The following is a 72089-nucleotide window of genomic DNA, read 5'->3' on the forward strand; positions in this document are numbered from 1 at the left end:
GGCTTGAACAACTCTTGGGTCAAAGAAGAAACCAGATGAGAAATTAGAAAATATCCCAAGACCAGCGTAAACAGAAACTCAATATACCAAAACTTATGGGACACAGCACAAATCGTACTAGGGAAATTTGCAGTGATAAATGCTTACATTACAAAAGAAGAAAGATTTCAAGTAAACAACCTAATCTTACACTTCAAGAAACTAGAAAAATGTACTAAACTCAAAGTTAGTAAAAGGAAGGAAATAATAAAGACTAGAGCAGAAATAAATGAAACAGAATAGGAAAACAACAGAAAATAGAACAGCGAAACTAAGAACTGGTTGTATGAAAACATAAAATCTACAAATGCTTAACTATACTAAAGAAAGAAATAAGAGAAGATTCAAAAATAAAATCAGAAATTAAAGAGGCATTATAACCAATGCCAAGAAAATAAAAATTCTCATAAAGATAATTATGAACAATTATATACAAATTGGACAACATAGAAGAAATGGATCAATTCCTAGAAACTTACAAGGTACCAAGACTAAATCAAGAAAAAATAGAACACCTGAACAGACCAATAACAAATAGGGAGACTTAATCTGTAATTAAAATTTCCCAACAGGGGCGCCTGTGTGGCACAGTCAGTTCAGCATCCGATTTCTGTTCAGGTCATTATCTCATGGTTCCTGAGTTTGGGCCCCACATTGGACTGTGCTGACAGCTCTGAGCCTGGAGCCTGCTTCGAATTCTGTGCCTCCCTCTCTCTGCTCCTCCCCCACTCATGCTTGCTCCCTTGCTCTCTCTCTCAAAAATAAATTTAAGGGGCGCCTGGGTGGCGCAGTCGGTTAAGCGTCCGACTTCAGCCAGGTCACGATCTCGCGGTCCGTGAGTTCGAGCCCCGCGTCAGGCTCTGGGCTGATGGCTCGGAGCCTGGAGCCTGTTTCCGATTCTGTGTCTCCCTCTCTCTCTGCCCCTCCCCCGTTCATGCTCTGTCTCTCTCTGTCCCAAAAATAAATAAAAAAATGTTGAAAAAAAAAATTAAAAAAAAAAAAATAAATTAAAAAAAAAATTAATTAATTAAAAATAAATGAAACTTCCCAACAAAAAAGGCCCAGGACCAGATGGTTTCAACAAACATTCAAAGAATTAATATCAACTCTTCTTGAGCCCTTCTAAAAACCAATATATGATGGAACACCTCTGAAATCATTTTGTGAGGCCAGCATTACCTAGGTGCCAAGATGTTTGATACCAGACAAAGACACTATAAGAAACCTTACATTTGATGAATGTGGATGCAAAAATTCCCAACCAAATATTAGCAAAACAACTTCAACAGTACATTGAAAGAATCATACACCATGATCAAATTGGATTTATCCCCAATGCAAGGGCAGTTTAAAATACATCAATGAATCCATGTGACATACCCTATTAACAGAAGGAAGGATAAAAATCACATGACCATCTCAATAGATGCAGTAAAAGACCTTCAGGTAACATTATTATATCTATTTTTATAAATAAGGAAACATAGATAATTAAAATTCACTTCTTTTTTAGTACATACCCCTGGTAGATGTTAGAGCTAAGATTCAATATCAGGCAATTCTGACTCTTGCACATACAACTTCTCTTCCTACCAAATGAGATAAAAGTTTTCTAAAAAGTCATGTGGCTAGATACAGAATACTGAGAATTATCAACGATTAAGAAATGACCATGTCTGAGACTTTGTGCAATTCTTCTTCCTATGAAGAAGTATTCCAATGAGGGGATAATTTATCTCTGAAAAAGCCTGTCTCCCTCCCTCCTTCTCTCTCTCCCTCTCGCTATCACTCTCTTTTTCCCCAAAAGGCAAAACATGCAAATACTGATAAATATGTCCTCACTTCCTGTTGTAAACTACTTCTACAGCTGAGCATAAAGTGAAAGTGATCACACTTGAGCATTACAGGTGACAGCACTAAGCCTCAGGACTACCATGATGGTCAATGCCTCATGGACCATACAAGGCTGAGGTTTCATTGTGAGCTTTGAGGAACGGGAAGACAGATATCTGATTCATCACATGTCTACTCATTAACGACAGGAGATTAATGACTTCTACTTTTTAAATTTTTTTAAATTAACGTTTTTTATTTATTTTTGAGAGAGACAGAGTGTGAGCGGGGAAAGGGCAGAGAGAGAGATACAGAATCTGAAGCAGGCTCCAGGCTCTGAGCTGACAGCACAGAGCCCAACATGGGGCTCGAACTCACGAACCATGAGATCATAACCTGAGCCGAAGTCAATGCTTAACCAACTGAGCCACCCAGGTACCCCTTTTTAAAAACTTTTTTTTTTAATTAATTTTTTTTTTTTGTTTATTTTTGAGAGAGACAGAGACAGAATGTGAGCAGGGGAAGGGTAGAGAGAGGGGGAATAATGACTTCTACTTTTCCTAATGCCATTGTATTTAGAAATTAATAGACCATCCACTTAAAAAATTAGTTTTTTTATACATCTTGAATGTCTCCTATGTCTTAGGCTTACTGCACGTGTATTCTAGAGATACAATTTGGGCCTAGTGAATATAGATATTTTGTTCATGGATGGGCAAATGTCCCCAAATTCTCTACGAGATAAATTTTCGTGAACATTTTTTTAATTGGGAGAAATCAAACTTTTTCACTGGAAGTGATGATGTGGAAAGAGTGACAGCTGGTGACCACTTTGCCATTCCATTTGAGAGCCTGACTAGAGAGGGAGGCCAAACCGTGGAAAGTGTGCCCAAAAGATAGGTTTTGACGAGTTCAATTCTTTAAACAAATTTTTTAGCAGCATGAATTTCGGTTTTCTGTTACTTTTAACTAGAACAATATTGAGCCATATAATTGCTTTTTCATATTGTATTTATGAAAATCAAGGCCCAAAGATGCTGAGGAATATTTTACTTCACACAGCAACTATCTTTCTTAGAAACTGAGTCACCATTGGGAGTGAAATCACACTGATTTTTAACTCATCTTCTTCCTGTTAATACTTGTCTGTCATTTTTTGGATTATGTAAATGATCTTTTGAGAGCTTTAAATGAGAGAGAATAGAATTTATTCTTCTTTCCCAAACTGGGGTAATGTCCATTAAAAGCAAAACAAACAAAAATACAAAAACAAAAAACCAAAAACAAAACAAAAACAAAAACTCTACCATTTTCTTTAACTATTCCTTCCTTCTATCTGACACTCATTCAAATGAAAAAAAGAGCCAAGCAGAAATAACTTGTTTTATGAGCTTGAATGGCACTAACCACTTATACAGCATCATTTCTATTACTAAGAGCTACCGTATTTTAAGCACTTGGTATATTCTGGGCACTAGGAACCTCACATATTTTCTCAATGAGTCTTCAAAGTAACAGATGTGGCAGATCCTATTAATATCCATTAGTATTCTACTTTAAATTAATAAAATAAATCTCAGAGAAGCTAAACATTTTCCCAAAAATCACATGCTAGCAAGTACGAAACTGTGAATTTAATTCAGCTCTGTCTTTATAATATAGAGTCTGTGTATATAGCCATCCTTACAGAGAGTACACAGGAATTTTTATCTTCCACTCACTCACTTAAATTGCATAAAACACCCTTAATTTCATTTACAGGGGAGAAAGTTATTCATAGCATATTTCACACAGAAGTATTTTCCCCCACTTCTGTGGGCATGTTTTTTCTTCCACCAGTGCGCTGCCCTCTTCCTATTCTCATTAAGGTCTAGGGAAAAAGGGATTTTCCAGTGACATAGATACTCTCTCTCAGGATACTCAATTCATACTTTATTTGTATTGTCTGTATGAGGAGCAAATTTCTTCCCTTCCTCCAATTAATAAGTAGTTTACTTATGACCCGATGCAAACCATAATGGAATGCATGAAAGTCTCTAACCCATATTCCATGTTCATAGACACATGGAAAACAAAATAAAAATGGAGATATGTAAACAAGGCCATAATCATCATTTGTATTGAAACAAATAAGTAAAATGCTGATCATGAAGATGATAACAATAAGAAAAATATCTACAGCCAAGATCTCAGGCACAAAGTGGCTACATGCAACAGGACATTAAGCTAACCCAGTTGCACTAACACTTGTATCCCTTTTACTTTGCACAATGACAATTATCTCTTTTATTACCTCTACTAATCACCTCTTCTTTCCAATTTCTCACCCTCCTTCAGTAGGTAAAAGAGGGTTGAAATCCACAGCTAAAGTTTTCGTCAAGACTCATGTCCAGCACTGGTACTTGTGATGCAAAATCATATGAATCAGAACCAATAGATTTGGGGTTTGCTTCAAATTTAATAAGTTATTCTTTTTATTCCAAGCAGCAATGATTGCTTTCTAAAATCAGAATGCCAATTGCACCCTTTATGCAAAAACTACTACTATCTAAATTTTACAATGAATAGAATAAAAGAAAAAGGAAATGAGAGAAAGAGCAGTACAAAAGAGAAGGTTAGTACTATTATTACCAATGAAACCTCTGCCTTCAATATTTGAGACCTTTAGTGTGATAGAGATACAAACTGGTTTCATTTTTTATTAAAATTGAATGCATCTTGAGTGCCTAATAAGTGTGAGCAGAGAACTTATGTAGTAGAAACTCAGTAAATGATTACTAACTTAAAGGAGAGAATTCACACTTGTATACAACTATTACAAGATATATAAGAAGATTAACAGAACAAAATTTATTCATATGTGGAGAACTTAATATTGTATTAACAGATGACATAGAAGAGATTTAGTTAACCCTTTTGTAAATGACTTAACCATTCATTTGTTTCTATTTTGTTAAAGAGGCAGGGAAAAATTGGAGACAGAAAAACTGTTCAAGTCTCTAGTCATTTAATTTTACGAAAAAATAATCAAAATAGTAACTAAATATGCATATTAGTAGTAATTTAAAGTATTCTCCATATGTGATTTCTCTTATAAACTTTCCATTCTCAATGTCTCAGATAAGTATGATTGATGGTAGGAAGAGATTTGATGATTCATACATAATCTTGTAAAAATTACAGACATTAGCTTTAGACCAAATTTTCTGATTTCACAGTCTATTATTTCTTTTATGTAATTCTGAGATTCTGCTTATTTACTGCCATAATTAAAGAAATGCTATTAAAATCAAGTGAGTAAGTTTTATACAATGGAATACTATGCAAAACTGAGAACAAATGAGTCTCATCCTATGGGTGGGACACATCATATGGATGAATCTATCAAAGTATGAACAAAAGAAAGGGAACACAAAGATCATATGCAATTTCCTCTTGTTTCATAAATAATAATCTATGGTATTGGAAGTCAGGTTACCTTTGACCTAAGGGGTACTAGGGATACCTCCTGACTGAAGAAGGCATGATACAGGGCTTGTAGGATGCTGGGAATGGTTGATTGATTGGGGTCCTGGTTTAATAAGTTTCTTAGTTTTATGAAGGGTTGGCTATTCGTCTGGCTGTTCACTTACAATGTGCAGATATTTTTGTATTTAGTCTATAATTCAATAAAATTTTATTAAAATAATAAATATTAAAGAAATCAAGAATGGTATTAGGCAAATAATTTCCCATCTTCAAAATATGAAAAAAGTCAATTCTAGAAAAACATTAACAGAGATTCCTTGTGCAAATCTTGGTATTGAGTCCTTAAAGAAATATAAACACTTCCTCAGAATAATAATTATTTTTTCTCCTTAACTAATTTAACTGACAATTAGTTGAAGAAGAGAAATACTTTACTCTAATAAAGTTTATTTTGTGAGACACTCAGTGCTACCAAAACATGTGCCATTCAACAAAAAAATATATTTAATATAAAAATAATTATTTTTGTCTGTAGTACTTACTAAACCAGCAAAAACAGAAAAGGATGGTGATACTCGGGTCAGAATTAGTATGTTTTAATTTTTAGAATTCTCTAGAGTTTCTGGGTGTCCTGTTTCTATCTCACCTTTGGAGGGAGACCCCAAAGTTGAACAATGAAGAGAGTTCCAGAAAAATGAGGATTTCTCTTCTGACTAGGACAGTGCTTCCCAAAATGAGTCCTGGGAAGCATTCATATTATAAGAAGTTCATTGGAATGCTAAGGAGAAAAAAATTTATTTCATGCTAAAAATAAATTTAAGAGGCATTTGTGTAAAACATTCATTGGTTCTTTGTCCAAGTACATTCAACAAGTGTAGAACACACATTATTTTGAAGTGTGAGATGGAATGTTTACTATAGTGAGTTGGGCCATAAAGAATTGTCAATACATTCCAAGTGTTCTTTGCCTGAAAAAATGGAATTGCATTAGCATTCAAGTAAGAATCTATAGGGGCACTTGGGTGGCTCAGTTTGTTGAGCGTCTGACTTTTGATTTCTGCTCAGGTCATGATCCCATGGTTGTGGGATCCAGCCCTGCATCAGGCTCCATGCTGCTGAGCATGGAACTAGCTTAAGATTCTTTTTCTCTCCCTATGCCCCTCTCCCTTGCTTATGCTCTCTCCCTCTAAAAATAAAAATAAACAAAATATCTATAAACACCTTCCATTCAATTCACAATTAAGCAACACATTTCTAAATATTCCAAAAGTCAAACAAGAAATTTGATGGACATCAGCAGATACATCAAAAGGATAACAGTGAAGACATAATTTCAATATTTGTGGGATACAACTAAAGCAAAGTTTACAGGGGTATTTAAATATCTCAATCTTTGTGTGATAAAATAATTATGTCAATAAATATGAGAACACAGTAAAAATGTAACAGAATAACAATAGAAAAAGTCAGTAATCCATGTACTGGTTCTTTAAAAAGATTAATAAAATTAATTAGCCTCTATTGATACAGATTAAGAATGCAAAGACAAAGAGAAAAAATAAAGGAAGAACAGATTACTGGTAACAGGTTTTAAAGACTTGATATCACAACAATCCTGCAGAGAGCATAAAGATAAGAAACTATTATAAACATTGTATACAATAAGCGAATACCTAGGATAAAATGAACAAATTCCTTAAAAAGCAAAATTCACAGGGGCACCTGGGTGGCTTAGTCAGTTAAGCGTCTGACTTCAGCTCAGGTCATGAAGTCTTGGCTCATGAGTTCAAGCCCCCACCTCAGGCTCTGTGCTGGCAGCTCAGAGCCTGAAGCCTACTTCAGATTCTGCGTCTGCATCTCTCTCTGCCCCTCCCCTGTTCAGAGTGTGTCTCACTCTCAAAAATAAACCAACATTAAAAAAATTATTTAAAAAAAGCAAAATTTACAAAAAGGGACTCAAAAGGAGAGTAGTTAAATAGTTCTCTATACAATTAAAAATTGTGAAGGGGTGCTTGAGTGGCTCAGTCTGTTGGGCGTTTGACTTTGGCTCAGGTCATGATCTCATGGTTCGTAGCCCTCCATCGGGCTCTGTGCTGACAGCTCGGAGCCTGAAGCCTGCTTCAGATTCTGTGTCTCCCTCTCTCTCTGCCCCTCCCCTGCTCTCTCTCTCTCTCTCTCTTTCTCTCTCAAAAATAAACATTAAAAAATTTAAAAAAAACAATTAAAATTTGTGAATTAATTATTAAAAGCATGCACACTTACAAAAATCTCACAAAAACCCACATTGGAACAGTTTTACTGACAAATTATATCAAACATTTAAGGAGGAAATAATGCTAAATTTACACAAAACAGTTCAAAAAAACCTAAGAGGCAGAATACCATTAAATGCATTTCATAAAGTGAGAATGACCCCAAGTTAAAACCTAACAAAGATATTACAAGAAAATGATATAGAAAAAGATTTCCATGATTGTAGAAACACATATCCTTAAAAAATATTAGCAATTTATATGAAATATAATAAATTAGGACTGGTGGGTGGTGGAGAATAATGGCTTCCTAAGGATGTCCACTACTAATTCCTAGAAACTTCACAGGTAGGTTACATGGCAGAGGAAAATCAAGGTAGCAGATGGAATTAAGTTTGCTAATCAGTTAGCCTCAGAGTAGTAGGGAGATTATACTGGATTATCTTCATGAGCCCAAAGTAATCATGCAGGTACTCAAAAGTGGAACAGGGAAGCAGAAGAAAGGGAAATGAAAAAAAGGCATCATGAAAGGGATGTGGTCCAATGCTGATGACCTGACAAAGTGTCTAGGTCGTAGAAGAAAATTAAATAGAAAGAAAAAGAAAAAAAGAAAGAGAAAGAAAGAAAAAAAATTAACTCATGAATGGATTAAAATCTGTGATTTGCATATTTCAAATTAATTTCAGTTTATGGTGATATTAGTCCATTTTTTAAGCTTAAAATTTTTGTTTACTATGAAACTTAATAAATCTACACTATATAGTTATATTTTTTTAATTTTATTTAAATCCAAGTCAGTTAATATGTAGTGTAATAATGGTTTCAGGAGTAGAATATAGTGATTCATCACTTACATACAACACCCAGGGCTCATCCCAACAAGTATCCTCCTTAGTACCGATCACCCATTTACCCATCGCCCTACTCACATCCCCTGCAGCAACTCTTAGTTTTCTGTATTTAAGACTCCATTATGGTTTTCTGCCCTGTTTTTGTTTCATTTTTTGATTTTTTAAAAATTTTTTAACATTTATTTATTTTGGGACAGAGAGAGACAGAACACAAGCAAGGGGGTGGGCAGGGAGTGAGGGTGACACAGAATCTGAAGCACACTCTATGCTGTGAGCTGTCAGCACAGAGCCTGATGCCAGGTTTGAACTCATGGACCATGAGATCATGACCTGAGCCAAAGTTGGATGCTCAATTGACTGAACCACCCAGGTGTCCCTGTTGCCCTCTGTTTTTATCTGATCTTTCCTTCCCTTGTCCTATGTTCATCTCTTTTGTTTCTTAAATCTCACATGAGTGAAATCATATGGTATTTGTCTTTCTCTGATTGACTTATTTCACTTAGCATAATATATTCTAGTTCCAACCATATTGATGCAAATGGAATGATTTCATTCCTTGTGATCGCTGAGTAATATTCCAGTGTGTGTGTGTGTGTGTGTGTGTGTGTGTGTGTGTGTGTGTGTACGCGCGCATACACATACACACACACCACATCTTCTTTATCCATTCATCAGTTGATGGATATTTGGGCGCTTTCCATAATTTGACTATTGTTGATCGTGCTTCTATTAAACACTGGGGTTCTTGTGCCCCTTTGAAGCAGCATTTTGTATCCTTTGGATAAATACCTAGTAGTGCAATTACTGGGTCACAGGGTAGCTCTATTTTTAATTTTTCAAGGAACCTCCCTTCTGTTCTCCAGAGTGGCTAAACCAGTTTGCATTTCCACAAGCAATGCAAATGAGTTCCCTTTTCTCCTCATCCTCGCCAACATCTGCCATTTCCTAAGTTGTTCATTTTTAGCCATTCTGACTGGTGTGAGGTGTTATCTCATTGTGGTTTTGATTTGTATTTCCCTGATGAGGAATTAGGCCAAGTATCTTTTCATGTGTCTGTTGGTCATTTGGATATCTTATTTGGAAAAGAAAGACATCTTCTGGAAGGATGTCATTTGGAAAGACATCTTCGGATGTCTTTTGCCCATTTCTTCACTGGGTTATTTGGTTTTTGGGTGTTAAGTTTGATAAGTTCCTTATACATTTTTAATCCTGATTCTTTATCTGGTATGTCATTTGCAAATATCTTCTCCCATTCTGTCACTGCCTTTTAGTTTTGTGAACTGTTTCCTTCACTATGCAGAAGATTTTTATCTTGATGAGGTCCCAATAGTTCATTTTTGCTTTTGTTTCTGTCACCTTCAGACACATGTCTAGTAAGAAGGTGCTCTGGCTGAGGTCAAAGAGGTTGTTGCCTGTTTTCTTGTCTAGGATTTTGATGGTTTCCTGTCTTACATTTAGGTCCTTAATCCATTTTGAGTTTATTTTTGAATGTGGTGTAAGAAAGCCATCCGGATCCATTTTTCTGGATGTCACTGTCCAGTTTTCCCAACATCATTTGCTTAAGAGACTGTGTTTTTCTACTGGATATTCTTTCCTGTTCTATTGAAGGTAAGTTCGCCATACATCGTGGGTCCATTTCTGGGCTCTCTATTCTGTTCCACTGACCTATGTGTCTCTTTTTGTGCTAGTACCATACTGTTCTAATGATTATAACTTTGTAATACAGCTTGAGATCCGGAATTGTGATGCCTCTGGCTTTGGTTTTCTTTTTCAACATGGCTTTGGCTATACACTATCCAGTTTTGAATAAATGTGAGATGACACAGATTTTAAAAATCTGACACCTTGTCTGAACTGGAACACTATGGGAGATTTATCTATCTATCTATCTATCTATCTATCTATATCTGTACATAATACATTAGGTCAAAGGAATTTATGTGATAATATGATCACTGTTAACTCCAGAGAGTATCATTTAAAGTGATGGCATAAAAAATTAGTGATAGATTTAAAACATTGGTAAGGTGGCATAGATTACTAAACGCTTAATTAAATAAAGGAGGATATTGACATATTCTGTATTCACGCCCTATGGCAGAATCATTTTTACCATTGTTCCAGAGGGAGCTATTGGGGCAAGTGTTTTATTTCACTTTTCCTCAAGGAACTTGGAAATGCAGATTTTCAGAGCCTACTCCGAACTTATTAAACCAGCATCTGCATTTTTACAAGACTGGAAATTTCTATATGCATTACATTTGAGAAAATGCTATCTAGAGAATGAGCATGGTACAAGTGAAATTAGTCAATGATATAGGGTTAGAGTGTGTACATAGACAGATTTTTCTGAACAGATCCCACAATTTGTCACCATCGTATATGTTCAAATATGCCATATATTAACAGCGTAGAACAATTCCTAACTCCGATATACCAGTTTCTATTTTTTTCTGAAACCTTATTTTGATGAATTAGCATAAACTTGATGAAGGTAAAAAAACAAAAGAAACTAAATGTTTAACACATAGAAGAAAAATTAAGTAAACATGGGACCTCCCCTACAATAGTTTAGAATTTATCTGATATATACTACCACAAAGATCATAATAATTAAGAAAATATTTGTGATATAAAAATAAATGATAAAAAGCAAATCTATGCATGTGTTATCACCACAAATCAAATCAACATAAAAACTAAGTATATCACAAAGGAACATCTGATAAGTTTATCAAGGGCAGAGTTTATTCCTCTGCCACTAGGAATACTGAGCCATTTTAAAATTTTGTTCTAGTTTGTATAATTTCCTGCTTTCTCTAACCAGATATACGTGTTTTTAAATGAGAAAGTTAATTTGAGGAAGTAGGTTTTTTTTAAATGAAGAAACAAAAGGTTAAATTTGGGGTTCCTTTTGCTGAATATGAATAAACATAGATGCAATAAAATAGGGCAGAAGAGAGTTCTGAGTTGTCCTAAATTCCATCTCTTGCTGAAAATAGGACAATGAAACAAGACTTCTGACTTGCCCTAAATTTCAGCTCTTTCTGCTAAGTCAGCTTTAACAAAACAGAAGGTGACATTTTTTGACATCTATTTCTGATTGGCACTCATAACAGAGATACTGCCCACCAAAATGCAATTGCCATTAGCTCTTAGAGAGTCATTTCCTTCTCTCAAACTATAAATATGTAGAGGGTTACCTGAGTGTAGCAGGGAAAAGCAGGGAGAGAGGAAGGGATATAGAAACCACTCCAAAGTGTCCACAGTATTTGTGATCTAGCTTTATCTTGAGTAATGGCATGAAGCTAAGAAATAATTCTACACCCCACCTTTTTTGTTTTGTTTTTTAAGGAAAGGACTTGCTTTCTAACCTTCACTGAACAGTATCAGTCCAGGCCCTCCTAGTTTTTTTTATTTTCACTAATGAACCAAATTCTAAGTTAAATAAAATAGAGATATATGAGCCAATTTTCCACAGAATTTTCCATGTAGCATTCATTGAGTAAAATAATGTCTAGCAAATAAGGGCAACTTAAGGAAACATGACAAGTTCCTTTCAACATTTTTTAGTCTAAATGATATCTTAATTCCACATGATGTGAAAAGGATATTCACAGATGATCCCTTTAGCTTGATCAAGTTTACTCTGCATAGCTGTGGAACACCAAATCAGAGGAATTTTACTAAACACATATTGCAAGGTTCATTATTGTAAACACATAGAATACTATTGTGACCACTCTCTGTAAGCTAAAATCTTAATTTCTCAACCAAAAAAAAATGACAAGGACAACACAAAATTGACATTATCTGCATTTTTTCCCATGTGTCCTTCACTGTGCTTCTAAAAATATTGCATATGTAATCCCTTGCAGACCTTAAGCCATCACAGATAAAATACCTGATTTTTACATTTAGTATATAATTTAAAATATTCCTTTGATTGGTCACTAGAAAAACCTAACATTAATCTGTTTCTAAAACCTACTTTGCACATGCAAAATAACACAACCTAAAGAAACTATGCATTTTTCCCTTTTGCCACATACTTTGTGCACATTGATTTTTAGAGTTAGAAGTAATCTTATAAGGTATTTTATCAGTAATATTTATTTAGTACATTAAGAAAGAACAGGTTAAACCTTCTATCCTAAGGTGAAATATACTCTACTGTCTGCAATATTCCTGAGAATTTCGTTAATAGGTGTGTGAACTAAATCTGTAGTAGATGACTAGTGTCAGCCTTTTGTGACTGTCTCCAGGGACCTCATGGAGGAATCAAAAACATGAAAAACCAGTAACCCATTAAGTAGAGGCATGCAAGCAATATTTTTGAACTATGAAGTATAATATAAATATACTGTGTTAAGATGGTCTAAGGGTATTTCAGGGTCTATGTGGAAATCAGTATGCTTTAATTTTATAACCAAATATATTACTTTGTGGCATGCAATTATACCTTGAACAAGTGCTTGGAAGTGCTTATACCCCTCCCCTTCATGCGTATAATCCCCTGTAACCAACAAGGTTGGGTGCAGTTCTTTCAGAGGAAGCTGAAATACTGTCTCCTGGGCTATTATCCTTAGCAAGACAATGAATAAAGCATTTATTCTCCCATTTTGAGGTTGGCTGTGTTTTTGTTGTTGTTGTTGTTGTTGTTGTTGTTGTTGTTTAACTCAACAGGTTTCTCCCTTACTGGACTGTAAGATCCAAAAATAGGAGGGATGGCTCACCATCGTAATATTTTCACATAATACAGTGCTTGAACATTATTAGGCTGTTAACTTAATAAACTTGAATGAATGAACAGGTTGGTGTTCGTGTTAAAGTCACTCCTTGCAATGTGGAGTATGGAGTAAGTTCTGAAGATGGAAAAGTTCCTCCTTCGAGGAAAATATCATCTCTTTGTGCTGTCCCAACATTGGGTTTATTTCTGAACACCAACTGTAAATTTACATCTAACAGTTTCAGACAGCAAAATGACCAGCAAGTTACATCAATTAGTATCAGAAACAAGTTATCCTCAATGACAGAATTAACAGAGGTGGTATCAGAGGCCAATCACTACTAAATGAAGCACAATGAAAATTACATCGAAAAATAACTTTCATTTTTTTAGAACAAATTTTAAATCTATCAGTTCCAAAAGTAAGTAACACTCTTCTGAATGACTGTTCAGCTTAAGTTAAAGAGAAGCAGTGGGTAAAGTTTTAAAATAGGGTTACAGTCTTGTATGTTCAATATGTGCAAACTCTGGTCTAAGATGCTGGACATATTTCAACATAAAATTACCTAGATTTTTTTCTTTAATTATCTTTCTCTAATCTGTCTTCTCCCTTAGAGATTTAATAAATGAGAGGTGTTTAGATCATTTTCTACTCAATAAAAGATTATTTATTATAAATGAAAAACAAGAGCCTCTCCCCACCCCCCACCCCCCCGCAAAGACTCCCTTTGATGGAATTTGATTTGATTTCAGGCATTCTCTTTCATGGGTTTACCCAGACTTCTGCATCACAGAGTTGTGCTGTGGGGGCTTTGTCCTGCTCAACATAGTTACTTGCCTGTCTTCACTTAATGACTCTCATAAAAACCTCTGAATCAGAGCAAATGGTCTATGTTTCTCCACTGCCCCAATCCTTTGAGCACTTGTTAGGGGCTCCTTGATTACTGTGGGAACATTTGCTAAGGGTCTATGGCTTGGGTTCTGAGCAAAAACTTCTCCAAGGAGTTTTGTTTCTCTTTGTTTTCACATTTAAAATGGCATTAAAAATGCTTCAGACATGATCTTGCCTTTGAAATAGAATTCTCTCAAGTTGTGTTTAATATTTCACCATGTGGCTTTCAGAAGCTTCAGACCCTGTGTCTTTAAACATCTTTTGTTCATCTTTGCAGGTACTGGCCTTGTAATACTGAAAGGAAGGTAGGTCTGCTATTTTTGTAATGGAAATATACACCCAGGCTTATTCATTAAGGACAATAGATTAAGTACACACAGGACATAAGTGCCTCTGACTGAGTTCCTGCTCAGATGCCAGCTAGGAATCTGGCACTCATTTATGTTGTGATTCATTGGCCATAGGGGTCTGTCACACACAGAGATGACAGAATATTAGAGCCAGGAGGAACTGTGGAAGGGCAGAAATTTGCACATTAGTAGTTAGATGAACAGAGTAAATGCATGTTCTTCACCCTTTGTAACTAACCTCTTTTCCTTTTTTTTGGCCCTCCATCCTGCTGTGTTGTTGGGTGTAGAAAAGCAGAAAATTTTAACTTGCTAATTGAAAGTACTCTAGTTGCTTTGATTTCAAAATGTGTTTTTCAAGTAACTTTCTTATAGGTAAATGCTACAATCTTCAGTTTTCTTCTCCTTTCTCTTGCTCTTTTTGAAAATAATGTCTGGATGTAAATGCTGGAGAGCTTCAGCGATGTTTAAAAGGGCATTTGGAGGCAAAGTAGAAATTAACCTGGAGCATACATGGAAATAAACTGACGCTGTGGCTGAGCCGGGCTTGGAGTCCCTGTTAATGACTGTCATCCTGGTGTCATTAATAATTCTGACCCTTTAATCCCAAAATGTCTTTGTTTCAACAATATACAGATACCCAAAATGAGTTACAGAAACTATAGTCCAGGGGCATCTGGGTGGTTCAGTCGGTTGAGCGTCCGGCTTCGGCTCAGGTCATGATCTCGCAGTTTGTGGGTTTGAGCCCCATGTTGGGCTCTGTGCTGACAACTCAGAGCCTGGAGCCTGCTTCGGATTCTGTGTCTCGTTCTCTCCCTGCCACTCCCCCACTTGTGCGCTCGCTCTCTCTCTCTCTCTCTCTCTCAAAAATAAATAAATGTAAAAAAAATTTTTTTAATAAAAAAAATTAAAAAAGAAATACGGTCTATAGCAGAGCAGCTACTTTGTGTACAAAGCACACATTCTGAAATCTAGCATATATATTCTATTTAGTGTATTCCTAATTAAGCCATATTGAGCACTTTACACAAGCTATCCACAGATTTAGGTTCTAGGAGATTTTGACAGTGAACAAAACAGATCAATTTCTGTTGTCATGAAATGTACCTATCAGTGTTGCTGGTTCATAATCCACACTTTGGGAATATTAAATGAGCTGTCTTATAGGTGATGAAACAAGTCTTCCAAAAAAAAAAGTGACTTATTCAAAGTCAAGTAAAAAGTTAGTGAAAAATCCATAATCAGATCCCAGTTGCCTAACACCTTAAGTATCCTATAATAGGGGTTAGCAAACTATCTATGAACCAAATCTGCCCGCTGCCTGCTTCTGTAGGTAAAGTTTTGTTGGAACATGGCTTTTGCCCTACAAAAACAAGATTTGAGCAGTTGCTGTAGAAGCCACACGGCTCACAAAGCCTAAAATATTTACCATCCATCCCTTTACAGAAAATGTTTGCCAACCGCTGTTTTCTAATAAGGGTATGTCCTCCACCCATGACAATCTTTCAAGAAGGTAAATCCTGACAATGTAGGTTTGCAGGCATAGGCATTTACCACTGTGTCACTTTGAACAAGTCTATCGACTCCTCTGAGATTCAACTCCCTTATCCATAAATTGGAGATAATTAGTTCACTGTTAGTAGCAAAGATTAAATTAGCTAATGGATGTAAAACATTTCTCTTCTCTTCATTTCTAAATGAAGAGAAGGTGGTTATTAACATTTCTACCTAAATAGCTACTCTGTGAATTTTAGTCTGTGGAGGTGAAGGTAGAGGGTGAGATTTTGTTTCTCCTCTTTCTGTAACTTAACAACCAATAGCTTCCTGGGAGTTTTGGCACATGATTTTCCAATGTGAAGGTTATATACAACACTCAGGAGTGAGCACAATGAGTCTGGGCTTTAGAGGTGTCTCAGCTCAGCAAGAGATATCTTTTCTTATAAATTTGTGAATCACTGCTATGAGACTTCCAAGTTGTGGGAATGACTTAATGAGAAAAGAGGAATGAAGAGCAATTACATTTCCATTAAGTGGACAACATTACCCTTGATAAGGCTGCTGGAACTGAAACACCCTCCTCTCCCTCAGGTATAGTCTTAGAAGCACAGAACTGATTGATTCATTAAATACGTGTTTGTTTTTGTCTCTGAAATCAGCTACTTCCTAAGATTATTCCACGGTCACCAAAGGCTTAATTCCAATTTATAGTGGAATTGTTAAGCTGGCAGAGAGGCTATGAGAAGTTTTAAGAGACGTTGGCTCTCCGCATCCATGAAATAGAAGCAAATTCCAAAAGGTATTTGGAAATTCTCAGTGGGACCCATAGGCCATTTGTAATCCTAGAATCGAAAGAAACAAGGCCACAGACTGCTACAATTCGGTGCAATTCGATCATAAGTAGCATAACAATTAGCTAATACTGATCCAATGCTTTCTATATACCATTATCTATGCTAAAGGTTTTATTAACTGTATCCTATTTAATACTGTTAGTCATCTGTAGACATAGGCATTACCTGTCTATTACAGCTCATGAAACTGAATCATCAAAAGTTAACTGGAGTGCAGTGCACTGCATCACTACTCAACTACAGACGTGGAACTGACATACACACCAGGTCTTCCTGTTTACAGAGAACACTCTTTGTCAGTATTTCTATTCCATTTCCAGAGTTCTACACACGCTTGCTTAGGATTGCTCTGTGAAAATTTTTCTGACAATAGTAAGATTTTTACTTCACTCCTACTTTTACCCAAATAATATGACATTATGCCTAATGATTATCCCACCCACTTTAAGTGGAACAGAGTTAGCTAGGATTGCAATAATAAACAGAAGCAAAACAAAACACTTTCTCTTGAGGTCACCTTTGGTTTACTGTTGTTCTTTCCATTAGTCATCCTCTTTGCTAATAAAATATTTACCAAAGCTGTTATTTTCATAAAATTCCTAGCGTTTGCTCAGGCTTTTATTGGGATTTGAATAACATCCAATATATATTGTACATTATTGATGTTATAAGCACGTGGCAAAAAAAAAAAAGTTTTCCATGCAACATCTCATTTAACCTTCAAAACAAATCCTGTGAGTTACTTATTATCATTTCCACTTTCTATGCAAAGAAACAGACTCAGAGAGATTTAATTATATGATCAAATTCATATCACCCCTAAAAGTAGAGTTGGTATTCATGCCAAAATCCATGTAATTTCAAAGTCTATTCTTTTACACCTTTCTTTACAGTTCACTATAAGAGCCTATTTTTTCATTAGCTGTTTAAGGATATTCCATCTTACTCTAATATGCTCTGAAAGATGCTGCTAATCACCTATATCTAAAGGAATGTCTTGTCTCTATTGGTGTGCCTTTCCAGTTTTCAGTCTGCCTTTATTCTGAGTCTGCTGTTGTGACCTTTAGCTAGCCCCCTTTAACTCCATCTTTCTGGATCATTCTGTCCACATGTCCACATGAACTGGAACCTTTTCATTTAGCATCCTTTGTAGGTGGAAATACTAAGCTCTACACTAAGTCTACATTTAAAAATCTCCTCTATCAGACTCAAACACTTTCTGTGAAACACTATTTACTGTCCATCTTAGCTGTTCTATGCAAGATTGTTTGTTTTTAACTTTTCCTATGTTGAGGAGTTCTTCAGGCAAGTTCTCTCCAGAGTAAAGAAGCATCAAAGGCACTCAAACTTCGTCGTCATTTGATGTATGCCAAGGACTATTTTCAAGTGAAGAAGAAGAAACAGAAACAGCTTAGGGTTTGCAGAGTTGGTGTAGTGCCCTTGCTATCGATATATGTATGGATTGGAATCCAAAGGATGTGGATTTGGATCCCAACTATCTTAATTAGAGACCATATGGTCTTGGAGAATTGTTCACTATGACGAGTCCTAATTCTACTATCTGAGAACAGATCACCTGCGCACTTCAGTGAGTTGTTTATCCAGTCTGTACTTGCTGAATGTCAACCGTGTGCCACAGTTCTGGTGAAGGTTGAATGGAGCAACTGGTACGAGGAAAGGTTTATGGTCTGGGATTAACGCATGAATGAGCTAAACCAAGAAAAGGTTACATGCCAACCACCAATCTTGTGGGGGCCTGGGGGATTCCATCCAACCTTCTATATTAGTTCATTTCTTTTAAAGGAAATGGAGTTTAAGAATTCTCATAGGTTCTTCTAGAGCCAAGGCGGGTTAGGGAGCCAAGTACAAGATTTTCTGAGAAGAGAAATACAATACCTGGTCTGATAAAATCTTCTTTTGTGAAGTAATGTAAAAGTTAAATGCCATAAGGCATAATATATTCATCACAGTTAGTTTAGTATGTAACAAATTAATGATAGATTAGAATGCAAACAATCAGAAACTGCTAGAAAAATATGAAGTATATGGCACAAAATGAAGAGGCCCATCAATTGGGAGTCTGTGAAATATTTCATGAGAGGAATAAGCTGCTAATAGAGATGTGCAAAGTATATTTTAAACTCTCATTGTGGTTTTCACACAAAAATGATGCCAAGATACCGACATTGCCTTAGGGAGAACTGATGTCCGCTCACATATCCCTCTAAGGCAATCTTTAGGCAGGCTGATTTCCCAGCCTTAACACCTGGCTGCTGTGTTCAGGGCACTTCTAGGTAATGTGCTTTTAGACCAGCACAGAAAACACATGGTTTGAGAGGTCTTGATTTCAAATACTTCTTGATTTCCTCCATACTTACTCCACGTAATTCTAAAAATCCGAGCAAGAAGACACCATTGGGTCCAAGCTTTATTTGACAATAAAAAACAAAAACAAAAACAGAAACAGAGGGTCAAGTATGTTACGTGAGAAACCACTTGTCCACGAGGAGACTGTAGAAAAGTTGTAAATATGTAATGGAAAATGGAACATCTACCATTTTGCAAGCACAGGGCTAGGTGTTGGGAACACATTGCCACATTTGGGTAACACAATGAACCCATGAGTAGATGTTGCTAATTTTGTTTAAGAGAGGAGGGGATTAAAGCTTGGGGAACTGAAGTGGCATTCCCTAATAACAAGTAATTAATTTGTAGTCCAAACATACATGTTTGACATCCAAGTATCTTTTTTCAGTTCTAACAAGTTGCCTCCCTATTCACATTTATTTTGTTAAAAAAAGAAAAGAAAACAACAAAAGTCTATGTCATGAATATAATAGGTCTTTAAGAAGTTCTGTATCAAAAACTATCAGAAACAAACATACTGATGCCTGTTTTTCTTATTAACTAGTTCTTTTGATATAGACATGCAGTCTAAGAAACAGAAACTTTATAACTGACAAGAAGTAAAACAGCCTTTAGACATTTTTTTTTCATTAGGAAGAAGCAAAATATGTTAAGAAAATTTAGCCCTCACAATCAGCAACCTGACTGATGATTTCTGGAAATACAGTTTACTATACCTTAGCAAGTTACTGGAAGCTTTACTCTATTACCTAGGACACTGGGAAAGAAATTTTGTACTGTTCCATATTTATTCAGTTGTGATTAATATAGTGTTGAATAATAATTTTTAATTTCCATTTCTTGAATATATTTATTAATTTACCTCCTGCCAATATATGGCTCTGGTTCCTGCTATTTAGAATTTATTCCTGTTCTTCCTAAGTATCATTTGCATAATGGAATGACGAAGTCCATTCACTAGCAGTTGGTTGTGGGGTGTTGGACAGAGAGACTGGGTTGTAATTAGTGGCATCTGGCCTCTGGTTTCATTAGCATGCAAATGGAACTGTTAGAGGCCATGACAGCCTGGTGGTTTCACAACACTCACTAAAATGTGTATCTGCTTTTACAAGTATATCGGGGGATTTCTTTTTATAAAAGAATATATATGTGCGAATGAATTTGATTCTCTTTGCATTCTGGAATCCTAAGGAATTTTTTTGTCATCAAAGGGGAAAAAAAAACCAAAAAACAAAACAAAAAAAACACTCCCAACCTTTCCTTTCCATTTTTAGGCTGCTAAAATTTAATCCAAGATATTGTTTCTGTCTGGCTTGCTTCCATTCCCCCAGTAAAATCCTTACTCATCTCCCTGTCTTCTTTATTTTTCCCTAAAGTACCTAGGTTCATCTTTATAAAATGTGGCATTTTTTTTTCTTACTCCAAAACCTAACTCAAGAAATAACAAGGTTCTCTATTCCATATGGCACTATGTCTAGACTCTTCTCCATGGAAGGATCTTCATGATTCTAATATTACTTGGGACCATTGATGATGATGGATGGATTATAACTGGTGCTAAATGTTGTTGGATGCGTGTTGTATACAAGGAATTGTTTTATCATCATTTCATCTTCTTATGAATTCAATAAATTGGAACTGCCAAAATCTTTACTTTCAGATTAAAAAGAAAACAGAAACAGAGGAGAAGGAAGAAAAAAAAAATAAGGCTTAGAAAGATCCAGTAACTGTGTTAAAGCCATTCAGTAAGTGTGATGATCAGAATTTGAATTCAAGCATTTCTGATTGTTGAATCCCATTTTCTTAGCCACTTGTCTCTACCACCTCCTATGATATGTGGAACTATGGTCTGGAAGACAATTCTGAGCCCTGTGGATTCCCCCAAACAATAGTGTTTTATCCTTACACAACATCCAAAGGCTCATCATTTGTAAAATTGGTAACAGTGACAATACTGGATGTTTTCCTTATTTTATAAATGATGTTTATTTGATTTTTCCATGTCAAAGCAATCTTACTGTTTGTTGTCTCATGGACTAAGATCACTGTTTTCCAAAGAGTGAAGTGTAGAATCTCTGTTTCATGGATTATTATGGGTGTTATATGACAATGCTGTTTCTTGGTCTATTAAGTTTGCAAAAACAGGTTAAACTACATTAGCAGGTTTTCCCTAGAGCAGAATTTCTAAAAGCCTTTTAATATGTTAATGTAAATATACCTAACTTCAAGGGAGGCTCAGAATGTATCTTTTATTTTTTTACCTTGACTGTGAAGTTCTATTTGCTAGCAAGGACAAAATTGCAGACGTGGTGGGTTAAGGACTGTTGGGCGGGCAATACTCTGTTTCTAGTATATCTGTGTGACCCTGGACAATAAATTAAAATTTAGTTTTATATTTCTCAAAGGCCTTTGGGAGCACTTCTTGAATCATACATATTACTTACACTTTGATTCATGGAAGTCACTGAAATTCAGGAGAGTGAAACATGTTTTAAATTGTCATTGTAAAGTTTAAGGACGATAATGCATGCAAAGTTCATAAGCTTGTACCTCACATAAAGCAAATACCCAAGGAAGGTTTGTTTAGTTTATATATGAATCACTTTTCAGAACTTTACTGTGTATTTTTTTTTTTTTTGCCTTGTCTATATAGCTAATTTGAAATGCTATAGTTTGGTTAAGAAGGAGACAAAAAAAATACCATCATCCTTAATAATCATCAGTCATCAGCAGCGAATTAGTAACAGTGGCCTCTGTCTGTTGCTATCAATTACACACATTATTAACGGATTGACAAAAATCTGCCAAGGCATAGATTGTAATAGGAATTGACACCTCAGTTATTGCTGGTGTCAGACATTAATTTTGGAGAGCATAACCATGCTAGATTAAAATGCATGTTATGATGGTTTATGGTGCGGGGTAGAAGACCCTTTTTGGAAAGTGGTTTCAGATATAGGTTGAGGGAAACATAAGTACATGTCCAAGAGAAGAGGTGGAAAGGAGACCATGCCCATAAAATGATTACTGACACATGCCAATGTGTGTCTTACAAAGCAAAGATTTGGAGTTGTTGATCCGAACCTTCCTGTTTGTCAAATAAAACCTTGAACACTCTGAATATTATAGCTATTAGAAATAATTTACCTTTAAATTAATAAATCTTAGAAAAAATAAGTATTTACTCATTTAATTCTCAGAGTAAACCTATGAAGCAACTGAATATAAAGAAATTGAGATCAGGTAATTCAAATTACTCTAGTTAAGTTACATTTGGTTGGTAAAAGAGCTAAGAGTTGAACACACCTTTTAGAAAAGCAGATATTTTTCACTGTGCCACATTATCTCCCTAGAGTTCCTGAGGTTTAGGAAAAATGGGTGGTGATAAGGGGTGGCAGAAGGGATAATGATGGAAACTCTGAAATGGTGCATAGGTAATGGCTTAACCATAGCCTTCCTAGCGCCCCCTGGGTGCTAAGTACAAGGCGGACTTCAGCATATGTATTAGGAGGCCAACTTCATTTCCCTTCCCAGGGTGGTCAACAATATTGGCTCCATAGTCACATTATATTTTTAATCTGCCATTCTGGCCTGCTAAATGTGTTGTAATTACAACCAGCACTAATGAAGAGTTGGCCTGTGGTGACTCCGCTCCTACCAGCTGTGGCTGGATTCTTGCTCTATTCTCAAATTCTACCACTCTCAGGATCCTCTTGGAGTTGGATATTGCCCTGAGTTTCACACTGGGTTGAATTCATAGATGCAGCAAGGTGAGAGCACATCACTCTCCTGTGAAGATTTGGGAATACCTCCAAAATCATAAATATTCCTTCATAAATATCTCAAAAGAAATAATTTTTCATCCCCAGTAAGAAACTAACAAAAAGCAGCAGTGTTCATCAAATATTTATTTTACAGTGAAAAGATGAAAAGGCATCCCAAATACGTATTCTATATATAACCGGGTTAAGCCATGAGTACCCAAGATTCTTGAGCTTCTCAGATACCATTCTAGATTCTCATCTCTGACCTATTTAAACTAGCTCCTTGATTATAATTCTTTAATCTTTCATCCTTTTGTCACAATTTGTCTGCTATTTCTACACAATCTCTATACAGAACATTAGTTTCTGGTTGTAATGAGTACAAAACTCCTATGCATGACACCGTATTGTTTTAGGCATGCACTATGCCTTTGACTCTTTTATTCATCTGCACTAGTCTGTGGCGGCTGTCATGATAAACACCAAAGACTGGATTGCATAAACAGCAGAAATTTACTTCCTCATAGTTCTAGAAGCTGGAAGCCCAAGATTGAAGTGTTGGTAGGTTTGGTTTCTCCTGAGGATTCTCTTCTTGGCTTTCAGATGGCTATCTTTTTGCTATGTCTCCAAATGGCCTTTTCTCTGTGCATGTGTATCTATGATGTCCCTGCCTCTGCTGACAAGAACATCCAGTCACATTGGATTAGTATCCCACACTTACGCCCACGTTTAATTTTAATGACCTCTTTACAGATCCACTTTCCCCAGTGGTCACACTGGAGGTTAGAACTTGAACATATAAATTTCGAGGTACAGCGCATAAAATTCAGTCCAAAACATCATCCAATAGATGTGTAGAGGTTATCATAGTTTATCCCCATCTTAAAGATGAGGAAACTGAGGTTTGGACAGACTTTCTAGCCAGATTAGAAGATAGACCCTTAGCTGTACTATGTTGAGCTGGAAAACTACGCAGGGTCTGTGCATCAGGGCCAGCTACAGAAGTATACCACCATAGGTCATGAGAACAAGGAAATGGAGGCGAAGATGAATCTGCAGAGGTCAGCGATAGTGCTACAGTAGTTTGGAGTAGGGTTTTGAACAACTTCAAGGACCAAAATGCCACCTATCTGGAGCTATAGCCCAGTCATGATTCTTTGTTTTGTTTTTATGATAAACATTTAATAAGCACATATTGTATGTCAGGCAATAAGTGTGTGTGTGTGTGTGTGTGTGTGCACGCACACACACACGTACATAGACACACAGAAAGTGACAGAAAGGTTCTATTTTGTTCTCATTTCCCTGATGAGGTTCAAAACATTTAGCAAGTTGCCAAACAACATAGGTGAGGAACCGGTACTGACCCACTATTTATCTTTTATTTCACAAATTTTGACTTGGTTAACAAAGCTACATCTTGGGCTTGCAGCTTCCATATCCCACCCCCAATTCTCTAACTTTTAAGAACCTAGCAATGTAAGGAAACCTCTCCTGGGCCCCTCTCTGAGAATGAGGTGAAATTCTTCAAATGAAGCAGACAGAAAAACAAAACCGTTAATTCTGCAACATCTCTCTCTTTGCATGCAGTTTCACAAGATAAGGTTATAGACTCATCCTAATTCCAGATGATTTGTATGCTCATGACATTTGGAGCCTTTTCTACCAGATACTATTACATCAGCCCATCAGAGACATACCAGTGACCATCTCTTATGTACCTGAATATTCTGAAGTCTTTTACTGGTCCAGTGCTATCAACCTCTCTCATTTATGTATTCTCAAACTATTAAGACCAAGTTCATTTGGTTTTTCTACAAGCCATATTAAGTTCCAGAAACTGAGGTAACCATTTTAAGTGTGTGTGTGTGTGTGTGTGTGTGTGTGTGTGTGTGTGTAATTATAGTGAATACTGAGAATCCTATGAATAGATACTATTACTCTTATTTTACGGAAGAAATTGTGTCTTACAATGATTAATCACTCACATTTTACATAAGCAAGTGGTATTACAGTATTATGATTAAAGTTATATGACTTTATAGACTGAGACAGATAGATAGATAAATAGATAGATAGATAGATAGATAGGACTAGTACATACATAATTTCTCTCTGGAAACTGTCTGTATGAAACCAAAATTTATCTCAGTGATACCCTAAAAACATAGCACCTTCTTATGTGCTTCAGTAAAATTTTGTATCATTCGGAAATTTTTAGTCTTTATTGTAATAAAGGTAGAAGAAACATATCTGTTTCACAAGAGTGTAAACTCTCAACTCTGTTTTTTTATAATCTAACTCAAGAAATGACTTTTATTCTTTTGCCTTCAACTTAGAAGGTATTAGATATTAATAAATATCTGTACAAATCAGTAAACACTGATGATGTAGTCATCTATAAAATAAAATAATTATAAAATATCTATATAAATAAGTGTACTGTTAATATAGTGGCTTAATATATACTAATCTCAGTGCTAAACACTTTATATTACTTAACTCATTTAATTTTTACACTAATTGAATAAGTAGAAACAATAAGCATTCTCATTTTACAGATGAGGAAATTAAAGAACAGAGAAATTAAGGAATTTATCCCAGTGGTCTTGTTGGAGGTTAGAATTAACCTCAGATCCAAAATCAGCACTGATGTTGTTAAGCACTGAGCTATACTAACCTTCAGTAATGGGATACTAAAGTTACAAGATAACGATTAGAGTATTGATTTTATTTATTTTTTTAACTCTTGTGAAAGATTATTTGCACTGATGGTCCTCATTAACGGCATCCCTACTTACCTGTGATTTAAAAAAATTTTTTTAAATGTTTGTTTATTTACTTATTTATTGAAAGAGAGAGACAGAGACAGAGACAGAGCATGAGTGGAGGAGGGGCAGAGACAGAGGGAGACACAGAATCTGAAGCAGGTTCCAGGTTCTGAGATGTCAGCACAGAGCCCGATGCAGGGCTCAAATCCACAGATTGTGAGATCATGACCTGAGCGGAAGTCGGATGCCTAACTGACTAAACCACCCAGGCACCCCTACTTACTTGTGATTTTGCAGCTCCGAAACACTATTGACAGAGTCTTTGGCCATTAACTGAATTTGGGCCAGTTTTCTTTCTGGACTACTAGAATGCAATGGAAGCGATGGGATGCCTGAGGACTTGAATATTTTACTTTTTCATTAAATGCTTCTAGTGCTGTGATAATTACCCAAGGCTATGCTAATGGGCAATAAGAGATCATACTGAGAAAGTCCCAAGGGTAGAAGCTAAGGCCATCTTAGATCATGCCTTGTCTTTAACAGGTGACACAATGCAGATCATACTGGCCACCCTTAGGTGACCATAAACACTGAGAGAAGAACCACCACTTGGCTGACTTTTAGCTTGGGTGCAATAAACGTGGCATGTTTCAAAACCTTTTTTGTGACTGTGGTTTTAGAAAATTGGGTTGAATGAGATTAATAGATCATCACAAGATTTTAAGAGAATTTATTTGGAAAGAAAAGAATCTAGATGGATGAAAAAGAAGTTTAGACGATTCCAACACTTGAATGTCCTCTGGGATTCCAAATTTGTATAGGAAGGAAGAAAGTTGTTCAACTGTCACTACAGATTATTTCTTCAGCAGAAACCAAAGATAGTGATGAACAAAGAAAACTATCTCAGAGAACAGAGCAAAGTACCGAAAGTGTGGGTCCAAGAACCATGGTTATCAAAACACAGGAGATCTAGCCTTATGGAGACGAGCCTAAGCAAAATGCTTTACTTTTAGTGTGTGTGTTTGGGGGTGATGGCTTATGGGCAATATTTGGCCAGTGGGTTTTCAGAATTGGTACGGATTAGTGACGCTATGTGCCTCTGATTCCTCCCTCTCACTTGTAGTTACCCTGTCTCTATGTTATCGAACACTGGTGTGTATGAGGCAGATACTCGCTTTTTTAATTTATAGGTCTCTTAACCAACAGAACTCACCTCCAAGGAACTGCATCATCCAGACCTGATGTAGATCATAAGGTTTTGTACATCCTGATAATGTAATTATGTGAGATGTTTGGTGATTTGTGGAGGGGTATATGCACCTTGCGTATCAAAGAGATAGTTTGGGTCAAAGATCAGATCATAGTGAATTCATTGCATTGATGGGTCGAAAGTCAATTTCCCTAGTTCAACATCCTTTTCCCTGATTCTGTTTTTTACTTACTCTGACTCCTGGCTAGCCTTCTGCTATCACTTTTGAGCCTAAGCCTGGAGAGATATGGATACTCTGCTTACTCTCATTCAGGATTGGGCTGACTTGCTTTTGGAGTATTGCCTCCACAAGAAGAAAAATGCCAAATCAGTCTACTGGAAGCTGGAAGACCTCCTGGAGGAGAGCTGAGGGACTCCAGTTACCAGAGAGTCAACCATTAGGCTGTCCTGCATAATCAACCCAGGCCTGACCACCAATGTATGAGGTAACTTAGGCAACACTGGGGAACTACATCGCGGGATACAGCCTAGAATGTTGATGCACAGAATTTTAACTTAGCAAATTGTTATTATCTCAAAACTCTGTATTTTGGGGTGGTTTTATTCCACAGCAATTGTAACTGATTCAACTCTATGGTTTCTTATCACATGGCTTCAGTTTTCTCATGTGTAATCTGTGGATAAAATCAACTTTAGGTTGTAATTTATATTAATAAATTAACATTTAATACATATGGAACATAGTGGGATCCCAATAAATATTTTTAAGTGAATACAAAAATGGTTAGTATTCTATGAGCTATTCCCCAAAAATTGCATTGTAAATGTTATGTGGTTAGGGTAATTGTGAGGTTTTTCTCTACTCCTCTACTTTGGAGAACAAGAAAATGCCTTTGGGTTCTTTCAAAATAGATTATTCTGCCTCTGTAATGGGTACCTGTGGGATTGATTGAAGAACAATGCCATATTAGGAGTCATAGTGGTTTGGGGAAAGACGGGAAACATTTTCTATTGAGATAAAGATAAAAGAGTCTTTTCTTAGAGAAAGGTAGTAGCTAAGTGCTTTGTAAAAATAACAAAGCAGAATCATTAGTCTAAAGAAAAAATAGCACTGCCAGAAATTATATATTATACCTTTTAAAGGAAAGTAAGAAGTCAAAGTCATTGTACCAACCTCATGATGCACTTTTTTTTTTTCTAGATAGGTTTACACTAATAATGCTGTCCTTTATGCCGGCTTACTTTTTTTTTTTTTTTTTTTTTTTTTCTTTAGAGTCTCTTTTTTTTTTCTATATTCAAGTATTGTAATATGTCAAGGACTACAAACTAAGCCTAGACTTCAGTTTTATTTTAAACTAAAGGCATTAATCCTATACCAGGTACAGGTGGGATGAGATATCCTAAGAGACAAAAAGGGCTTACATTTTTACTCACGGTCTAAAGTACATTAGAATACAGAGGAGCCAGGAGTTATTCTATATTGTTGCTGAATAATATAAAGGATGGCTGGGGTGGGAGAGTTTTGGCAGAGATCCAGGATGAGGAATTAAGACAAGTGTCATAATGAATTGGGATATAATGCCTCAGTTAATACTCCTATTATAAAAGTAATTTAACTCCATTATTCTCAGTTTTCTCATTTGTACCATGGTGAGAAGCAAAGTGAATGCTTTCTAAAGTCACTAAAACTCAAAATTTTGAATGCAACTCCCCTTCCTATACAAACCTTCTCATGCAGGGGGATGTTTAGGCCATGGATGATGGCTCATCCAACTTCCCTAATGTTGAAATAGGAGAGCCAAGGTTAAGGATACAGTGAGGGATTCTATGCAAAATAGTTTTTACAGGTTCTAGAGAGTCTGGGGACTCATAGTAACACTCCTAACCTTGCTCACATGCTTTGAACCTGGTAATTATGTTCTTTTTTTTCTCCAACCTTCAGCCAGGCACAGATTATGACACATAGCAGTATATTTGCAAACATTTCTTGAGTGTGTGCTGAAGAATCTCAATGTCTTTTGAAAGATGCATAAGCAATAAACTCCCGAAGTAGGAGTCTTGCATGTGGGAGAATAGAATGGTATGGTATAGGGACATGGAGAAGAACCTAATAGACCTGCCATGAGGTCTTAAGACACCTTCACAGAAAGAGGCCATCTGAGGTGACTATTAAAAGATATATAAAAGTATGAAGTACAGAGGAAACAAAAAAATTCAAAAGAGAACTCTAGTAGTTGATTGACAATACGGGGCTCTCATTGTTTACAATATCTGGACTTAGGAGTAACTCAGAAATGTAGGCAATAAAATATTTGTTAAATGGACTTGAACTGAAAGACCTCCACCCGCTCCCTGAATTTGAAGGAAGCCCAGATTATCAGGAAAGGATGAAAGTTGGAACCTCTATTGTGACAATGTTCTACAAACTGACTGCAATGTATTGCTTCACCTTTATTTCTCTTCAGGTTGAGATATTAATGGTGTAAGCAAAATGCAGTAGAGGATGTTTCATGAATATTGCGCATAGGAGTTTGCCTGTTTGTGGAAATGTATGTATGTTTTATAATGTATGCATTTTTATTTATGGGTGAATGTTTGAATACTGTGAAGCCCATTTCTGAATTGTTTTGCTGATTTAGTGGCCATGTCTCCAAGATCCAAGTCTCCAAACTAGGCAGACATTATAGTTCCTTATGGCATGGAGGCCTGATGGTATGACACCAGTATTTGGAATATTACAAATGTGAGTTCAAATTCCCCCTAAGTTTAAGGGAGTCTCAGGGAATAAATGACACTAGCTGCAGATTACATATGCAAATTGAATTTAAAAACTAATTGACTATTAATTGAGAATGGTTCTGTGGCTCAGTAGGTAAGCTTGCATGATCAGTTAGCAAAGCCTATCATAAGCCAATAGAAATCATGTATCTTTTTTCTTTCTTTCTTTTTTTTCCTAATTGACATTCCATCCCATTCTACCTGATAGTGTCTCAGACCTGAAGAAAAACAGAAGTAGTCCGTATCAAAGGAATAGCACGTCCTCCAAAGTATTTAAATATACACAACTCCCTAATTTTAGATTTATTAAGTGTGTCTTGGGAAACTTTAATCTAATCCCCTTAGATGTTAGCTCAAACAACAGAAACAGTCCATTAAGGCCTCTCCAACTATTCCTGAATCAGGAGTTTCCTAAAATCCAACAGCTCTTCTTCTTTCCTCTGTACTGACAAAGGTAGAAAAAAACCATTCTTATTGTTGTTCTCGTCCCTAAAGCAAATGAAATATGTTTCTGTCCTCCCCACCTTTTCTACTGTAAAAGCTCACAAATAATATGGAATTTAAATGCTACTGTTTCACAGAAAGTTTAATGAAAGTGATTATCATAACTTGGAGTCTTATTTAGAACTAGCTATATGGCTCTGACCATTGGAAATCATTGTAATATTTGTTTCATCTATTCCACTGTGCTGTTGTAAGGTTTATGGAGATAATGGATATAAAATTGTTTGGTATAATGCAGTTTAGATACAAGGAGTTGTTATGCATATATGTATTAATTTTGTATTTATACTTTCCTTTCCAAAAATGATTTTATGTAGCTAGTGCATATTCAGTAAAAAAGAAAGTATCCTATTTAAATCAAAACATAAGAGGACACATTTTAAAAATCTTTCATTTTGCTTCTTTCTAACCCTCCAGTCCTTTATGTGTTCTGAAATTAGCTGAGGACCTGACTTAACTTCTAAGAATTTTGTGTATATTTAGAGCTTTGTTTTGTTAAAACAATTGAGCTAACTCAATTTAGCAGGTCCAGGATTGACACATATTGTCATTTAATTAATATATTTTTCCTCACTAATGATTTAGCTTAGTATATGTTCCCTGTATACCTGGATAGTAAGAAACATGAGGATTATTCCCCGTCAATGACAAAACATAATTAAAGGGTAATCAGTTGCTTTTAGGAAAAATTTCATTATTTTAATAGTATGATCCAAAGGTCTCCAACCACTTTTACTTCTCTGTACAACTTTTAGTGTACCAGACCAAATCAAACAGTTTTCCATGATCCAAAAGTCCTTACCACAATTTCAATTCTATTGTAAGACATGTTAAATTTCTTCTGCCCTAAATGTCTTTTACGATTCTCTAAATAAGGAATGTTCTAAGAATCAACCTCACAACTTCCTGTTTTGAAAGTCTCCCTCATCACTTTAGAATAATTTGTTAAGGAAACCGAAGAGAATAGGTATCAAGTTAACTGAGGGCAAAAACTGTATGGATATATGCCTTTATCTCCATCTCTTGGCACAGGACTGGGATGAGTGGTCATTCAGTCATTCAATCTATGATTAGGGAATGTCTGCAAAGATGAGGAGAATTTGCTCCTATTCCTTTGGGGAAATGCTAATGCCAATGGCTTTGTTAGGGAGTAATTCCCTGCTTAGTTAACAACCTGACAGAATCCTGTAGCATCTGCTAGCATCCGACTTCAGAAATGGTGCCAAGGTGATCCTAATAGCACTCCATCATTTGCAACCACTGATTCAACTATCAGGAGTGATTGTTGTGGCTTCATTAAACCCACTGTCAATGAAATCTTGAATGCAACTTTTGAATTTAGGACTTTCCCCTAGCCAGCCACTGTAATCACAGAAGTGGTCATTTGCACTTGAGTGCCATCAACTCAACATTGTTGTTGGAGTGGTACATTTATTTCAGTGTTGCAGGGTTGAGGGGAGCAAGCAAGACTCATCTTTTGTCACACAGCTGCCCTCAAAAGATATTCTTCCTGAAAAGAATAGAGTGAAAAGAGTCGGGAATTTGTGAAACTACTGATCCTTAAGTCTAACACCCCTGTTCCTCTTGCCCCCTCTCCTCTCCTCATGAATTTTCCAAGATCCTCTGGAAGATCATGGGAAGATACTTGCTCAAAGGCAAGCCTGCCATGATTATATTATCTCTACACAAAACACCTAACAGGTCATTCAGTCTTTTATCTCTGAAACAAATGGAAATAAATGAAATATGTCCCCTTGCTACTGATTTGTTTCAAAAATAGGAAAAGGTAAGACAACAGGTACATTATGCAGAGTGTTTCTGAAACGGAACTTTTATAAATTGGTAATTTAGAAAAACGGCGGGTTGCAGACAAGACACAGCATCCTCGGCTGAGCTTTCAGCAACAACAAAAGTGTCATTTGAGTATACTCTTTAATCAAACTTTTAACAATCTATACCAGGTCTGTGCAGAATTGAGTACTTGGAGGCTATGGAATATGTTCCAATGTCTCCTACTTCCACGAGATCTAAGATGCTACTTTATCATGCTCATTTTTCACAGGCAGAGTTCAAGCAGACAGAGGTTACACTATACATCCAAATTCATACTAGAAGGGAAGAGGAGAGTCAGTGCTCTTATTGCTTACCAAGAATGACAGGACTATTACCATTATCACCCAGCTATCCCACACCGTTACCTGGTAACAACCACACCCTTTTTGGCCAGCCAGGAAAGTACTCTTACCCTCAGGAAAGGCAAGACTCTTTACTTGCACTAGGAAATAAATCCTAATTGACCTGAATGAGATAATTTCAGTCCTTAATTGCTAATGGTTACTCTAGGGGTAAGCATACAACTCAGTTCCAGGTAATGAGAATTAAATGTAAATCAGGAGGAGGACTTCCCTCCCTGAAGTAAATGATACAGTCCTTAAATCTACCATGTATGTTGGTATGAGGGTGCTTAAACCTATAATGACTGTTGTGTCTATGACATAAGTAACAGATAGGCAGTTGGCTTGGGGTCCTTGGATATATTTACGAGCTAACGTAACAGACCTGGAACCACCTACCTACAGATTTCTTGTTAAGTAAGTTAATTAATAGTCTTTACAGCTAAAGCCATCATATTCCCTTTTTTGCAACTGAACATGGAAGTCCATGAGATGACCAAACTGAGGACACAGTCATAAGTAGCACAGAACATAATGTTATTAGACAAAACTCAACTTGTTCCAAAAATGTGGTATCAACTAAAATGAGTGGAAACAACATCAAAGTCTAGCCCCAGAAAGCTTAGATATAGAACTGGAAAACTAGACCATTGTGTAAATCTGGTCTGCTGCCTGATGTTTTGTTTTTCTTTAATTAAGATTAAAACACAGACATGCCCACTTGTTTATGTTGAACATATTTGAAGAGAATTGAGTAGCTGAGTTGCAGTCCTATGACCCACAAAGACCAAATATGTACTCTGTGGCTCTTCATAGAAAAAGTTTTCCGATTCTTGGGGTCAAGTATCCTATGAGGATTTCAAAGTCTGGGGACAGAGAGAGTCCTAATATATGCAAACTATATGGGGAGGTGGAAAAAAAGTATCAAGAAATATTGGGCATCCCCTTGAAGGCATTTGAGTGAGAAAAAAGAAACAGCAGCTACCCTACAATATCATAAAAATTGCTTTGTATCTATGCCCATGACTAACACAACAGCAAATGCTGTGTTTGCATAACTGAATAAAAGAACAAATTCATAGCTCTGCTAATATTTTACAGAAGCAATTTTTGATATACTTAGCATCTGACTACCCCTTGGCCCTTGGTATTTAGGCAGGTAGCCTATATAAATTAAAGCACATACAGAAGAACTAAGATGAAAATACATGGTGGGTAGGCAGGTATGGGCTTTAGGTGTTGAGGTTGAGGGAAATGACAGATCGCTGACATACAGAGCTTTATCTTTCTATTTTATCTCATAGATTGCTTTTGGCCCAAAGCCTGACTGGCGTTTTACCATTAGCCACCAATATGATTACACACACTTTGGATCTAAAATTGCATTTCCAAAACTAAGCATCATCAAAAATTCACCAAAGGAAGAGATGGTTCATGACAATCCAAGGGCTTCTACACAGAAAGAAAAAACAAACATTTCATTTTTATAAAACTTGCTTTGAGAGCTGAAATTCACATAATGAATTCATAAAGAGACTTTGCTATGATAGGAATAATTTGGCCCTAAAATATGAGCTGCTTTTATTCAGGTAATAATTGGCTGGCAGTATTGAAGTGTGTGTCCCCCTTCTTTCTGCCAATGCTTATAATGTTGCCAAGAAGTAGACAGCCTAATACAGGATGTCTCATGGCTAAAATTCCACCCTCAGATATCCGAGCCAGGAGACATCATGGCCAATGTGAGAACTGTGTCTCTTCACGAATGACTAGAGGCAGGAGTAGAATCTTTCACCTGTACTTGCTCCAACATTTAAACCCAATAATGGAAACAATGATTTTAAAACAAACAGGATCCCAACAAGAGGATTATTTTTAAGGTAAATTCTTCCAAATACAGAGCAATCTTTACAAAAAAAGTTCTTGTGTATCCCTTCTATTTGGACTTCCTGCTTCTTGCTTCTGTACTAGTCTGGATTATGCTGACCTTTGAAATGTTATCTCCTTAAGTAAGTCTTTCTTCATTGACCTCTCCTAGTCCCAATGAACACCACACTCTCATACTTAGTGCCATATACCTGGTTCTCCTAAATACTTATATTATTAGTTAATGTTTTCTCTCTCCTGAGATGAAGGGACAATTCCTTTTTGTTTATCCCCAGTGTCCATTGCAATGCCTTGAGTTGTCTGTTGAAGAACAAATTTATAGAGGATTATCATGATAAGCTATTTTCCTCAAGACTAATCTTCTTTCTCTGAAATGAAGGCTAATTCCTGACCTACCCTCAAAGCAAAGTGAAAATAAGCGTAGTCATGTGGCTTTGTGGAGCATGATGACCTGGACTAGTGTGGGTTCTACTTTGAGAACACTCATTAGCTAGCTTTGTGATTTTGTACGAAAATATGTAACCTCTCTGTGTATCTTTACTATTCACACTTTTTTTAAAAAGGTAAGAACATTGGATGAAACTGGATAATGTCTATGGTGGATTCTTATATTTAAACTTCTGTAGGGGCACCTGAGTGGCTCAGTCGGTTAAGTGTCCAACTTCAGCTCAGGTCACAATCTCACAGTTTGTGAGTTTGAGCCCCACATCACGCTGTGCGCTTACAGTTCAGAGCCTGGAACCTACTTCAGATTCTGTGTCTCCCTCTCTCTCTGCCCCTCCCCTGCTCATGCTCTGTTTCTCTCTGTCTCTCAGAAATAGAATAGAATAGAATAGAATAGAATAGAATAGAATAGAATAGAATAAAATAAAATAAAATAAAATAAAATAAAATAAAATAAAATATAAAATAAAACAAAATAAAATAAAATACTAAACTTCTGTAAAACTATAAATGTATATGTGTGACAAAAATAAATTTTCTTCTCTTTCATCTAGAACTCACTTTTTTTCAAATAGTGTCATATTCATTCTGATATTATGCAGACCTATGACCTGAATATTGTCAGATATTATCAGGTTATTCTAAAAGAGAAAGGTTGAGTTGAATGTTGTAATTATCCCAAACTTATGTTAGTAAGTTGAAAGTGTAGTGCCCAAAGATGTGACATTTTAAAATATGTATGTGTGTGTAAATGCATGCATAAATATACACATATATACATATAATATATATACACATACTATATATATGATACTTTATAAAATGCTGAATGCTAATTTCTTTGCAAAATAGGTGTTATTTGAGTTGTGTTTTATTAAATCTGTAAATTAGATGTAGACTTTCATTTTCTTTTTAGAGGAACAGATGAAAAACATAGATCTGATATTTTACCACCATTAACACAATTGAATGGCTTTAATTTCTCAATAGGATCATTCAATATTCATTTTTTAATTTCTGCATTTACACATAATATCTCTCTGGAGGCCTCTAACAGATTCTACTGCTGCAGTTTTAATGAGAACTATCAAAGGTTACTATGAGATGATGATCTATACTTAATTCATAGATTTCCCCAGACATTTGTGCAATTCAGTGCTGTTTAGATTCTTTTTTAGTTTTATTGTCTTGAAACATTTATCCCAATTTTAACTGCATCTTTAATCATTATTAGCATAACCCTTTCATTCTTAAAGTTAGTATTTTGAGAATTAATATGGAAAAATTATGGCCTCTTTAGGGAATAGAGTAACTTTGTGAGAAAACATTGAAAAATCATCTATGTTCATGAGATGTTTCAAATGTGTTCTTATTAAATGTTTTTATGTAATCAAGGAAATTATTTCTCTAAAATCCTATAATTATGGTTTATTATTTTTACATAAATGTATTTATCAGAATAAAACATATCAAGTACTCAGAGGATATACACTTTCTGATTGTGCAGGGTGTGGGGAGGGGGGGGTCAAAAAAAAAACAAAACACTGGTATGAGAGGTAAAACCGGAATTAAAACCTAAACTAAAATCTAAACTATAATTTTTCAGATGAGTTCTGTGATGATGATGAAGTGGCTTTGCCTTAAAAAAAAGAATATTTTTGTCATATAATACTATTATAAACTTATACATTCAATGAAGATCCAATTAAATAGTGGTAACAAATTCAAGGAATTTTTATTGCTATTGTTGATTTTATTATAGCAGGCATTTAAATGAATCATACCACAAGCACTCAAATGAAATAAAGTTTAGAGTAATTAACTGCTCTTATAGTCTCACTTAAGATTTTAAATTAAGTGAAACTGTAGACTTCAGTGCACTGAATTGCCTGAAACTTCTTGGACCAAATCCTAGCATCCTTATTAAATACCCCCTTATTCCTTAGTAGATCAATCCTTCTGAGCTTCAGAATAAACCTTGAAATGGAAGAGAGGCCATGTGCAATTATCGTCCCTGGGACAGATATGGAACCTGAGACTCAAAGAGATTTAGAAGAGCATCTCTGGTTGTTCTCCTTGTAAGTGGGAGGATAGCTATATAATGTGCATGAAGGTTTATGTGGAGAGAAATGAAGAAAATAAAGCGAAGGTATGTGTGGAAGGAGAAAAAAGGATTTTTTTGTCTCCCAGATCAATAATGTGAGCTTCCATTTTCTTCACCTGTATATTTTGTATACCTCAAGTGTAGTATTATCTTATTTCCATAATTCACTTCTACCCGAATCCTTTAGTCTTCTACTCGAGACTAACTTCTCATGACACTGCTTGTGCCAACTTGGAAGCCTTAGGTATAAAAACTTCCTTATTTTTTTCCTCACAATTCTTTCCTAGATATTTGACAGACCATTTACATTTTTTAATTTTTTCTCTTCAAAAAGTACTTCCTTATTAGGGTCTTTCAAAAAGAGGTGAAAGAAATCCCAGGACTAGTTATCTTATTTATTTAAGCCTAGCCAGAATGCCTTAGAGAAGTTATTTTGCTTTCTTCATTCAAAAAATGAAAGGTTTCCATGAGATGTACTCAAAGTTATTATTGGACTCTGATAATCTGAAATTTTTGTACATTAAATCCCAAGTATACAACTCTGAAAAATTTACAAAGCCACTTTGATGTTCCAAATACATCAAAAAAATAAATTTTATCTTTAAGTTTGTCCTATCATTATCTTGTTAAAAATAACTCCCTTCCAGGAAGCTTATCAGCAACATCTTTGTACTTAATACTTAGGTGACTTTGGACACACTAAATGCACTCTTAACTGCTGAACTGACTTGGAAGATGAATCCATACAACAGGCAGAGGATATCTAAAGCAGGACTATCAGCCTCTGGTTTCTTAAATACTATATGCTTTTATGAAGAAGTCTTCAGTTTTGGCCTGGACATAATCAATAGCACATTTAAGGGACAAAGTAGAACTCTGGTTCATACTTCTTATGATGAAGCTATATTTTACCAGAACCGTGGTACTGAACAACCTACATATCCTATTAGTAAAGAGGCTATAGAACTGCCACCCCTTAAATCTCTCTACATATTCTCTGAAATCAATCCTGATTATTCTACATCTCTGTTAGCTCAGTCACCACTATCTTCCCAGCTTCTTTCCACATCTGTACATCTCCTATCTTATTTTGCTATATCCTGTTTCTATATACCCCAACTCTTTGCCTTTCCCCCTGGCTGTCACACCATGTTATTAGCAAAGCTCTCTATGTTCTCGAGATTCCTCTGTGTCCTTGCTTTAGGTGAAATTTGGGTATATCGACTTCACCTATAACTTCTTAAGTGGTATCTATTTGTATGCTGTACCACACACAGTTTGCAGGGATGGCATTTATCCCTCTGTTTCTTAATGGAAATTTCTAGAACTTTTCTCTGTCTATGTAAACAAAACAAACAAAACTCAGGCTCTCTGAATCACAAGCTATTTTACATATATGTGAGTGTGTGTGTGTGTGTGTATTATGGTTGACTTCCAAGGACTCTCCAGTTATTTCTCTTTCATCACTGAAATGTGAACAACTGGGTCACTGTTTTTCTACTGTAATGAAAAGAATGAATATGAGTTTTCTAGACTAACATAGCACCTACGTACATTTCAGGCAGATGGTGAAATGAAACCAAAGGCAATGTGGTGGACAGGATAGCACAAGGCAGACAAATGGTTAGCAAATTAATACAACTGAAGTTCAGATGGGTGGTTAAAAGTGAGTGATGGGAGACAGGGCTGAAGTCAAAGACAAAACACTACGCAATGCAAGTTGTCTATTCTCCATAAAGGATTTTTGACTTCACTGTCTATCATAGAGCAAACCATGAAAGATATGAAGCATCAGAAGAACTCTCAAGTTTCTACCTGTTTTCAAATCAGTTATGACTTCTAAGTTCTCCTAAATAGACAAATGCATTTGAAGTGACGCAGAAATTCTGATGCTTCCTCGTTCTAATTCTACCTACTTTTCATACTTGAAGTTCTCATTTTGATTTAGCAGTAGGGAATTCTACTTTCAAAAACAAGTAGACTTATATTCACTTTTGGCTTTAAAATCCTGAAATATCAACAGATACTGTGCTGGGTAAGAACATATTTTGATGACACTGGCTCCTAGCATATTGATGAATGCAGCAGTGGGGTAAGAATATAGTCTGGGACCACAATAATTTAGGCCAAATCTTAAGATACTTTTTTATCTTCTTGGCTTATTCCATTAATACAATCACTAGCGCCTGGTAGGTTGTTTTTATCACAATCGGAATATTTCATTCCCTCTGTTACAATTTCAGGTTACATGTTGTAAGTCCAACTGTTAGCTGTCTGATTAGTAGTTCTTGTGGCATAACCAAACACCAAAGTACTCAGTGGCTTAGTCCAATAGCTATTTATTAGGTCACAGTCTTCAGATCAACTAGGCAGTTCTTTGGCCTGAGGCAGTAGGAATTATTACCAGTAGTTCTCAATGCACCACACATATAAATCGCTATCTTGGGACAAGTGTAAACTGGCTTTTCTGATATTGGCTAAACACTCTAAATCCAAAAATGAAAACCGGAATCTGACTTTGTCTCTCATCCTCCAGAAAGTCTAGTCAGGGGCTTGTTCTCATGGCACAGTGGGGACAAAAGAGAACCAGGACAAGTTTTCAAGGCCTCATGAGGTCACCTAGCATGATGTCACATCTGCAACAGTTTTGAAGAAAATCAAGACATAAATATCCCAGATTCAAATGGGGGAAAAACAGACACTCTTTCTTGATGGGAGAAACAGCAATCTCACACTGTAAAGGGGCTTGACGATAGAAAGTAAAATAAGTGTAGCTATTTCTGCAAACAATCTATCACAGAGGTTATTTTTTAAGGAAACAAATATACGGCTTTACATCTATTATAGGTATCTAGTATAACAAATTGGATTTACAGCCTTCTTTAATATATCACTTTTTCTCAACTGATGACAACAGCAATAATGTTTTGCAGACTCTGAGCACCTCATAAAGAATAAAGTTATACTGACTCTTTATTTCTTGCTTCCTGCAGGCAATGAGATAGACCCTGTTTTCTTCTCATAATTATAATGCAATTTACTGAGATTGTTTTCCATCCCAAACCTTCCCACTCTTTAAACATGGTCAGATGCCAATTAATTATCTTAATCTTCCTTTTCCCTTTACATCAAACTGAGTTCTAAATTGACATCCTTTCTAGCTGGATGGTTGGAGCTATTCCCTCGGAAAATAAGGCTCGGGTTAATCTAAGTCACTTGAATGCTCTTTTCTCCAATAATCCAGATGGCTTTATTCTGTATTCCTCTGGTAAAATAGAGGTTTTCTTACTGGCTATGGAGGGACAGTGATATTAAGATCAATTCATTCTGAGTTTTACAGGTTTTATGTGATAATTATGCTTCTATCTATTAGTGTTCCTAGCCAACCAGATCTGACTCCCCAAAGTTATAAAGTGAGTTAAACAAAGCACCATGTTCTACCATATTCATCTAGAGAACCTATCCTTTTAGCCATTATTTGTTCAAGTAGAGTTTAAAAGAGAGGTTTTAACTGATGACATAATATCATTTATCTGTATTGAGTCCCATCTAATAGTTGCACCAGAGAGCTATGACTTTTTCAAAGATCCCAAAGGAAACGTAGGTTTAAATATCCAGCTTTAATCTAGAGACAGTTATTAAAAAGAATTTCTTTTTCCTTTCCAAGACCAGGCAAAATCAGAATTAGTGATTCAAGGATTAAGCATGAGGTTCTTTAAGTGGCAGTCACAATGAAACTAAACTCCAAATTAATAGGTAAAATATATTTAGCAACTGTAAAATAAAGAGAATCAGAAAATTCACTAGGACACTTTCTTCCTGCTTCTTTAGACCTTGATGGATATCATGGGCATATTGGGAGAACATTAGGGAATCTGGTTGAGAATAGTGATTTATCCATTGATACCTGCTGATAATATACTGAGCACTAGAAATTGAGCCATGAACCAAAAATATAAAACCAGTGATCTTGGGAAGGTCAACTTTTAGAAGCAGTTTAGGAGAAGCAGAAAAACAAACAGGTATGTAAATTCAAGTGATGTTAAGGGCTATGGAAAAAATGAAGCAAGGCAAAGATAATAGTTCTTATACTCTCTTAGATGGGGTGGCCCAAGAAAGTCTTTTTGTAACGGTGACAATTGACTACTATAGGTCTATAGGAAGTGAGGCCATGTGGATATCTGGAAAAGTTTTATAAAATATTTTATTTAACTCTAGAAATGGCACTAAGTTTTTAATGTATCACAATGGGGCAGGAATGCAGACATACGTGAAGTATGATACTTGACCAGTATCCCTGGTCTCAAACCACTCCCTTCTCTCACAATGGCAGATAATCAACACTTCTGTAAATCTCTGGATCAGTTATTGGGTGTAGAAAAAACCACACCTAAACTTACTGGGTGAAAACAACAACTATGCTTTTAACCTAATAAGGTTGTGCTTTGCTGGGTGGTTCTTCTGATGTCAGCAGGGCTCTCTAGGTGAGGTGTGAGTCAAATGAGAGGCCTGTTGGTCATTACTGGACTTTCTCAGATCTATGGAACAGTAAGAAGAACAAATGAACTCTCATTGTCTAGTGGATGACCTAAACTTATTTACAATTTTTTTAGTGTTTATTTATTTTTGACAGAGTGAGAGTGGGAGAGGAACAGAGAGAGAGAGAGAGACATCAATTCTGAAACAGGATCCAGGCTCTGAGCTGTCAGCACAGAACTGGATGTGAGGCTCAAACTCCAACAGTGAGATCATGAGCTGAGCCAAAGTAGGACACTTAACTGACTGAGCCACCAAGACACCCTGACCCAGATTTATTTTAATGGCAGAGGTAAGGGTGAGAGAGAATGAATATGAATGAATATGGATGGATGAATGAATGGATGAATGAGGTAGGCAAGGACACTTGAGACTCAAAACTTTTCAGTGTCACTTACACTGATTCTATTAACAAAACAAGTCATAAGGCCAGACTTAAGAGGTACAGAAATGGGCACTCCTTTTTTAATTTTTTAAAATATTTATTTATTTTTGAGACAGAGAGAGACAGAGCATGAACAGAGGAGGGTCAGAGAGAGGGAGACACAGAATTCGAAGCAGGCTGCAGGCTCTGAGCTGTCAGCACAGAGCCTGACGCGGGGCTCGAACTCACTGACTATGAGATCATGACCTGAGGTGAAGTCATCTGACTGAGCCACCTAATCGCCCCATGAAATGGGCACACCTTTTGATGGAACAGGCTGTCAAGCCAGGGAACAAAAGCAAGTAGAACCAGGGAGAAAAATGATTGCAGCCATTTTTTTCTTTTTCTGTTTTTTAAGGTTTTAATTTAATTCCAGTTAGTTAAAATAAAGCTATCCCCCCTCCCCCATAGCCTACCACAACATTGTTTTGATCTTTTGTTTGTTTGTTCAAATAGGGACAAAGATATCTGCCTCTTGGAGTTCTCATTTAAATTATGTGACTTAATTAGTTCATAATTTTTTTTTCAAAGCAAAACAAAATTAAACAAAGTACATTTGTTTACTCTCAGTTATTGTTTTAGAAGATCACTTTGGTATGTGTATGGAATTCCCTTCAGTGGGAACTAGTTATGCAATTACTGCCATAATTAAAAGCTCACTGGATTAAGAAAATACTGGCATATTTACAATAGCTTTTTCACATTTGTTTATTTAAACAGAAATAGTAAGTTAATACTAAGAGAGTTTATCATGCAGAAACAAATAATCAACAGACATCTCATAGGAGGGTCTCAACACCTGAGAAATAATTACTAATATTTATTAATTTTAATATATTTCAATAGTACTTATTGAATGTGTCTAAACTTCTAGGCACCGTGAATGAACCAGCCATCAAATTATGAGCAAAGAGACTTACAGGTTGGCCCTTCATGTAACATTTAATGTTTATTAAGCTTTTTTTCATGAATATCAACTTACTTGCTAGTAACCATGTAATATATCATTATTAATATTCCCATTAAAAGGGCACCTGTGTAGCTCAGGTGGTAAGCGTCTGACTCTTCATTTTGGCTCATGTCATGATTTCACACTTTGTAAGATAGAGCCCCGCATTGGGCTCTGCACTAACAGAGCAGAGCCTGCTTATCTCTGCTCCTCTCCCGCTCTCAAACATACTTTCTCTCCCTCTCCCTCTCTCCCTCTCTCCCTCCCTCTCTCTCTCTCTCTCTCTCTCTCTCTCTCAAAATAAATAAATAAAGATTAAAAAATAATACTCCCATTAAAGGAAACTGTCGCTCTGGGAGGGGACCTAACACACTTCACCTTTTGTTATGTTCCTTTACTTTGCCATTTGAAAGTTCACAAATATTTTGACTAAATATATCTATATCTATATCTATCTATATAATTACATGTTATATATTACATATAAAATATACTGCATGTTATAGGAGTCTTTTGAACATATACTGACATTCATAAAACATACATACATCTCTTTTGTTGAAAGGGCTATCATTTCCAGAACTTGGGCTCAGCCATAAAATAAACAATTGGCAGAACTTACATGAAATACAGTCAACAACTCTGAAATTTCTATGTTCCTGGAGAGGAACCAGAACTTCAGTCCTCACCTCCTTACAGCACACGGAAAGACTAGTTTATTTTCACCCATAAAAGCATGAGAGGTCTGTGAGGAGCCCGGGGAAGAGTCCAGGGTCTTTGTTTCTTTTTTCTTTTCTTTTTCTTTTTTTTTTTTTTTAAGCTATCTGAAAAGTGGGGGGAATGTGCATGTAGAAGACATTGTTTTGTAATCTTAGATGTTTTGAGACCTTGGGCAAATTACTCAGAAATTCTGCTTCCTCCCTGAAAAACAACCAAACTGACATTAAAAATCGTTATTGCAGGGGTGCCAAGGTGGCTCAGTCATTTAAGCTTCTGACTTCGGCTCAGTTCATAATCTCACAGTTCATGAGGTCAAGGCCCACATCAGGTTCTATGCTGACAGCTCAGAGCCGGAAGCCTGCTTCAGATTCTCTCTCTCTCTATCTCTGCCCCTTCCCTGCTCATGCTCTCTCTCTCTCAAAAATAAGTAAACATGAAAGAAAGAAAGAAAGAAAGAAAGAAAGAAAGAAAGAAAGAAAGAAAGAAAGAAAGAAAGAAAGAAAGGGAGAGAGAAAGAAACTAAAAAAGAAAGAAAGAAAGAAACTAAAAAAGAAAGAAAGAAAAGAAAGAAAATCGTTATTGCATAAGATTCTGTCAGTGACCTACCCAAAGCTCTCCCATTAGGAGGATTTCTTCTCATCACCATCTTTCAGAACCCATCCCCACCCACAGTGGTCACAGAATGCAGTATCTGTTAAATTTGTGTTAACAGTAACATACCTTGCCAAGCCACTTATGAATTAACATCATGATTTTTCTTACCCCTTCTGCTAATGCTAGGTTAACCCTATGAAGCCATAAATGTGAACTTAGATAAAAGTGTCACTATAGGGGTGCCTGAGTGGCTCAGTCACTCAAGAGTCTGACTCTTGATCTCAGCTCAAATCTTAATCTCAGTGTTGTGTGTTCAAGTCCTGCATTGGCCTCTGTACTGGGCATGAAACCTACTTAAATAATAACTTTAAAAAGTGTCACTATAACCCTGGTGGGTAACAGGAAAGTCTAAACTACCAACTTTTATAGTTCACTTATGCCCCCCTGGAGCTAATCAAGCCCAAATGAAAATTTATTACTTTCATATGATGATGGATTTCTGCTGTGCCTACTCTGAAGATTTGATGGCAAAAACAGCACCCATTTCAAGAGGAGTTCTAGCTACATGGTCCCTACATATCTCTGGGTAAGATTCTTGTTCTATTCTTGGAGGTGCCTTTGAATGCTATATAATTCTCTGCTGCAAATTATATGGCCCCTCAACTAGGTGTTGTGAGAGACTAAACTATGTTCCCCCAAAATTTATATGTTCAAGCCCAAAGCCCCATTGTGACTATATTTGTAGTTAATGCCTTTAAGGGAGGTAATTAAGGTTAAATGAGGTTGTAAGGACAGGGCCCTAATCCAAGAGGAATGCTGTCCTTATAAGAGGAGAAAGAAACATCACAGAACTCTCTCTCTAATTTCATGTAAATTACCTACCAAAGCTTGTCAATAACCACTCACAGTGGTGCTTTCCTACAATACACCCAATAAGAACTTCTGGCTTTAGTAGTGTGATGACATGAACTTGAGACAACATAGCTGAGGTATCATAAGGGAGATGATACCTATGATAATAGGGTGTTACCCTTCACAGTGCAATGCACGATTTACACCAATGGCCATTAAATGGTACTGAGTGCCCAATAGGTATGGGTCCATGAAGTAAGAAGTGGAAGGAGAAAAAGTGCTGCTCATTATCATTTCCAGTGACTCAGTTTAGTAATCTGCTCTTCTTGTCCTGACAACACTCGTTTCTGTGGGTCTAGAAGTCCTGGTTCCCAGAAGAAGATACAGAATTCCATCAAACTTAAAGCTATGATAGCCACCTGGTTACTTTAGACTCCTCAAGCCAGTAAACCTAAAGGCAAGAGAAGTAGTTACCAAGTTGATGGGTCTAAGTGGTCCTGAGTATCACAAGGAGGTAGAGCTGTGGCTATCTTGTGGCAGGTCTAGCTGTAGCAGGAGAGAGGATAACCTTACCCAAAACTATAAGTATTCACAATCCTGGAAAAACCATGATGGAATAGAGGGAGTTGAATCTCATAAGCAAGGGGATCTGAGATACGCAAGGGATGAAGTATAGCAGATGCCATAGAAGTCCTGTCTAGATCTCCTTTCCTGGCCCAATGCACACATATCTCATTTATGTACATGATGGCTGCTATTACCTCCTGAATGTGGTCTTTTCTGGAGAGCTGGCTCAAGTGATCAAAGCTTCCTAGCTCAGGAGCTATGCCCCAACCTCAGTAGTAGACTGTATCCAATTACTAACATAGAGTACACATGGTCAGACAACTCCGTGGTACCATCCATGTTCCAGGGTTCCCCATGACACCACTGGCTTCTTCTCAAAGACAAGATTTCCACTAAATCCATATTTATGCTTCGCTTTTCCCTATTCTTCTTCCTTCACCTCCTTAGAGTTTCTCCTAAGAGAATTAAAAAAAAAAAATTGCTTATACAGGAATCTCAATCTCAGGCTCTACTTCTAGGGAATCTGACCCAAGATAGGTCGTTGGGAGTATAAAATGATGTGTGTGGAAGTAACTTCCATCAGGTAGAACTTTTATGCAAATTTACGTAAGGAACCTTTTTCACCTCACCTGTGAATGAATTTTGTGAGTTTGAGGAACATAACAAAGTAAGAGCAGTGCTACCCTACGCATAGTGAGAATGTAAAGAAATATGTTACTAAAAATAATACAAGCTTGGGTTGAAATGTTCCCCTCTGAAACAGTTTAAAAACTTTCATGGAATTATCCTTCTTTAGAGGGTTCAAGCCAGTAGAACTGACTGTTGCAAATCTTTCCACTTTTGCAAGTAAATGTGTGGATTGGACAGAACAGTTTACGGAGGCAGCAGTAAATACATTCTGATTTGGACATACAGTTAATCAAACTCAGCCGAACTGCTAGTTAGCTGAATATACCGCTGTGCCCAATCCTAATGGCACTGGGTGTGCCCTTCATTGACTCAAACCAAATCCTATTTCTATACATCATTTTGTAAACTGTGAAGGTACACATCAAAAATATCTGTGGTTGAAACTACACCTGCGATGAATAAGATGTTCTCCATTGTTTTATGCTGCCTTCTGCTAACACCCCGGAATTTCCATAAGGAAATGAAGGAACCTGTCTTGATCCCAAGGTAGGTTCTAAGTCAAACCTCTGTGTGTTCCATTGCACTATTGTCTCTTGCAAAGATCAGGCAGACTACAGCCTTTCTTAGAACCTGCAGCTGGCCAGGAGAGGTTTTTCTCTGATGCTAGATTTGGCAGAAGGGGTGGAACTGCTATGATTTTCTGTCTTTCTTGCTTTGAATCTCATTCTCTTACTTTTTTCCCCCTGAGTCGTTCCTTTTGAATGATAATATCCATAACAAAATAATAACAGCACCTGCTATGTAACCACTTTTCTATTCCAGACTTGAGGAAAGTATGTTGTATGGATCCTCTCACGCAATCCTCACAACATTGCTGTAAGCCACTTGTTATAATTACTTATGGATGAGGAAACCAGCTCTTGGAGAAGTTAGGCCAATTGCCGCACTTATGTTAGTGAGACTTAATCCTACACAATTTGACATTAGAATCTTTCCTTTCAACTCTTCACTAGCTTGAGTCTCCTTGGTTATCCCTAAAATAGCTTAAAATAACTCTTAAGTTGTAGTCTTTACAAGTTCCAGACCCTATACAGATTTTTTTTGGATTCTCTCTTCACTGATTTTAGTGATATTCACTATTTAATGGGTCTCTTTTTCCTTTCTTACCACTTCTCTAATCATTCCTACTCTGTAACATTTTTTTTAGCATCTAAGATGTGTTTGATGCTGAACATATGATCATGGGTAAGAGATTTCTCTTGTTCTCAAGAAGTGCAAAGATGGGTTTCACTGTTTATGTCAGGGGCCTTGCTTTGATTTTGTCATCTGAGAGACTAGAAGAGCCTTAACTGGCAAAGGTTTCCATATCATATGAGGTCCTAAGATCCTTTTGAATCTGTGTTGCTTATATTAAAAAGAATTCGCAATTTTCATAGGCCAAACACCTCAAAATTGTCAGTGTTGAAGAGAACCAAGCTTAAATCAAGCTTCCTCTCCTAATGCTTCTTGCAGAAACTATACTTAAAATGTGTGGGATCATTTGCCATTACCAATGGATGCTGTGTTTATCACTCTGAGCTTTTGCTCATCATATTATCTATATTTAGAAAAACTCAATCCCACCCATACCTAAACGGACAATGTCCTGTTATATGTTCTAATACTATTCCCTATCTACCTACCTACCTATCTACCTTTTAGTATTTAGCCCAGGGGGGTTATTCTTACTTATGTATATGTTTTTATGATTTATTCATTCATTGATTATCCCATTAATTTATTATCAAATATTTATCTGGATTTTAATGTAAGCTAGATATTTTGATAGGCATCGGGTTTGGTGCCAACACTAGAATAAGACAAAGGTTTATATTTTTTGTTTGTTTATCCTTTGGGAGTTTACATTCTAATTGGGAAGACAACAAAATATTATATACACATATGTATATAAGAAGTGTGTGTGTGTGTGTGTGGGCGAGCGCACACGTGTGCAGGTATGTGGAACAATGCAAAGAAAGAGGAATGGAACTAGAGAATGACAGGGATATGAGTGGAGAACAATTTCAATAAGGCAATCAGGGAAGGCACTATGAACATAGTGAACTGATAGTTGAAGGAATTCATGGTAAATGGCCAAACCCATGCTCCCCCCAAGAAAGAGCCATGCGTCACCCTTCAGATACCTCCCTGACAGGGACTCTTAGAGAAGAATCTATGGCAACCCTTTTGCCATCTCTCTCATTCCTTGCTTTGTGCTGTTGAGTGCCTGCCAGAACACAAAACCACTCAAATTCCATTATTTTGATGGGGATCCAAATATTGAGAAAAGTCAACACTAAATTTGCCTTTAGTGTTTATGCTCTGCTGACAAGCCATGGTGTGCTGAGTTTGTGGCTACCAGCAGACAAGTTTGGATATTCTGCCTTGTCTACTTCTCTTTAAAAGATATTATAAAGGGCCCCACTACAAGTCTCTGCAATGTTCTTCCTCTTTTGATATTCTGATCTAACTTTGCTTTATTTTCTTCTTTCTTCCTCCCTCCCTCCCTTCCTAATTTCGAAAAGAACAAATTCATTTCTTTCCTTCCAGTGTACTATGTTTTCATTTCACACAGCAGTTTCTCCTTCTTTGCCTAAGTCTCAATTCCCTCAAGTCAGGGAGGAGAACAGGAGAGGAATCAGATTCCGTGTCTCAGTGTGGTCTGCTTTCTATTAGTGCCATCTCTACAGGTCTGTCAAAAGAAGAGTCCCGGTCCATAGTCTCACTATGCAAGGGAAAGTGACAGCAGTTCCTAATCTCCCCAATTATTTCTGCGAAGGTATAAGTGTCTGGTTTTGCGTTTTCTCCTGTGAGCATTTAATTCCTCCTCAAATGGCAAAGCCTTCAGTGTACTCCGTGGGTCTGTGACTTGGTCTTCACCAAACACCACATGCTCCTACAGTTCTCCCACTGAAGGGCTGAACGATTCATTATCTTCTTGGCCTCTGGAAGCTCTGCCCTCTCCCTGGCTCCCTGCAGATCTCGTTCTAACCCACTGGACAAAATTGCTTCAAGCAGACTCTCTCAGGAGGCGAGAGCTTTTCTTTATAAATGTAATCTGGGTTTTTTTGTTTGTTTTTGTTTTTTCTAAACCAATAGGCTGCAGGTGTTTAAGAACAAAGGCACAGACCATCCTTGCCGCGGATTTTTTGCAGTTGCTAGCAATTCTTTTATGGCCAGGTAGGGCTACACAGAATTAAAATAAGTGCTGCTTTTTTTTAAAAAAGGACATTTTCCCAGAAAATTAGAGCAATAAGAGCATAATCATATTGACCTAATTTTGCTTATCATTCCATACTCTGCAGTGTGCCAGTTACTGTGCTAAGTATCTACATACATGTGGTTCACACATGGTTATCAATCCAATGTCAACATTTATGGAGAATGTGTTGTCTTGCCATCTCTATCTTGGTGTGACTGAGTAGGGAAAACTCGTACCTTTCATGACTACTGCATATCTGTATACTTTTTAAGCTCTATGCACTCAGCGGCAGGGTTCTGATTTTATTAAGTATCCTTTTGGATATTCTCAGCATTGCCATAAGTGCAGTCTACAAGAAAGTGTATCCTGTCAAGAAGGATCTTTAACAGTGTTGTGTAGAAAGTACCCATGGTTTCAAGTTAATGCATAAAGAGGGATCTCTCTTCCACTAAGGCCACAGGAGGCTATTCCTCAAGAATACAAGAACTCTCCGAGCCCAAGGGGGAGAAGGATGTTGCAGATCAGAGATAGTTCTGATTATACCACAAGACGTGACACCCCAAACCTAAAAATAAAATTGTCCTAGAAAGTAGGATATTGCACAGTATTTTAAAGAAGGAAAACCTCAGGGCGCCCAAATGGTTCAATTAGTTGAGCATGTGACTTTGGCTCAGGTCATGATCTCGCGGTTCATGGGTTCAAGCCCTGTGCCGGGCTCTGTGCTGACAGATTAGAGCCTGGAGCCTGCTTCGGATTCTGTATCTCCCTCTCTCTCTGACCCTCCCATGCTCATGTTCTGTCTCTGTCAAAAATAAATAAATGTTAAAAAAAAAGTTAAAGAAGAAAATGTCATAAATATGGGATTAACACCTCTAAAATTTCTCATAAAGCAGTTGCCTTTGAGTTGGATCTTGAGTAGATTTCTAAGCCAACCTGAAATGTTCCCCATATATAATTAGAATAACAAAAAAGAAGATGACTCAGTTCAAGAAGTATTTTGTATTATTAATTTATGATGAAGGATAAAAGTGATAGAGTGAATGATTAACATAATTTACAAGACTAGAAAAAATTGTGTTTTCAGTTAGTCATTCCTTATTCATTTTCACCATTTTGTACGAAAGAATTAGAAGTTTCTATCAGAACCACAATGAATATTATTTCTACTTTTTTCCTACAGTTTTTAAAGTTTATTATAGAATAAAATATTTATATTTTTCATCTTATAGGATTGTCTATTTCAGCCAATTTTCAACCTATTAAGATTTAATTCAAGAATTGTAATAAATTGATAACTGACAGGGTAGGGTCATACTAAGTAATGTAATCAAGATTCTTACACCCAGACTGGGAAAAACTAGAAATATATTTGCAGTATCATTCATTCTTAAGTAATGTATATATTTTGTAACTCTATTATTTCTTTTTGGTTATAAAATGCATTATGAAAACCCGTTTTCCCTTGTTTCCATTTATCAGCATACAATAATAATGTTTTCTTGGAATATAATGATACTTCATCTTGCAATCATTCCTATATTGGAAACCCTTCATTATGGTTACTGGCTTTATAAATAAACCTTCCAGAAGCCAAGGCATAAACAATGGCTATCACTAGTGTTTAAGAATTGAAACCTATGAATTACTTACTTGGAATCCAGAGATTAATCAATATAAAAGCTTATGTCATGACCCCTTCTCTTCCTGCTTTTGAAAATGCTCAGACTTTGAGATTCTTTTTCTATATATTGTTCATACTTACCATCAAGTGGAGACTTCAAAATTTTGAATCTTTATTAATATTTGCCTTTATATTCTACTTTGCATAAATACATTTTCTAAATACTGCTGGAGAACTATCAAAAGTGTTAAAAATGCCTCAGTAAGTTTTAGTCAGAGTCATCATTTTGTTTATTTTATTTTATTTTATTTTATTTACACTTATTTATTTTTGAGACACAGAGAGAGAGAGAGACAGAGCACAAGTTGGGGAGGGGCAGAGAGAGAATGAGATGGAGAATTTGAAGCAGGCTCCAAGCTCCAAGCACAGAGCCTGATGCGGGGCTAGAACCCATGAACTGTGAGATCATGACCTGACCCGAAGTTGGATGCTTAACCGACTAAGCCACCCAGGCACCCCATTCAGAGTCATTTTTTTATTGAAGAACATTCTTTCTTGATTTATAGTCACTTTTCCACTGTCATCTCCTTATTAGGAAGTTTCCAGGGTTATTGGTTTAACAGAATTGTTTTTATTTATTTTGAGAGACAGAGAGTGAGCGAGTGGGGGAGGGGCAGAGAGAGAGGAAGAGAGAGAGAACCCCAAGAAGGCTGCACAGTATCAGCAAGGAGCCCGATGTGGGGCTCAAACTCATGAACCATGAGATCATGACTTGGGCTAAAACCAAGAGTCCGATGCTCAACCGACTGAGCCACCCAGCCACTCCAACATGAGTGTTTTTAAATACACTTGCCAATCTTTGGTGATAATGCATATTACTCAAATGGAAGAGTTTTCCCTCTATCTTTTGAATAGACATATACCAGAATCCGATGATGGGATCATGCCAATCTTTGAGATGCCCTCATATTTCCTGAAAGTTATTGCCTAACTCAACATTTCATACAGCCTCCCTTATTAACTACTGAGAAAATATGTGATCACTGTTTTTATCACTGTATGCAGTGCCACCTCCTTAATCATATAACCTCTTCTTAACCTTTAATTTTTGCTTAGAATGATTCTAAGATGGAGTGTGTTAAGTGATAAGATTCTTTGGATAAGAAGAAAGTATTCTGGAATTGTTAAATGTGTAGGTAAGCCTTTTATGACAATGTTCCCCATAGGAAGAGCCATGGTGCTAGTTATTTCTGCAATTTAGAAAGTTAGTTAGTAGGAAACTACGGTTTTGCTCTAATTAAACAAACAAGTGACACCTTAATACATAAACAAACGTGTGTGTTATTCTCTATTCTCTCATACCATTTTCCCAATTTTTTCTTTAAACAAACCTGTTGTCAGGTTTAAATGAGCTTTCTTGGTTGAAATCAGCAGTCTTAATTTGCAATTGAAATCCATCCAATTAAACAATAGATTGCCTGGAATTAATGATAATTGAACAGTCCAAATTAAATGAGAGAAACTGTGGACAAGCGAAGGGGAAAATAAACGTGGCACAATTTAAGCTTGTAAAGTCACATACATTAAAGAGACCATGGAACCACGTTTCTTGGGAGGACATTTGCCTTCATACACATCCATAAAAGCCTTTGTGGGACCCTGCACTGACCTAAAAAAAATGAATACCGTGGCGGACATTGAAACAACTAGAATTCAGGTAGCAGTAAGTCCTTATCTTTGCAATGAATTTACTTTCTCTTGGTTAATAGGACATGGAAAAATATCCCTATGTTGCCATTAACCACATAAATGTGACAAGAAAGGGATTTTCCACTGCATATAATGTAATATAGTTCCATCAAAGGGTCTAAGTCTCCTTGTTCAGGCATGATACAATAGCTAAGACTGTGGAATTAAGTGCTGTGGTGAAGTTTATATTGATTTGTTGCCAGGGAGAGGGTTGTAATCTAGTTCTTGCATAGGCGCTGCTAAGATATTGGAGAACTCAGAAAAGTTGGTTTTTCAAAAAGGGGTATCTGAATGGCTAGTTAAGACTGTTCCAAGCAATACAAGGCATTTTGTACCTAAAGAAACTGTAATGATCACTTGCAGAGGTAGATTAATCCCTTACCCAACACCTGGTTCAGAGACACTGATGATGCCACAAACACACCAAAAGAGAGTACAAGTTTCTTATACAATTGAGGTCTCTGGGAGGAGCATGTAGGCCTTTCAAATAGACTGGAAATGAGAATGGCCAGAATCTTTACTGTGGTTAGATGGTACAGCTGGAGCAAGGACTCTCTGTTATAAGCGAGGGCTTTCATGGTTTGACTCTCCTGTTTGTCACAAAGGAGAAGCCAGGATTTCTAACCAGTTTGTCCAGATATAGGACACAGGGAAAAAAGGTTTAAAAGCTGCGAGCAGTCAAACATCCAAACTAAGGAAAAAAAAAAAAAAAAAAAGAATGGAGACAGACTCTTCACTATAGAGACTGAGTGTTGAGAATGAGCCACATCCAAATGGTTATTCCTCCAGTTCTCACGGTCATTCAAACTGAGCTGACCTACTGACACATTTCACTCCAGCTGGCCCATTACCACAGTGTGTCAAATTGCTGCAAACACAGTTCTAAGTAAAAGTTCAGGTGTCCCCAGCTACTTTGCTCCTCCTCACCCTGACACAGCTGTCTCATTTGCTTCCTATTCCCTTGTTTTCTCTGAATCCAGACTCCTGGCACAGTATCCATATTCAAAACATATTATGGCAAATGAAGTCTGGCAAAATCCTGGAATCAATACCTGTTGCTCAAATCTCTCTGTTCTTTCAGAACCATCGTGTGCTCTTACCTGTTCAGCTTTAATATTTTACCCTTACCCTATAACCGTTGTGTGTGGTAAAGACTTCCTACTCCATCCGGATGAGAAATGGTACTTCCTGACCAGGGCATCTCTGTCCTTAGTTGCAAAGTGGAAGATTTGAATATTGAGGTTCCTTCTGCTCCACCATCTCAATCTTCTACTGTGATTATATTTTTATTTCTCTTGCTTCAGTTACCTTCTCTATGATGACTATCCCCCAAATAAATGCATCCCTTCTGAATTCCCTGCAAATAGAAAATGCCTACTTTGTCTACCTAAGCATCCCATAGATTGGGGTCACAAAAACTCTAAATTCAAAACTGAACTCATTCACTATCTGCTCCAAAAATGCTATTTGTCCTCAAACCCATATCAGTGAATAAAGCCAACATTCTCATAATTTCCCAAGCCATAGACTTAGCTGGCTTGCCTGTATCTTCATCCCATATCATAGGAATTCCAATTATGTGGAGTCCAACTTCCAAATAGTTTTTGAACCTATCTAATTATCTCAAAACCCATGGCCATTTCACTAGGTTAGTCTTCCAATATTCCTTCCCTGGATTATCTCAACAGCCATTAATAGATACCCCCATCTCAAATGTTCTTCAGTCTAAGACATTGGATCTGTATGTACCAGGAGTATCATTATAAAATGCACATCTGATAATTATTCTCTCCCTAGTAGAATCCTTGGGAGTATTCCCATTACTCTAAGTATAAAGTCTCAATTTCTTAAGATTATTTATGCTTTCTGTTTTGAGTGCTGCCCCTCTAAAAGGTATGTTAAAGTCCTAACATTGATACCAGTGAATGTGACCCTATTTGGAAATAGGGTGTTTACAGGTATAATCAAGTTAAGATGAGGTCACACTGGATAGGACGGGCCCTAAATCCAATGACAGGTATAAAAAAAAATCTAACATTTTTTTTTATTTTTGAGAGAGAGGCAGAGTGCAAGCAGGGGAGAGGCAGAGAGAGAGGGAGACACAGAATGTGAAGTGGGCTCCAGGCTGTCAGCACAGAGCCCAATGCAGGGATTAAACCCATGAACCCTGAGATCATGAACAAATTTGTATGCTTAACCAACTGAACCACACAGCCACCCCAAAAAGTATTTTTATAAAGAGAGGGAGGTTTAGAAACATAGAGAGAGACACCCACAGAGGAAAGGCAGTCATGTGAGGACAGAGGAAGAAGTGGTATGATACACCTACAAAGCAGGAACACCAATGATTGTTGACAAGCATCTGAATCTAGGAAGAGGCAAGGAAGGATTCTTTCCTCCACCTTTCCAAGTGATCAAGACCTTCCTCATGCCTTTATTTCATGCTTCTAGCCTTCAATACTGATAGAAGAAATTTCTGTTATTTTAGGGCATCATCCAGTTTGTGTTAATTTGGTATGTCAGCCCTAGAAATAAATATGTTTAGTCAGTGTTATCTAGGTCTTACTTATTCCATAGCTAAAACTGTCATCATACTCTTATAAATATTCTTCCGGCCTGCTCTGTGCACATACACATTTTATTACTCATATTTAATAGCCTCTATTATTGACATTTCTTCTCATTTTATATACTATTTTATCTGCCTATATTGCCTATGTATTTGTTATATGTGCTTGCCATAGCAAATTACCACACGTTTGTTGGCTGCAACATTAGAAATTTATTCTATTATAGTTCTGGAGACCAGAATTTTATCAGTTCCACTGGGACATAGTCAAGAACTCAACAGGGCTTTATTCTCCAGGGAGTCTAAGGGAGAATTTCTTCTTTGTCTCTTCCATCTTTTGGTGATTGCTGGTGTTAACTTTGCTTGTAATTGAATCATACCAATCTCTGCCTCCATTTTCACCTGGCCTTTTTCTTTTCTATATGTATGTCATCTCCTTGTTCCTCCTTGTTCCTCATCTCCTTGTTCCTCTCTAGTATAAAGGACATACACCTTTAATGTAATCCCATCTTCTGAACTTTACCAGATAAGGTAACATTCACACAAGTTCCAGGAATCAGAACATGATATCATTAGCACACACTATTCAGATTACATTCTATATTATTCTTGATCCTAGGTCTCTTCCTTTCTCAACTGTGGGCATTTTGACCCCCACAGAACATTGGACAATTTTCGGGGAAATCATTTTTATACTTGGTAAATCTATGGGCATCTGGTATAAAGAAGCCAGGGATTCTGCTAAAAGAACTACAGTGCACAGGAGAGAACCCCACCCCACCCCCACCAATGAGTTATAAGGTCCAGATGGCAAGAGTGCTGAGTCAAGGAAACTTACAGATAAATCAAATTGCATTCCATGCTATTTACTCAGAGATCCTTTGTCCACCAAGATTGATTTAAATGTCCATGATTAATATTTATGGAGCATTTTGTGATTCCTTTATAATAGCATTTATAAAATTATACTGTTATTACCTTTTTAAATGTCCATTTCCCCAAATAGGCTATCATGTCCACAGGCCATAGGTGCATGTCTTTTTTGGCCCTGTATTAAGTATCCCCAGCAGGATCCTCACATAGAATAAATGATCAATTGATATTTAATGGATGGTGGATGAATTAATTAGAAAAATAATTAATTCAGAGTTTCAAAAATTGGAATTATGGATATAATTTGTCCCAAGTTATTGGATCATTTATATTTCAATGCATTGAACCACATCCATGAGTGGGATAACTGGCATTATGGATTTCACAAATTCATATCTTTTTGGACACCTCAATCTTCAAATACTCAACTGTAATGACCGGATTCTATTAATTCCCTTAGCTCTATTATTATGTTCATACCGACCAAAGTCCATCAGCTCAAGTGGCCAGTTCTAATCCCAGTTCTTCTCTGACAAGTTTCATTTGATTCTAAAAAAGTCAGTCTCTTGGAACCTCAATTTTATCCTCCAAAATACATAGGAATCTCTCTAGATGATTTCTAGTTAAAGTCACTATATTTTATCGTGACTTCACCACTATAAAACAATTAGTATATGTTATTGTTACTTAGGAGAAAAATTGATATGGTTTGTCAGAGATTATGACATGCACTTTGTCTCAGGTTCCTCATTCATAAAATGTATTAAGAGACAATATCTAAAGGTCCTCATTATTTCTATGAAGATATTGCACTTATACAAACATGCAATAGATAATAAGGAACTAAGGAACTTAAGCTAGTTAATTTGAAGAGTTTTGTGAAGGATTATTTCCAAAACATGAGCAGGTTTGAAGGAAGTCAATAAAGGAGAGTGGGGGTAAATATCCTAGGGTTAGTAACAGGAAATAAGCTATTATGACTGAAGGCTCAAAGAAAGAGTGGAGACAGTGGTTTTTAGCAGAAACTGGAGAGAAATATGCAAGGAACGGGATTCCTGAACCTGTGGCCGTAAGGAAATGGATTGGCTAAACCCTGGTCAGCTGGCAGGGAGGAACCAGGAAAGTACATGTCCTGATCTTAGTCTCCTCTTTCTTTGCATACTTTGCATACATCCCTTTGGTCTAACTCTAACCAAAGGGCAATGGAGTTCACGGATGCTGTCCATAAAATTAAGCCTCTAAGTCACAAAGTGGCTAGCCAATTAGAAAATAACAGGTTTTAATGAGAATTATTCCCATTAGACTTACTATTATATAGGAGTTTGGGGAAAATAAAATGTCAGAACAATACTGATTATTTCTCAGAGGTCACAGTGTTTAGACAAACAGCAAAATCATTTGAAAGCATGTTAACCCAGATACGGATAGAAAAGGTTTAATTGCTAACTGTTTATTTTCTTGTCTAGAGAAAGTTATGATTTCACATTCTCTACTAATTACCTTCTTTTTAAAAATACTTTTTAAGTTTATTTATTTATTTTGAGAGAGACAGGGAGAGCATGAGTGGGGGAGGGTCAGAGAGAGAGGGACAGACAGAATCCCAAGCAGGCTCCACACTGTAAGTGCAGAGCCTGACCCAGGGCTTGAACTCACAAACCATTATATCATGACCTGAGCCAAGATCAAGAATTAGATGCTTAACCAAATGAGCCAACCGGTCACTCCTGGTTACCTTTTTAATATAAGGTCTCACTAATCAGAAAAATATCAGACTTTAATCTGAGTCAGCTTCAGTGAAAGATGAATAATTTGCTGCATTTACCTATATAGGGTTTGGGTGATGAATATTTATCTGCAATTTGTTTCCTGGTAATAAATAACAGGTATTCATTTCTGATATGAAAACATCAAAGTCCTCTTGAATTGAGTAATGAGAAATAGATACATATGCACATTTTGCTCTAATTATTTTAAGAGTTTCAGTGGAAGTCTGGGAAATAAAACAGTGACTCAAGGTCAACCTCTAAAGATGAAAGTTATGATGTCTGAGATAAAACAAATAAAAAATACTGTGTGATACTTACATCAGATTTGATGTCTAGGAAAAAAAAAAAGCTAAAAATTGTGAAGACAGAGTAAAATAAATTATCCAAAGAGAAAAAAAAAAATGCTCAAAAAAAAATGAACAGAGCGTCAGTGAGAAGTAGAAAAATCTTAATTAGTCCAATATATGTGTAATTGGAGAGGAAGGACAGGAAAAAAAAAAGCTATTGGCTGACAAATTTCTAACTTGATAAAAACAATAAACCAACAGACAAAAAAAAAAGCTCAACAAAGAAACATGGAGAAAACTGCTTTTAAGGTACAATATCATCAAATTGCTCAATACCAGTAATAATGTGAAATTTTAAATACAATGAGAGAAAAAATACATGGTATCTTAAAGATAAGATGGTAGAAAATTCCTGTCTGGAAACAATGCAGGTGAGAAGAAGAAACATCTTTCAAATATGAAAAATACTGAACGAAAGTAACTGTCAATCTACAATTCTATACCCATTGAAATCTGTTTCAAAAACAAAGGTGAACAATGCATGGGTGATTCAGTCAGTTAAACATCTGACTCTTGATTTTGGTTCAGGTCATGACCTCACCGTTCCTGAGATCTAGTCCTATATCAGGCACCGAGCTGACTGTGAAGCCTGCTTGAGATTCTCTCTCTATCTGCTCCTCTCCTGCTTGTGCGTGCTTGCTTGCTCTTGCATGCATTCTCTCTCTCAAAGTAAATACATAAACCTAAAAATAACAAAGGTGAAATATTTTTTCACACATACACAAACTAGAGTTCTTCTGCACTGTAGCAAGTTTTAAAGAAAGTCTTCTGTGAAAAAGGAAAATCATACAACATGGAAATATGGATCTATGCAAAGAGTGAAGAGCAAAAGAAATAAAAGACATGGATCTTTTAAATTAAATCTCTAAAAGATAATCAACAGTGTAAACAAAAACAAAAGTAATGCAGTGCTAAAAACATATACATAATAAAAGAAATGCAATATAGAAATATAAGAAAAGTAATAATATATTTGAAAAAGTAAAGGGCACACAAAGGCCAAGAAAAGAGTAATGAAGGTATATTATTGATAAATTTAATGCTTTAAATGAAGTAGTATGGTATCACTAGAAAGGAGTCTCTGATAATATGTAATATGTGTTAGAAATGTAAACTGACTGGGTGGCTCAGTCAGTTAAGGGGCTGACTTCGGCTCAGGCCATGATCTCACAGGTCATGGGTTCGAGCCTCACATCAGGCTCTATGCTGACAGCTCAGATTCTGTGTCTCCCTCCCCCACTCATGCTCTGTCTCTATCTCTCAAAAAAGAATAAACATAAAAAAAATAAATGTACATTATAAAATTTAAGCAACCACAAAAATAGAGAAAAAAATTATGGCTAGTAAGCCAACAAAATTAACAAATTCATAAACACCTGAATTAATCCAGAAGAAGACATAAAAAAAAAATAACAAAAAACATATCTGGCAAATAGAACAAATAGCCAGTTGATAGATATAAACCTATTGTATAAACAATCACTTAAATGTAAATGGTTTGAAATTCTCAATTAAAACAAAGAGGTAGTCAGATTGGAGTAAAAAAAGGAAGAACCAATGATATGCTGCCTAAAAGAAAATAAATGTAAGGACACAAAGAAGTTAAATAAATAAATAAATAAATAAATACATAAATAAATATATATGCATGCCATGCTAACACTAATCAAAAGTAAGTTTGAGAGACTATGCTTTCAAATATAGAAACTAATGAGTTGATCTAATACTCAAATGTATATGTCGTTAGTAGAAAACAGAAACAAATTTGAGAAAGAACAAATTGAGAGAGTAGACCTGATTTCAAGGTGTGGTTTAAAGCAGCAATAATGAATACAACATAGTATTGTCATTAAAAGATAGTCAAACAGATTAATAGAAAAACAGAATCCAGAAAGAGATCAATACTTAAGTGGTCAGCTGACTTTTGACAACAGTATGAATAAATTTTAGTAGAAATAGTTTTTTTTCAACAAATTTTTCTGGATATCCACATACAAAAAAAATTGAACTTCAATCCATAACTCACATCATGTATAAAGATAAAAATGGATCATTTATATATAAGGTAAAATGTAAAATTATAAAAACAATAAAAGAAAATGCTGGAACAAATACTGTGGAATGTGGTGATAAAAGATTTCTTAGACATACGGGCACCTGGATGGCTTAGTCAGTCATTTGACTTCAGCTCAGGTCCTGATCTCACGGTTTGTGAGTTCGAGCCCAGCATCGGGCTCTGTGCTGACAGCTTGGAGCCTGGAGCCTGCTTCGGATTCTGTGTCTTCCTCTCTCTCTGGTCCTCCCCTGCTTGTGCTCTGCCTCTCTCTCTCAAAAATACACGTTAAAAAAATAATAAGATTTCTTAGTTGTAACAAGAGAAGTTCCATACATAAATGATCAATTTGATAAATTAGAATTTATCGAAAATTAAAAACATCAGCTCTGTTTTCAAGATACTTTTAATGACTGTTTCTCAAAGCACTTTATCAGGAATGAAAAAACATAAAATGTGAGCAATTATTTGTCAAACATTTACACACTGGAGGACTTTTGTCCAAAATATGTAAGTAACTTCTAAAACTCAGTGATTAAAAAAAAAAACATTCAATTAAAAATTGGTAAATTATTTAACCATAAGGTTCAGCAAAGTTTTAAGCTTTGAGTACTTTTTTAGTAATTTTTTTTTTTTTAATCTTTGGGGAGGAGACTGCCTGAGAGCTCTTGTTTCCTGCCCTGTCACCTGCCCCACAACTCAGGGAATTGGGAGAACCAAGTGCTGCATAGAACTCTAAGACCAAATGCCAGACATGGTCCAACTTGGAGGTAATGTTCTTGGCCCACATTTGTAGAGTGAGCATATGTGTTGATATTTTTTTTAATTTTATGTTTTACCTAATAAAGCCAAGCTCCATTTCCCATGCCCTTCTTCTCTGGCTCTAGGGAAGCTCATACAGACAGTGAACATGCTACCCTCCGCTCAAAGAGAGAGCGCAAGCTGGGGGAAGTGTGGAGAGACAGGGAGACACAGAATCTGAAGCAGGCTCCAGGCTCTGAGGTGTCAGCACAGAACTCCTCTCCTGCTCCAAACCAGCAGATCCAATATCAGGCAGAAGCAAGGGAAAGACAGGGCAGGGAGAGAGTTTACTTATATTGTGTTTCAAACACACACACACACACATACACACAGAGTTATTTTCTTTACAAAAGCAAAAAACAAAACAGGATAGCAACCTTTGAACTATTAAATCTGTTTTATGTTTCACATTAAATCTGTTACATTGCTCAAGAGTTAAAATAAGCTCAAAGGAAAGGCTGATAGCAAAGACAACCAACAGAAGACAGACACTTCAATACCATACTGAGTTATGAAAAAAATGAGAGTATAAAACACGTTCATTTCACATGCCAAGTTTGATTCAGCATCATTGGATACACATAGAATCTGGAACGTCCAATGCAAAATGGATTTCTTGGGCTCTACCATTAAAAACCAGTTGCCAAAAGGTTTACCCTCAAAGAAGGCTTCTTTGGGGGGAGAAACTACTTTGGTAAGGTAAGTATAAGAAATAAAAGGAGGAAATCAAAGCAAATTACCACTACATACTAAAGAAACATACTGAAAGGCAAACATGGTCCAAAGAAAAAGCTCCACTGAGGGTAGGGGTAAAAGTGAAAGTACAATGTAGAACTAGGGCCCTGCTCTAAAGGCCAAGAACCTGAACAAGCGAACAAGCAAACAAATAAATGGGGGAGGGGGAGAAAGAAAGAAAGAAAAGAAACAGAAAAAGACCTTGCCCAGTGTCCTGGGGCCCAGGGGGTACTGTGGTAAGTGAGTTAACAGGTAAAATGACAAATAAGCTCATAGAAAGATAATTAGTATCAGTAGTCATTACAAATACAGATTACAACTATAATGTGGTAATACTCTACATTGATTAGAATGGGTAAAATGGAAAAGACTTACCACACCAAGTTTTGGAGAGGATGTAGAAAAACTAGAAATACCATACAGTTTGATTCGTATTTAATTTTGACACAATTATACCTAATAGATAATAAAGACATTTAACAGTTTAAAATATTTGAATGAATAAAAATAATTTCAGCATTACCTCCTTCCTCAGCTCTATGTTCCTCATTTGCAAAATAAAGCTCTCTACAAGATAATATTCTTGAAATGTACTAAGAAACCATAGTGCATATAGATGGGTGACTTGTTCAGGGTAATACAACTAATTAGATATGAATGAAAGATTTCACAGTCATCTAACAATTAGGTCCAGGCTATTTCCACTATTCCTATGGTCTTGCTAGAATTTGTCTTTGTAGTTTAACAGATGATTATCCTAACAACTTTATTGAGGCATAAATGATATACATTAAAATGTACAGGGGCGCCCGGTGGCCCAGTTGGTTGAGTGTCTGTCTTCAGTTTAGGTCATGATCTTGAGGTTTCTGAGTTAGGGCCCAGCATTGGGCTCTGTGCTGACAGCTCAAAGCCTGGAGCCTGCTTCAGATTCTGTGTCTCCCTCTCTCTCCCTCCACCTCCCCCCACCCAAGCTCAGTCTCTCTCTGCCTCTCAAAAATGAATAAACACGTTAAGAAGTATTTTTTATAAAGTAAAACTTTCAGGGCACATGAGTGGCTCAGTCGGTTAGGTATCCAACTTTTGGTTGTGACTCAGGTCACGATCTCACAGTTTAAGAGTTCAAGCCCCCCATCCGGATACATGCTGACATGTATCCTCTGCAGAGCAGTGGACTGTCTCTCTTCCCTCTTTCTCTCCCCTCCCCTGCTTTCATACATGCATGCTCTCTCTCTCTCAAAATAAATACACATTTTAAAAAGTACAAATTTCGGGGCACCTGGGTGGCTCAGTCGGTTAAGTGTCCCACTTCGTCCAACTTCAGCTCAGGTCATGATGTGGTGATGGACCCTGTGCTGACAGCTTAGAGCCTGGAACCTGCTCCGGATTCTGTGTCTCCCTCTGTCTCTGCCCCTTCCCCACTCATGCTCTCACTCTCTCTCAAAAAATAAACATTTAGAAAAGTACAAATTTCAAGGGTATAATTAGCATATGTATGCACTTGTGAAACCATCATGATCAAAATAATAAATGTATCTATAACTCCCAAAAGTTTCTGCATCCGTTTCTTGGATTTTTACCTGCACAGAATCATATAGAATTTACTTCTTTTTTTTCTGTATTTTTAGCTGGCATAATGATTTTGAGATTAATTCATGTTGTATATATCAACATTTTTGTCTATCCACAGACAAGGCAGTTCTGGGAATACATGACTATTTTATATTTGTAGGGTATTCCTCTCTATACACCCAGGTGACTCTCTTGTATAGGTCTCTTTTCTCAGGTGTGTGTGTGTGTGTGTGTGTGTGTGTGTGTGTGTGTGATGTAACTCTAACTTGAAGAGGGACTTGATGAAATATATGGGGAATGAGACTTTTATGAAAAGTAATTCATTTGTGGTAATGAAAGGATGCCTTTCCTAGAGCTTATGGCAAAACAATTTGAGATATTAAGTACATTGTGAGAGGGCACATAAACAAAATTAAAACAGAGACATAAAACGGATGACAACAACTGGGTTAAATGGAATGAGAATAGAAAAAAAAAGTATCTTAAAATTTGAAATGTGCTGTGCTGTGTATATCACATGATTCTAAGATAATTAGAATTGCATATTACACTGGAGGTATCTGTTTTCTATAAAACTGTCTGCAACAGATCATTCTGAAACATTATGAACCATATATTTCCTTTCCAAACCTGCCTATCTATTAAGCCCACAAGTAATGAAATTGAAAATCTACACATGAGGAAACCTTTTAATTATACAGAGTAATACAAACACTAAACCAGAGAATGGATTTAAAAAATCCATTTAGAAATAATGCGGGCTGCCTCTTCGAAGCGAACTCTGAGGCTGTGCATTTTCCTGGTAGAGTTCCTTTCTCAATGGTTTGGTTGGTGTTAACAGAATTTTACTTTTTCTCTCTTAAGCTTGTTCTTTTGAATAAAAGAATTCTCATAAGCTTTCTAAGTATACTTTCCTGTCTATAGTATATTTATAATGCTGACAGCTATCCATCTTATATGAGGTAGACCCTTCAGAACAGAAATAATGTATCATTTTCCAATTTTACTACCATTACCTACTCTCTTTGAAAGAAGGTTGGTGGTTTTGTGTTGCAAATTGGCTCTAGTAAATAGAAAATACAAAAAACAATATTTTGAGAAATTAAACAGGGCTCCCAACAACTTGAGAAAAAATATACGCAGTATGAAATATATTAGGGGAATATTTATGAATATACATTAGTAACATGACATATACATACTCATCAAAAAAAGTAGACATTTAGAAATAGATATATTCGTCCAAAAAAACATTTCCTTTATACACAAAATTCTGTATACTTGTTCCACTGCATTTATTTTATTTATATAAGTATATATTTATGTAATATATATACAAACATATATATCTCTGTGTGTATATATATGTATATATGTATACATGTATATACATGCATATGTATATATGTATATACATATATATATATATATATATATATATATATATATATATATATTTCTTTATTAAGTAAGCTCTTCACTACTAGCACAACGACAAACACAGAGCTTGAACTCCCAACCCAGATCAAGACCTGAACTGAGATCAAGAGGCAGATGCTTAACCAACTGAGACACCGAAGCACCCATTGTTCCAATGCGTTTAAAATACCTTGGTATTCTCCTTGTCTCCCTTTTAACTAAGTTAGAAAATATGTATCAATAAATTTATCACTCAAGAAACAGATAAATGACTACAACTATAAAATAGCAACAAAAAAATATTTTAACAAATTCTCCTAAATGTACAACTTACAACAAAAATGTATGAAGATTGAAGGCAAGACAGGACTGAAGACAACTGAAAGAAGAGATCCCAAGACCTTGGTTAGACACAGATTTTCTAAAAGTAAGTTTGAGCATATTGAAATATCCATTTAACTATATTTTGATTAAATATATGAGATCTAGGGATATGAGTGGGCCATGAAACAAAAACATTATATTTTAAAATGGAAACTGAGTCACACACTACGGAATAAAAAGAAAATGGTGATTAGAAAAAGAGGGGGTCACAAATACACAATATTACTTCTTTTAATACTTAATCTTTTCTTCATAAGTGGTCTGTTTAAGACAAAAGGAGGAACAGTAAGCTTCAACATATATTTATGAACTACATGGGGGAAAAAAGCATTCAGATATTGGTCAACAGGCAGCAGAGGACTATTATTTCTAGGAGAAGAAGATTAAAAGAAGAGTGAAACTTATAATAGTCCAGTTTACTGACTAGAAAGAATCTCCAGCTTTCAGCACAGGGAAGAGAACCCAAATACCACAGTGGAAGAGATTGAGTGTAGAATTTAGAAGAAAAGATTAGCTCAAAGTTGAACAAATACTACAGAGGAACTTCTCCAATTTTTTCAGAGATGTGCAGAATGATCCCCTTGATTTCTTTTTTTTTTTTTTTAATTTATTTTTCAACGTTTTTTATTTATTTTTGGGACAGAGAGAGACAGAGCATGAACGGGGGAGGGGCAGAGAGAGAGGGAGACACAGAATCGGAAACAGGCTCCAGGCTCCGAGCCATCAGCCCAGAGCCTGACGCGGGGCTCGAACTCATGGACCGCGAGATCGCGACCTGGCTGAAGTCGGACGCTTAACCGACTGCGCCACCCAGGCGCCCCAGATCCCCTTGATTTCTAAACTGAGTATTTTTCTGCACATACATGTGAGGTAGTTGAGCCTTAAGAAGGAAATACTACAAGGGAGTAAACAGTAAAATTCACACAGCTTGCACACAGCCAAAAGTTCATGTTTCCACTAGCCAGAGAAGAAAGACCTCCAAATGCAGGCAGCAATGTGCACAGTTCTCATAAGAGTACTGCTCTAGTGGTGAGGTCATAGCTGCTTTAGGCTGCCCTGACTAAATTAAAAGGTCAGATTTAAAAGGATTAAAGTGAATCCAAATAAAAATAAGCAAATTCACAAAGAAAGAACAGGAAGATTTATTTTAAAATATTTGTTTTATTTTTGAGAGAGAGAGAGAGAATATGTGAACAAGAGAGGGGCAGAGAAAGAGGGAGACAAGATTGAAGCAGTCTCCAAATTGAGAGCACAGAGCCTGAGGTGGGGTTCGAACTCACAAACCCTAAGATCATTACCTGAGCAGAAGCCCACCAGGGCTCAAACTCATGAATTACAAGATCACGACCTGAGTAGAGAAGTTGGTCACTTAACCAAATGAGCCACCCAAGTGCCCCAAAGAAGAGCAATATTTAAAGAAATACAACAAAATCCAGAAAACAACTCTAAGAAGCAAGAAAATGTAACTCATCCCCAGGAGAAATGACAGTCAATAGAAACAGATCCAAGATGACAAAGACAGGTGCAACAAGCATATTAAAATACAATAATAATATTTTCAATATATCAGAATGATAACGGAAATCATGGCAGCAATTTAAATGGAATTTCTAGAAATGGAAAGTACATTATCTGAAATGAAAAACAGACTCTATGAGATTAAAAGCAGATTAGATACTGCAGAATAAACGTTAATATATTTAGACATTAGAAAGGAAAGTAAATCAAACAAGAGAAAAAAAAAAGTTAACAAGTTTGCAGTAAGCAGATGGAAATTTAAATAGATCATAAATAACCAAGTAACCATGAATAAAAGTAAATAGACTCAAGAGAGGTTCTCCTCAAGAGAGGAACCGGGGTGGACATCATGAGGTGTTTGTGTAACCGTGAACGTCCTGATGACATGAAGTGTGAACTTAAACACAGAGCCCTGGAATTAATAAACTTTTGAGGAAAAATAAATAACTATTTTTATTCTTTTTCTTTCATGGACACACTGCAATTCACAGATAAATATGTCTGAGTCCCTATCATCTTATTTATAGTTAATATCTGCTTTGATGCAGATAGGAACTCTGTATTAAAAGATAAATGGGCATGCTCAGGCACCTTAATGTTTTCTTCTATGTTCTTTCTGCTAACTGGTGCCATGAAAATAAGATCTCTTTTACTCAGCTTGTGTAGGAGTGGGGATCAAGAGAACCATGGGCCAAAGAATAAGTGATGTAAACTTTGGCAAATTAACAATCAAAAGATGTAGAGGAAGGCAGGTAAAAGGAATTGTAGTACAAGCTAAATTCCTTATTTTTAATAGCTGAGCCTCAAAATAATCAATGATAACTATATTAACTTACTTCTTCTGCAATGTTTTTGCTTGTATTACTTTTTGTTTTATTTTAGAAGCCTATTTTGCAGGATGATTACCTGATATGATGACAACAGGCTTCCTAGTATGTCACTAGTTCACTTCATCCTTTCCTTTGTTGTCTAATTTTGCTAAAACCAAATAAAATTACTTTAAATAAAATAGTGTATCTAAGTAAATCACTTTAAACGCATATGCATACATATTAATCTGTATAAAAACTATCCATTCTTCTATTCCTTCTCCCATCTTTAAATTTACATAGAAAAATATTTGGTTAGGTTTTTTCAATACCTAGTATGTTATTTCTGGTTGGTGAAAGTTGTAGAAATTGTGTTTATGTTTCTTTTACAATCTCACTTTATTATTTAATTTCTCGAGATAACCAGCATGCATCATTTTACTTGGAAAACAGTTTACGGCTTAAAATATCATTTAAGATTTATCCAAATTCTCTGGGAGTAAGTTGAGAGTTTATAAATTTTCTGTGGATAAATCAATTTAGAAAGATTTTATATTTGCATAATAAAAATACAAAACAGAATATGTCTAAAGAACATTTTATACCTCTTAATTTCTTTAACTTTAAAAAAAATTAATGTTTATGAGAGAGAGAGAGACAGACAGACAGAGAGACAGAGGAGCTGTCAGCACAGAGCCTGATGTGGGGCTTGAAACCACATGCGAGATCATGACCTGAGCTGAAGTTGGATGCTCAACCCATTGAGCCACCCAAGCGCCGCATAATTTCTTTGCTTTTATCTGAAGGGAATATATTAAACTGGAAAGCAAACACCTCAAGTCATAAATATGTTCATTTTTAAAAGTAAAAGGTTAAAAAACAATAAACTACTTGACAATAAGGTAATGGTCAAACAAATTAAGAAACATTAACTGAATGCAATACAGTCCACTTGTACTACTTATGAATTGTATAAACCAACATGAAAATGCTTGATAGAATTTTAGACAGAATTCAGGAAATAAAATTTTATACATCAAATGTTCACAATTATATAAACATGCCTGAATCACTAGATGAGAACACATCAAAACAACCATTTTCTTGGATAATTTGGGGTTTTTTTGTTTCTAGTTTTAACTCTTTGGTATTTTAAAAATTTGTTCTTGGGGCGCCTGGGTGGCGCAGTCGGTTAAGCGTCCGACTTCAGCCGGGTCACGATCTCGCGGTCCGTGAGTTCGAGCCCCGCGTCAGGCTCTGGGCTGATGGCTCGGAGCCTGGAGCCTGTTTCCGATTCTGTGTCTCCCTCTCTCTCTGCCCCTCCCCCGTTCATGCTCTGTCTCTCTCTGTCCCAAAAATAAAAAAAAATAAAAAAAAAAAAAAAAAAAAAAAAAAAAAAAAATTTGTTCTTATCGTCATTTTTTTTGCCATAGAGTAAATATAAAGTATTTTAAAAGTTTGCATATATAAAAATGAAGAGAGAATAATATCTTTCTTCAGTAAATATCTGGTGATCATTCATTTTACAAGTTACTTTGTTATCTCTTTGAAAGGCAGATAAGATCCCTAGGGCTGTGGGGAATAAAGCAAGAAGTCAATTTCAATAAAAGGAAGGGAGAAGAAACACTTTACAACAAGCCCTTTTAGCCCTTCAAGAGATTTCTTAGCTCTGCTCCCCTTGTGAACTTATTTAGCAGGGATTTAAGTAAATCTAACCCAATCTTTAGAAAAAACACAGCATGAAATTCTACTGTGTCACTGGTGTCTTTGGCAAGGTATGCCTCATACCTTATCTGGAGTATAGACTTATGAATTCCTTTTAGAACTGAGTCCCATCAGTGTCTTTTTACTTCCTGTTTTTTGTTTGTTTGTTTTATGTTTTGTTTTGTGCCCCCCCCCCCCATCCTTAAGGATCTCAGTAACTTCATCAGACTGGATCCTCCTTATTGACAGATGAATCCTGGGCTTTCCACATTTACAAGAATACCTCTGGAATAACCCCTTTTTCTATTATGTTTCCTTCCATCAGTACCTAGTCCTAAGTTACTGAAGACACTATTTCTGACCACTGTTCTACTATATCCTGCTTTCTCCTGCATAACCTGCTCCCTTAGGAGGTTCAAAATTGACATGTTAACAGGGATGACTGTACTAACCAGAAAATGAGTTGGAGTTCAGGGTAACTTAAAAGTTCTTACAAATAATTAAGAAACTAGTAGCAATTAGTAGTGTTTAAAGTATGTGAAAGTAAGAATGTGGCTGTGTGAGAGAGACAGAGACAGTAACGTTTTTCTTTTAATTTAAAATATTTTATTTACATTTTTGAGAGAGAGAGCATGAACAGGTAGGGGCAGAGAAGGAGACGGACAAAGATTACAAAGCAGGCTCTTCACTGATAGCAGTGAGCCCCTTGTGGCGCTCAAACTCACAAGGCACCCCACGGAGAGAATTTTTAACACCACTACAACTACCGGTGAGATTAACCAGCCCTGTAGTTGTCAAGAGTCCTATTGTGATAGATTAGTTGCTTACAATCAGTTGACGGGGTGTTGTGTGTAACATGATTTTATGTAATACAGTTTTGGATTAATTTGAGTAGATAATTTAAGTGCACTGTTGTCATTTTCATTTCCTTGGATTTCACAATAGTCCCTTATTTGATAGATAAGCAGGAAAGCATTCAGCACCAGAATTTCAGCATTCAAGTACAAATATGTTGTGATGAGCATGTGAAAGACTTTGATTAGGAGGGCTGTTGATAAATTAACACTGAGAATGAGATACACCCAAGGCTTCTTTTTCTGAGGGTAAAACTAACTCTCTGAAAGGAAAAGTGACGTTTCCAAGGTCACATAGCAAGTTGGCTTCTATTATTTTCTCCCGGTCTTTGAATTCTTTCTACTCCACCTTCATGCGACATTATCGATATCGATGTAGAACATTTGGCATAGTGATAGGAAACTCAAGCCAATGGCAATCCCCTATGCCAGGGGCATGGCTCTCAGTTTCTGTACAATTTTTAAGGAGCTATACCTAGTGTTTTCAAAGAGGAAAATCAATGGACTCCTCTAGTAGCTTTCATTTATTCTTGTTTTGTCATTTTCAGCTCCCATTAACTTTTCCAGATGCTGCAAAAATGAAAAAAAATGTGCAAAATGGCTCAAATTAATGATGTGCCATATGCAATTTTCAACTGCTTTTAATAACATCCTTTGGAAAACACAGACTTCATCTTCAGACAGTGAACAATAGGAAGTTGTGAAATCCCTAAGTTAATGTTGAAATATATTTTTTGCAAATCACATCAAAAATTCTCAGCATCTGATTAGCCTAAATACTTAATTAGTTCTGAAAATGTGATAGAGAAAAATAGTTAACACATGGAATCTTCTGACAGATAATCTGTTATTTACAGACATTTTTACTGATGTCCCTGAAGCTGCTGGGATGATGAACTATTTCCCAAATCTAAAGTCTATATGGCTTCTCAGGAGCAGATGGCAAGAAAGTGTCTCAGTTGAGAAAAGTCCTGGTAACCCAGTGACATTTACTTAAAAAATAGTAATTGTTTATGAGGCTGCTGCAACATTTTTAGATTTTAAACAAGATTAAGATATATGCTAATTTCAGTAGACTGTTAATGTGGCTTGCTATTTCAGGCACACTGTATGTTTTTTTCTATTTTTTCTTAAATAATTTACTTAATACAAAATATAAAGTAATCATGTTTAGACAGAAAAAACAGGTGTTTTCTATAGATTAGCATGTTGTGTGTTAGTAGTTGTTAAGCAAGTTTACCTTTTTGACCTTCTATTTACTCATCTCTACATGGATAGGATTTAAATGAAATTTGGGAAGTCTTTGTAATATTAAAAAAGTAAGTATTAGTGAGAAGAAGACTATATATCTTTTTATTTTGTGGAAAGAAAAGAGCAAAACTTTGATAAAAATAAAAGAATAAGAGAATGTAAATTTCCATGAATGTGTTTTGGAAACATATTTAACAGTGTTAGGTAAAATGAATCCATAGCTGAGATCACTGGCTTAATGTGAGACATTGTGTCAATAGTTTTCTGCTAAGCATAGTCCCCTATAGAAAATGAGTTTTTCTCTCTCCTACATAGGGCTGTAATCGTCAGATTATTTAAGGGGTAAGGAAGTTCATTCTTAGCACTTGGAGGAAGGCTAGTTCTGACTGTTGGTAGAAAGACTTCCTAAGGGTAGTGCGACTCTTGAGAAAAGTAATAAGCAGCCAATGAGATTTCCTGCTGCAAAGGACACTTGAAGCGTCTACCTTGACGTTTCTTAGTGGGAAAATAGGAGTGAGATGAATATTGCGTCTTTACTATGTCCTCCATGCTACGGTTGACACATTACAACCCTATATCATTTCATTTTTCAAACCACCATGATGTAAGAACAACAGAAATAATGAACAGTTTTTAAACGCCTTTCAGGCCCTATTACAAGAAATTACCTGTTTAATTCTCACAGCAGCTCTATGTGATAACCTAACTCAGAGATGAAGAAAAGAGATTGAATTTAAAAGTTTTACCACAGATCTAGATCTTGTAATGGTAAAACCACGATTTTACTTCCTG

Source organism: Neofelis nebulosa, chromosome 17 (assembly GCF_028018385.1).
Source record: "Neofelis nebulosa isolate mNeoNeb1 chromosome 17, mNeoNeb1.pri, whole genome shotgun sequence".
Lineage (NCBI taxonomy): Eukaryota > Metazoa > Chordata > Mammalia > Carnivora > Felidae > Neofelis > Neofelis nebulosa.